General features: G+C 44.3%; 2 protein-coding genes across 2 annotated transcripts; both read left to right on the forward strand.

Moving 5' to 3' along the window:
* The first annotated feature begins 340 nt into the window (after positions 1-340).
* ZAP70 (zeta chain of T cell receptor associated protein kinase 70) lies at positions 341-28,766 on the forward strand. Its single transcript, XM_082779791.1, has 13 exons — positions 341-485; positions 17,971-18,427; positions 19,790-19,950; positions 20,570-20,708; positions 22,309-22,387; positions 23,018-23,058; positions 24,263-24,311; positions 24,859-25,033; positions 25,703-25,909; positions 26,179-26,371; positions 26,690-26,830; positions 27,647-27,759; positions 28,096-28,766. Exons 2-13 carry the CDS (start codon positions 18,026-18,028, stop codon positions 28,217-28,219), a joined length of 1,824 nt encoding a protein of 607 aa, XP_082635917.1. The 5' UTR covers positions 341-485; positions 17,971-18,025; the 3' UTR covers positions 28,220-28,766.
* Positions 28,767-67,275: 38,509 nt separating this feature from the next.
* Positions 67,276-68,172, forward strand: NFILZ (NFIL3 like basic leucine zipper; the record flags this gene model as incomplete). Its single annotated transcript, XM_082779897.1, has 1 exon — positions 67,276-68,172. The coding sequence occupies one exon, from the start codon at positions 67,276-67,278 to the stop codon at positions 68,170-68,172; it is 897 nt and encodes a 298-aa protein (XP_082636023.1).
* Positions 68,173-71,881: the final 3,709 nt, after the last annotated feature.

The raw sequence follows: 71,881 nt of genomic DNA on the forward strand, positions 1-71,881 counted from the left end.
TGACTTCCAAGGGACATACCATATCATGGTATGGCAGAGACGGGCTTGTGCAAAAGGGCTCACTTCCTAAGGAACATCTGTTCAACAGGCAAGCAGAAAGCTGTACTGCCAAGGTAACGTCTTCGCTCAACACATCTGAACAAAACCTGATCTTCACCACCTTCCTCTGATCTGTGTTCTCCCACAGAAGACCTGGCACTGAGAAGGTCTCTTAGCTCTTTCACTCTTCGAGGTTACACAGCTTTTATTTTCTCTTCTTTCCTTTCCTGTGCAACAAGGAAATAGGTCACATTTCAAAGAAACCAGTTAACGGAGGTTAGCAAATGCCAGACAGCTCACTGGATGGTGTGGCCTGTTCCTCTCCTATCTCCCAAAATCAAGACATTTCTCACTTGCCAGAGAACGTTTTTCCCCTCCTTTCCTTTCTCTCTTCAAAATTGCCGCAACGAAGCCCTGACAAGACGTTTTGCCCATCTATAAACCAGGTAAGACGTACTTTTCTGCTGTCAGTATCTTCGGTAGCTGTTGCGCGACATGGCTGCTTTGTTCCTTGCCGCGCACCCCTTAGCAGCGGGAGGGGAGATCCCCTGAAATGCTGGTGTTGATAGGCCCAGCTTAATTCACTGTGAAACTGCTCTACGTCTTTCTACTGACTGCTCCAACAGCATAGGAAAAGATCGGTGTGATGTTAGGGGGCATTGTTCTCTTTTTGGAGTTGGGGCATTTAAATCATAATATAAAATAATAGCTTACAGGCAGATAGTTGGGGTCAACAATTCTTTCTTTTATCTCTGGACACAATGTCAGAATTTGTCTTATCTGGAATCTTCTTGTTAAACTGACTGTGAGCCTAAGTGGCAACGTGGGAAGACTTAGGGTCTTTGGAACCCACTGAATAATGCTCCACGTAGGAGGATCCTCGAGGAGGGCTTCAGAGATTTCCTACCGACAAATACAAGAGCAAATATACTCAAAAAAAAAAAAAAAAAAAGAGGCTTCTGCCAAATTCACATTTGCTTCTCTTAATTTCTTTGCCATTTCATCTGTTATTGCTCTGCATTTTTATTTGAAAACAGGCACAATTCCAAGTCCCATCAGTTCAAGCACAGTTCATGGTGTGATGGAATAAACTAGAACAAAGGAAAGTTGAGGTTAAGCCTCAGAAAACACTTCCTAATAGGCAGATCTATGGAATACACGCTGCAGGGATGTGAGGGAAACCCATCACATGGGCAGAACTGTAGAGGTGACTGCAGAAGAGAAGGGATCAGGGTCCCTCACTGGCAGTGGGATGAACAAACAGAACTATGCGGTTCTGCTTTTTGATATATTTATAGCTTTTGTATTTGCAACCTTTCATTACCATTTTTCTCCTTGAGCAGAAAAAGGGGCCCAAGTCCTAGTAGAGGTTGCTGATGCTCCCAGGAATACTTCTTAAACATGGATGATACCATAGCAGTATTAGAAGACATACAAATAAATGCATGTGGGTTTTAATGACATTAAAAAAAAAAAGGTTCAGATTGAAACCTTAATCAGAAAGAGGGTTTCTTGAGAACTCTCAGATAACAGGGATTATGCTGCAGTCCTTGTACTGCCCTCTAAAGCACGAGATTTCACATGGAGCAGACAACCTTGGAAACACAAGGCTTTGTACATGACTTAAGTCCACTGAAACAGCTAAAGAAAGCTTGGCTTGAGCGGTTAAAGCATTAGAGGTCAGAAGGGGCAACAGATATGTTAGTTGTGCCAAGCTTTGATTCCAGAAACCCTTAGCAGGTGGGACCACCAGCACAAAAGCAGAGATGCCAAGGGCAAAGGACACGAATGAGATGAATTTTATCCACCCCTGTCTCTGTGGATCTGACAGGACTAGGTACAGAAAAATGTGAAACCCCTGTTAGTAGGGCAATGCAGAAAATGACTATTTCCCACCCTCCAGAGAAGTGTACTACAATTTAAAGCTTTGCATCCTTTTTTTTAGCACATGTTTTCCCAGGAATCACTGCTAACTCATGTGGTAGCATTAGATGGGCTTTATCAAACATACTAGGTTCAGAATTAAAATACCTTTTATTCCTTTCCTTACCAGGAGTGCAAGAACAGGTATTTTTAAGTGATTTTAACCAGAGTGATGATAACTTATGTTCATAATATCCCCAGAGGTGTCAGGAAAGGCCTTGCTGGGTCTAGCATTGAATGGTCAAGGAAAGGCTAGAAAGAGCTCAAAACAGACAACAGATACCGGGGCTATGGAGAACATGGGCAGCTTTCTGCAAACTCCATACAGAGCCAGCATGCAGAAAGCTGTAGCCACTCTAAGGGAGGTAGGCAGGATAAAGCATAAACCATGGCTTTATGATAACTCTACTTCCTATTCCCGTTCAAGTGACTAGAACAAAAAGCCCTTGCCATTATTAAAGTAAATGAAAAGCCCTGTGCGGGCCCAGTCCAATACTTCTGTGCCTCAGCTCTATACTTGGAAAACAGAGATAACAAGCTGCCTGTTAGTAGTGCATTTCAACACTCAGAACAGACCTTTTCACATAGGAAATGCCTGATTGTGAACGTAAACTTCCATTACCGCTTGCAGGTCACACGCTTTGCTCAAATGTATGCTGGTCATGTGCAAACACATACCTACGCTTCAGAGCTGATATGCTCTTGTAAAAACAGCTGAACTAGTGAAGTCCAAGTCCAACTTCCCCCTGCCTCCAGAAGTATTCATTTTTCTTTTCAAAATTTCTTCAGAAATGTCTTCTTATCACCTTGTAGCCCTGTGCAGTCTGAACTGTTTAATCCTCTTAAAATATAGTAAAGGAATGGTCTTGCTCTACTCTGAAATAGTGTTCAGAGACATCCTGAACGGTGCTAAAGCAAAATTTGCTCTCCTGCTTTGATGAAGATGTAGTGAGGCCTAGCAGCTCACCCCCAGGATAATATTTTAAACATGATGCTCACTATGGCTTTGGAAGATGAGCTGGATCTTGCAGAATTCCTCTCATGCTGGCAGTTTGGGTTTTGAGCTCAGATTCATCTTTTGCCCTTCAAAACTCAGAAACACTGCTCAGTTAACCTTTGCTGTTGAGTTGGAGGTGACTGTTAGGCTCTGAGCTGTCATTTTACTTTATCGGTCAAGCAGTGGAACAAGATGCCCTGTGGTGGAAGTAGTGGAGTCCCTATTCCTGGAGGTATTTAACAGATTTGTGGATGTGGCAGAGGAACATGATTTAGTGATGGGACTCAGTAGGTCAAGACAATGGTTGGACTGGATGATCCTGAAGATATTTTCCAACCTATATGATTCTGCAATTTGCCCAGTTTACAACCTTAAGCCAGGACCTGCCCGTGCAGTACCCCTGTCTCAAGTCGGACAAAGCACAGTTTGCCTGTGGTCTGGCCCTTTTCTACAGATTTGCTAAGGTGTACCATATGGTGTTAAATCTGCCCTTGGCAATACAAAAATCATCTCCCACTTCCCTGTGGCTACTTTAGTGAGCAGCAAATGCCAACGTGTAAGTGCTGGGGCCTTAAATTCAACACCTAACAGAGCACTTTCAAAAGGTCTTGGAAAAGCATGGCCCCAAACTGCTTCTGACTACTGACTGCCAATCCTCTCCCAATTCATACCTGGGCAGCTTTGCCCAAGACCTCGTTTCATAAGCCACAAGACCGAAGCCTCTTAAGACAGCCTGCATAACAGCCTTTGTCTTCCAACAGGACTGGGGTGCCTGAATTTCTGTAATTCTGCTGATCAATGCCCACCTGTGCTATGGTGCATTCACAGCTGACTTGAGCACTGGAAGCCCCAGACTGTAGTCATCCATAGTGTGATCCTACTGCAGTTAATCCAATTTCTGGTGACTAAGCTTCTCCAAAGATCATTGCCCCAAACAAAATGATTGTGCCCTGCTACAAGCACATGAAGCTCTCAGCCCCTTTGGGGACAGCAAGTATTAAAGGCAGCCACAGCTAAGCACTGCTCTGTGCCCATGGCTGGACCCTGCATGAGGTGAGCCATCAATTCACCCAGGATCTGCAGCAGAATCTCTGGAACCCAGGGATCCTTTGCAGCTATGCTGTTCTTTGGCACTACTCCCAGGCATGCATAAAAACATCTGCACAGGACTGAAGAGCTAGTCTGGACCTGAAGGGACGACAGGAGGCTTATGAATCTCTTGCAGCTGATGACAGAATTAGTTTAGCAGGGACAGTTGCACACAAGCCACACAGCATGAATGCAGCAGAAGTTGAATCTTTTAGGCAGGGCCTGTTGCTTGTACCTTGGCACATAGGACATACGTAGCTCTTTATTCTGAAGGATCCTAAAGTACACCAGAAAGCAATCACTTCATCTTCTTGGTGACACTGAGGGGAAAACACAATTCAGTTGTTAAGGTGAGTTAATGACTCAAGCAGATTTAGGGAGCCTGGAACAGTAAATGGGGTAAGAAGCTTCAGATAATGCTGTATTTTTCTGTAAATTCCACAGGATCTTAAAGCATCACAAGAAATTTCTTTTCTGAACCTCATTGGGCAAAATAAAGCATGCATAAAGATAATGAACTGACTGTATTTTTCCAAGACCCATCCTTGTTCATCTAGATATAGTGTGCTTACTGTGGTAGGCAGCATAACATAACAGCAAGTGTGTGACTTGGCAGAAGTGCAGTCCAGGGCATTACTGTGGTATGAGCTCTTCTGCCTGCCTTGTATTCATCAGCAGGAGAGGAATCATAAATTTCATCCCTTATCTGCCCAGAAAAATAAAACTGAAAGATGGCATGTGGATGCAGAGCACATTCAGGATCCAACGAAGGCATGTTTTCAAGGCCCGAAGTGTGTACTGTTCTTGGCAAAACCTGGGGTAAAGCCTGTGAATGGGCAGGTAAGATCCTGGCTGTTAGGGGAATTTCTTACTACCTGCCAGACTTTCCAGCAGAGTACTGATGCATAGCAAGGTTACAAAGGAGATGAGGAATTTTAAAGTTTTCTTGCACGCAAACTGAGAAAATTATATACTGCAAGAGTTAAACACCAAAGCAGAATATTGTGCCTTCTATTTCATCCACAGCAAGCTTTGGCAGGGCTGCTCGGTATTCCACCAGCACTGCAGCAGGATTTGAGGATTTGTCCTATTTATTTGATAAAAGTCACTCTTCCATAGCACTGCTCTGATAGCTGCTGCTGCCACCTATTAATAACAAATGGACAGAAAAGTAAATGAAAGAGACAAATCTCAAGAGATAGACCCATCACCTACCAGTCATTGACTCAAATTCAAACTAGCATTCCAGAGGAAGTACTTCTGCATCTGAGATGCCCAACACAACCAACTTGTGCCCAGATTTTCTCTTCTTTGAGTTTTTGGCCAATAAGAAAATAACACTTCAAGGATTTAGCCAGATGAGTGTTATAATCAGTTATGTATTTGTGCTTCTGAAAAGCTTCTAAATAACTGTCAGTACAGTCCATTATGTAAACCGTTATGGACAGGTTGGGTCAATTAAGAACAGATTAGTCAGTTTTTCCTTGCTCACGGGCTATCCTCTTCCTACCTGCCGCTTCACCTCATCAGAAAACTCCCAGTGCACATCTCTGGAGCAGAACCATACCTAAAAAATTGTTGACATCTGCAAGGCAGATGGAAAATAGAAAGATATTTTGAGTAAAAATCATGACCCTCTTCCCCTTAGATGTTTGCACGGATCCTGAAGATTATAGGTGCAGATGTACACATATGGCTTGCCCCTCTTCTCTTATCTGATGAGATTACAATCTGTCATGCACAGAGCTAGAAGGCAGAGGTGAAAGTACACCCCACAGCTATTACTTAACAACTACAGCCTTATTAAATTAATACAGCCCTAGGGAGCAGTGTGAGACTATTCCACTCTAGGACAATGCAAGAATCTCTCTCCCTAGTCCTGCATCAGATGTTTAAGGTCCTGCAGCCATCATCATGTCAAGTTAAAAAGGACAGACGGATGTCGGCAAGGGTCCTGCTGCAGCCGGAAGCGGTACAGACAGGCACAGCAGACTCCACTACAGTGCTGAGCTGTGAAAGGAGCCAGCAAATACTGCCCCAAGGAACATTTGGATGGAGGAACATACAAGAGCCTAGAGGAATGACCTATAGTCACAGGGAAATGGGGAGATAGGTGCCAGAGGTACAGGCCGAACTTTCCAGGGTGTTCAGCTCTCCGAAGTCACGCTACAAGGGCAGGCTTAAACAGCACTAGGTTGTTCTGAGAACTCAGCTGGACCCATGCAGGGCACGACATGCCCTGTACAGCTGCCAGCATCCTGGCTCCCCTGGGACCTGGGGAGGGTTTGCACTCTTTCTTCTGGGACTGCCAAAGAAAAGCATCTTTGCAACTAATTGTTGCTGCCGTGACCCACCCACTATGAAACAGGCTGTGAGACCAGCAACAATTCTGCCAGCAGTGCCCCAACAGCTGTTAGACAGGAACATCCAGCCTGTCCCACCACAGCTGGATGCAATCCAGCAACCTGAAGAGCTCTGCAGCACAAATCCTTGTCCTTGGACCATAATGTTCTCCTTGGAGAAACTGTTTTGATGGGTTATTAGCACCCCACAGCAGAAGTAACTGGCATGTTCTGCTGACAAGGGGAGGTTGCAGGAGAGTGAAGCAGAAGCTGAGCGATCAAAAGGTTTTCTAGAAGATAGTGTTAACCCTCTGCTGCTCATTCCAGGGTCTTATGTTCATGGACAAGAGAATGGTGTTTGTACGTTTAACTACAAAGGTTCAAAGTTAGCTTGCCTGGTGGAAAAGTTATGGGAAATGGTGCATTTTGCCCATGGTAAGAAGCAGGGACTAAGCACAGGTAGATATTAATATAACCTCTGATCGATAGCACAGAAAGAACAAAAGCTAAGAACTTATGAGACCATGGAGAAAGAGCTATTTTTTCACCTCAGTAGCCATATAGCTGATCAGTTAGCCACATTAAAAAAAAGTGCAGGAGAACAGTAAATATTGCCCGTATAATAGTCTAGTGAGCAAGCAGAAGACTTCATTCTTACTTCAGACACTGATGTTCAACGGAAGACCAAAAACATCAACAGTGGAAGCAAAATGTTTCTGCATTCAGTGTTTCTGTATTCCATGGAGCCTTGGCTGAACTAGAAATTGCATTGGCCAGAGAAAGGAATTGAAAGTGCAATTTTCCCTGAATGGAACTCAGAATTGCAGAAGTTAGATATGGGAAAGTCCTATTAGCTCATCCCAGTTTCTTCCTTCCTGTACATGATTGTTCCCTACAGTAGTGATCCAGTGTTAAGTGACTAGGAATGGGACTTCCACTATTCTCCGTGGAGACACTGTTCCACATCCTGATGGATCTTATTAGGAAATGTTTCTCATGAATCCGTGGAAAATCTGGCTATCTTCTCCTTTATCCCCATATCTTACCAATTCCTAAGAGGTGTTCTCATTAGCACATCAGTCAAGCCCTTCAATTATTGCTCCATCCCAAACTTGGAATGTTTGCAACACTTCCAGTATCAAAACACCTACTGAACTAAGTAACCTCAGTGGTGTCAAGGTACCAGGATCATGTTCACTACTGGTACTGAATCACGTGGGTGGGTTTGGGGTTTTTGTTTGGTTTTGCTATTTTTTTTTTTTTTTTTTAAAGCTACAGTAACTTTGTTCCGATCTGTTCCATGTAAACAAAACTCATCTTTTTATATCTGAGAAGCAGTGAGCGCACTCAGTGCTCTGCCAGCCTCTTCCCCACCAGCTACTCTACTTACAGTAATATTTTGTTCATAAAATCAAGCACTAGGGCTGCAGTTCCAGTGGCAAACACCAGCTGCCCAACACACTCATTTGGTCATGTCTGGATCTGCTGCTAGCCCCCTTTGCTTGGGCATTCAAAATGAGATTGAGAAATCTCACTGACTCATGGCCATTTGAAAGCCCATGGCACTTACTGCAAGCACAGAGAATTTGCTTTGGTGTCTAAGCCAAGTTCTGAGTTTAACATTTATGCTCTGCCTGCCTAAATCCCCTCTAGCAGAGCTATGTAAGGTTTAAACCTTTAACCTTTAAAGGTTTCTCATTTTAACATACCATTGTGTCAGCACTGAAGAGCAGAGTTACAGGGCAGCTTGAGCACACTGAAGCCTTCCTCCTAGCTAATGTTGAGGGCACCAACACACACTACTGATACAGCACCACTACAACCTGCTCACTACCCTGCTCTCCTTTCTTCTGCCTCCCCTCCTGACCGGGACTTCAGGCTCTAGTTATGGCTTCAGAGCAGGACTATAGAAGTATGATTCTGAAGTGCCTCATATGCATAGAGATACTGTCCAAAGTAAGAATACCTTAAAAATATAGCTTGTATTATAGACCAAGGAGAAGCCAGGCAGTTTTGGATGGACCAGCGCAAAACAGAAGACCAACAGATGTCTGATAATATCTACAATGTTAAATAGTTCCATTACGAAAGCAGAGGCAAGCGGATGATCAGTATAGAGAGGACACAGTAACTGTTGCTTCTCAAAAAGCAAAGGCAACAAGATTAAAGAACTGAAACCAGGTCAGCAGATCAGCCTTAGCCTGCATACATGCCCAGCGCAATGCACTTTCACTGAATCAACAGGTTTTAACCCATTTGAGAAAAATCTCTAGCTGGAGGCTGGCCAGCAGGTGGGTGAGCCCACCCTCCCATGTTATTCCCAGACAGCCTGCCTCCCTCCCCAGGATAACTGATAATCCAGTACCCTACCAAGTAGGGCACAAAGTCGACACCCATCAGGAAGGGATTGCAGCCTAGTGGCTGCAGAGCCCTGAACACCAGGAGTAAAGGAACAAGACTCTGGAGCTCTTCACCTGACCTGACAGTAACTGCACACACAACTCCTCTCTCCTCAGTTTGCCTGTCTCTTCTCCATCTTTTCTGCCCTGAAAAACTCAGGAGGTAACAGCTGCACATTCATATGCAACACAGACAGCAGTTGTGATCTTCCAAGGAATCTGTAGGTACTGCAAAAAAAGAAAAAAAAAAAAAAAAAAAAAAAAAAAGCTCCTAAACTAAGCTCAACTATAATACTTACCTTACTTATCTTTAAATGACAAACCCAAAGCATTAATGCAGATGGTTTTTATGTAGAAAAAGACACCAGGCTCCACACTGGGTCCTTTTGCGGTAGGAAATGGAGTTATCAGACACTTCACTGCTGGGAGCCATGAGACGGGCAGAGGTGAGGGCACATTGTTCAGAGCAGCACTGAACCTGCTCAGCAGGTTCCAGTCTTTCCAGAAAAGGTACCTGCTCAGAACCATCAGAAGGACCCAAGCCAGTGCAGAACATGAAAAACGTTTCCAAAAATATCCATCATGGCCAGCGCCCTCACAATTCTGCAGCTTAAAGCCTTGTCACACTTGTAACGTCACCTTTACTGCACCCTGCTAAGGCCTATGCCACCAGCAGTAGTGCCAAGACTTAAGCCACAGGTTAGTTGCAAATTGCTTATGTAAATCTCATTTAACCTTTCTTCAGCCTGCTGCTCCCCACATGCTCTGTACTGGAAAACTCTAGGACCACAATGCTGCAATAAGCTTTTACCTCAGCAAAAACCTTTTGAATTAATGCAGTGAGGCCAGGTAGAACCAAGCAACATAACAGCTCTCAACATATGCGTGTTTTATTGCATTACTGCAGTTTGCTTTTACTGGCTCCATGAAAGCATCTGCTATACCAAAAACTGGAGAATCCTGCTGGAGTACCAGCTCCTCTCTCCAGTTTGTCGTCAACCTCAGCTCCACCTAGGTGGCAGGTAAACGTAGGGACAAGTTCTGTGCTCACTCATCCTTAGGACGCCTTGACATCATTGGTTTAGACATGATGACCCATAGCTGAGTTACCAGACCACAAAAGCACTCAGGAATACCAGGCAGTGAACAATGTACTGTGTTTAGCTATGTTAGACCCTAATTATAAGCTGTTCAGGATGAGTGGGTCCAGGGCCAGAAGTGTTTTCAGTGGCTCTACAAAGGATCAGCAGGGTGTTTTCACAGCCTTCCAAACTCAATCCACACGCAACAGCTGAGGACATACTGCCTTAGGACAGAGTTACTTTGCTTTACCCTATCACACAGCAGTGTCAGCCCTGCCCATGAGCCCATCACCCCTCCTATTCCACAGCTGCCCCAAGAGAAGCTGCCCACATTTGGATTATGAGAGGATGCTATTACAAACCAATAGCAGGTCCAAGGGTAGCTGTGGGGGACCAGAACTCATGTTTCTGTTCCTGCACATCCCAGACACCTTAGGGTACTGCAAAGCTCTCTTCTTTGCTATATAGGATACAGTGGCCAGGTTACTTGGGCCTGTCCACATCACTGCATTTTCCCCAAATAAAATCAGCTTGAGTTTAAACAAACTGTCACATTCAGTTAAGTTTTCTGCGCCTTTTCTTATATGCAGCATTTCTAAAAACATGGTTCTGGACCATGGATTTATCTGGGTTTTCCAGGCTCCTACCTACAAATAAACTCAGAAATCTTTTCACCGAAAAGAAGCATTTTATGAAGAACCAATGCCCTTTTCTTTAGGGAAAGAGCCAAGTATTTAGCCAAAACACTGCTATAGTTAGTTACAGAACTAATTATTAAGTCCTGTAGCCAGTAATCAACCAATGTAAAGAAGATTAAGAACAGCCACTTGTATTGCACTGAGCTGTCATCCTTGGACACTGAGGAGCACACCAAGATCTACATGCTTGGCTGTCTTTCCATCTGTACTCCCCAAGTAAAGCACAACCAGATAAAAAGATTTTAGAGAGAGTCAGGTGCACTTTGTTAGAAAGAACATGTGACACAACAGACCTGACCACATGTAAATAGGAAACATGCTAATGTATACAATTTTCTTGTGTAAACCAAATGTAGGAAAGCCACCTGCATGTGTCCATTAGAAACCTACTGGTACTTCCTACTGCAATACTCAGAATATCCCAAATTGGAAAGAACCCACAAGGCTCATTAAGTCCAACTCCTGGCTCCATGCCAGACCATCCTGAAATCAGACCATGCCTGATTTCACTGCCGAAATACTTATGGAACTCCAGCAGGCTTGGTGCTGTGACCACTGCCCTGAGGAACCTGTTCCAGTGCCCAACCACTCTCTTGGTGGAAGAACCTTTTAGTAATATCCAACCTGACCCTCCCCCACACACACCCTGTCACCATTCTTTCAGGTCCTGTCGCTGTCCCCAAAGAGCAGAGCTCAACACCTGCCCCTCCGCTCTCCTTGTGAGGAAGCTGCAGGCTGCCGTGAGGCCTCCCCTCAGCCTCCTCTTCCCTGGGCTAAACAAACCAAGGGACCTCAGCCACCACTCACACATCTTTCCCTCCAGACCCTTCACCATTTTCATAGCCCTCCTTGAGAGGTTCTCTGGTAGCTTTATGACCTTGTTATACTGTGGTGCCCAAGCCTGCATGTGGTGCTCAAGGTGAGGCCACAGCACGCAGAGCAGAGCTGGACGATCCTTTCCCTTGTCCAGCTGGCAATACCGGGCCCGAGGCACCTCAGGACACAGTTGGCCCTGTTGGCTGCCAGGGCCTGCTGCTGACTGGTTCAGCTTGCTTTCAGCCAGAACCCCCAGAGCCCTTTCTGGGGGGCTGCTCTGCAGCCTCTCATCCCCCAATCTGTACATACAGCTAGGGTTATTCCATCCCAAGTGCAGAATCCAGCACTTGTTGAGCTTCATGCTGTTGTTGATAGCCCAGCCCTCTAGTTTGTCAAGATCTCGTTGTAAGGCATTTCTACCATCAAGGGAATCAGTGTCATCTGCAAACTTACTTAGTATACATTTGAGTCCTGCATCCAGATCAGTTACAAAAACATCGAAGAGAATTGTCCCTAAAATGGAGCCCTGCAGAAAGAACTCCACTAGTGATTGGCTGCCAGCTTGCTGCAACCCTATTTATGATAGCTATTTGAGTCCAACCCATCAGCCAGTTGTTCACTCACAGCATTTTGTGTTTATCTAGCTGAATGCTGCACATTTTGTCCAGAAGGATACTGTGAGAAACAGAATCAACAGCTTTGCTGAAATTCTGAAAAATTACATCTACTGATTTCCCTTGGTCAACTAGGTGGTAACTTAATTTTATTTCCTTTCATGAGATGACCGTTTTGGCTCAGGGGACCACACTCTGCCTGATTATATTTCTATGGCACTGCAGAAAAACCTGCCCCAGCATCCTGCTGGGAGGCACCAAGCCCTGCCTCCTGTTACCAGAGGCAGCTGCACCGTTGGTTCACAGGCATTAGTAAAAAGCTCAGAGGAAGCAGGCTAACACCAGAAAACTGCTTTCTGGGAACAAGGCAATCCTGGCCATTAAAGCAACAGCTTGAACAAAAGAGGCAGATAGTTATAACCACCAGGGCCCCAGGCAGGTGGCCTTCCCCCTCCCCTGCCCCCTCCTTGTCTCCTGCTCTCAAGGAGAGAAGAGCAAATTGCTTCCGCTCATTAGCATTTGACAAATAACCACAGAAGGAAAACAAGTCCCCAGCAGGATATGAATGAGCTCAGGCCTTTATTGCCACCTGACTGCACCAAACAAGCGTGTCATCAATTTTCCATGCTCTGTTGCACAGTTTCTCCCTTTCTGAGAAGGATGAGCAACCTCACCCACTCAGGCAGGTTACGAGTAGCCAGCTTGAAGCAAAGCAGCAAGAAGCAGCTGGGAGCTGCAACAGGAGCAGAAGTGGCACACAACCACTCCTGCACATTTGGGTGCAGATACAAGCATCAGTCTAGCTCTGAAGGAGGGTCTGCAAGCAGCATGCTCAGACATCAAGCCCTTGAACGCTGCCTGCTTGTGAGAGTAAGTGCTTTAAGAGAGCTGAGGGACTCAAGGCAGCCTGGCTAGTTCTGATCCTGGGTGGAAAGAGGAACAGGAAACCAGCCAGCAGCAGCCCTGCCGCTGGGTAAGCAATGGCTGCTTCATCATACAGGTACTGTAACACCAAGGCACAAGCATTTAAACAGAACTATCACCTGTGTTTATTTTAAATCTTCAATAATACTGTGATGGGGTGGCACTACGTCTCTGGCCAAGAGGTTGGAAGGGGAGATCAGAACCCTTCATCCCCAGTCATGGTACCAGCTTTTTTTCAAAGCTGGTACATCCCTGTCAGGAGCTTTTGCATTAAGTGTATCCCAGCAGTACCAGGCCCCTGCATGAGGCCTTGCAAATAATACTGTGGAATTTAACATCTTTATTCCAAAAAGGACTGTGAACCCTCCCTGCGGCCAAATGAATCCCATGTTTCACTTCAAAGGGGCTGAGGTGTATGAAGCATGGCCAGGGATCCACAGGCAGCAAGGGGCAGTTTGCACTTACCTGCTCACTTCAAGGACAGCAAAGGGCAAATCAGGTCGTTTGTAGAATTCAGGCCACAGGACTCCAGAGCAGGGAGCTTTTTCTATGGAGTTTCTGTAAATACAACCATTTCAGGTAGGACTGAGTCAGTAATACCCACTGACGAGTACAGAAGATTATTATCTTCAATATAAGCAGAAGACATGCTGTTTATGAGTATGAACAGAAATGGGCTCACAGTTTCATAAACTCCTACTCACACATAGCTCAAGTGTTAATAAATGATTGTGTAGTTGAGGTTTTAATATGCAGTCAGCAGGGAGGCTGGGAAAGCAGTTAAAGCAAGGAACACAAGTGCTCATGAGGAAGCTTTGGGAAGAGCTGCTATGGAATGCACAAACGCAAATTTAACATTAATCAAGAGCAATTAGAAGAGTATAGTAAGGCCAATCCAAGTCAAGGTTAAAGTTTTCAAGCACTTTTTTAAGCACTTAAAGTTTAATCAAAGTTATTTCAAGTCTATTGTTATTTAACATTTAGAAGACTATATGCCCGCAATCCAGGAATCGTCTCACAGCTCATCCTCTTACATTTTACAAGTGACTCCTGGGATAAACGACTTAGAAAGGGAACTTGTACACTTGAAACATTTTTCAGTCCTTCACCTTCAACCAGGCTCTTCACTATAAAACCAGTTCTTAGATCAGAGCAGGAACAACAGAAGGGAATCTAGGAGAAAGAACTGGGCATAGCTGCTCCTCCACAGCCCTAGGCAAGCCAGAAGATGGCTGGTATGTGCCCACAGCCACAGGGAAGCAGCTACTTATGATTTGTGCCATTTACCCTACTCTTTGTGCCATCCTGCTCTCTCCTCAGCCCTGCCTACACCTTTCCTCTGCCACAGCCTCTGTACCCAGGCTCAGCCCCACACCTCCACAGGATCAGCTCCAGCATCAGACTCCTGGAGAGCTCAGTAAACACCAAGCAGGTCAAGATAGTACGAGGTACAAAGTTTTACCTGGATTTTCCTACAGCACCAAAAAAAGTGCTGCAAACAGCATCACAGGAGAACACATTTACTCTTGCACTAGCTTCTTGCAGCAGGGTGAGACAAGAGGCCTGCATGGAGCTCTGCAGAGCCTCACCAGTGCAGTGAGAGGCCAAGGGATGCCAGGAGAAGCTGCAGGGCTGAGCAGCTGGCTGGGGCAACCTAGCCTCAACCAGCAGCAGCCTCCTGCAGGGCAGGCAAGCCCCGAGGTTGGGGTCATTCCCCACTCACAGCCCAGGGCAAGTGAGTGGCACAGCAGCTCTGAGCCGCTAGCTCTCCCCAGCCAGACCTTCTGCATCAGCAATGCCACATTCACCCCAGCAGCTCTTACCTTCAGTTGCCTCCCCTCAATTAAACACCTTTTACAGAGTTGCTCAAAAAAAAAAACAAAAAAAAACAAAAAACCTCCTCCCCCACATTGCCACCATACACCTCAAAACAGCAGCTCCCTGCACTATCCCCTCCTCCCCTCCCAGCCCATTCCCAGCCTCCATCCCTCCCAGGGTCCTCCACCTCCGGCCAACCCCTGCCACCTTAAAGAGACAGCCCAGGCAGCCAGGGCAATACTGTGGGGCTTTGTCGTGGCCATAGTGAGACAGAAAACGTTCTCCTGTGGGGTGCTACAGTTTGCCACTGCTTCCTCCGGCTGCCTCTCATGGACTGGCACCAGTACAGCACAAATTGGACCTGCTCTTCTGGGAAATTATAAAGTCAAACCAGTTCCTGATGGTTCTTGTCTGATCTAAATAGAAGCGAGTAGCCAGCTATATATAGATCTGATTGACTGACATGTCAATAGTTTCCTGCACGACTTTCCTGTGTGCAGATCTGACTCTACTTTTTACGTGGGCGATGTTTTCTTCAGTGCATCCTCATGTCACAGTACCAGCTTGTAGATGTGGCCATAACTGCAGAAGGATTTAAAAGGTGCTGGAAAAATCAGGTCCTGCTGCTTGAAGATAGTGGTTAAGGGAGCCTTTCACAGCTTATTCCAGCCACTAGTTTATGTCTGTAAAAGCCATCCATGAAATCGGTTCTCATTTTCATTTGTGCTTTACACTGCAGAAAAAACAGAGCGGCGTGAGGTTTGTTTGAGTCTGCTAAGGTTGTGCCAGTGTTGTTCAGGCCCACCCAGGGTTCACTCTTGTATCTCCTGTGAGGGCTTCTGGACTCTGCTTGTAGAGAAAAAAAAACAGTCTGTTTGCAACAGAACTGCCTGTGTAAGCACCTGGAAACTTTGTGGGAGCTCACTAGTGATTAGCTTCTGCAGTCTCACTTTCACCTGACCGATTTTCAAACATGTTCCATTTTCTGTGATGTTTTGCTCCTGAACTTTCCAGAGAAGGGAATCAGCATGTTTGGGTGCATCATCCTTGTACCTAATTGCTGTTTATCCCAGGTAGCCAGTGGAAATTAGTAGCACATGAAGAAGGCCATCAACCTTCCACTGCCTACTCAGCGCTTTCACTTCCTACACTCATGAACATGATTGATGGGCCTGACTCTGCAGTCAAAACCAAGAGCTGCAGTGCTCGCTTCTGACATCCTTCAGTGCGGGACATTCCACCCTCCTGGGACCTGCCCTGGCAGTTTTTTCTGTCTCTGGGCAGCTCTGATGCCCAGAGCATTTCAAATGACCAGGGAGGACATTCGCCTTGGTTCAAAGCACTGAACCCAGTTCAGGTTTTTAGCTACAGTGTGTTTCCATTTGCCTTCTGTCTCATACTGGCAGGTCCATCAAGACCCCAATTTGTTTCATTTGTTGAATTTGATTAGGGGGCTTCACAATTCAGGCTTAGTTGTGCTGCGCTTGACAGGGTTTACACATGTCCCGCATGCAAGCTGCAAACACCGCTGACGGCTTCCTGTTGTGGTTTCCTGCCTTAGCTAAAACATCTCCTTCACCAAGCCTGCTCTCCCTTCCTGTTCTCATCAGAAGGCCACTTCTGGGCTTAATGAAGACAACAAATAGGTAGAGAAGACTCTGGTTGCCATAAATCCAGTTCCCCATGGGGTCTTCACTGTTGAACACTGAGTAGAGCAGGGTTAACACAGAGAAATGGTTTCTCCTCAGCAGTTTCCTTCTAACCCCTACCCTGTTCCTACTGACACAGAGCACACATCCAGCCAACCCCTTCATAGCTCAGCAGGGCCAGAGACTGGCAGGAAGCAGCCCCCTCACTAGTTTTGCTGGGTAGGCACAGGGCAGGCAGATGGCCAGTCAAGCACAGCTCCAGCCACTGCCTGAGAGGCTGCTTCGGAAGCAGCTCAATAGGACCAAACAATCAGGCAGTGACTTGTTCCACTGTGTTCGGAAATGAGGGTGATGTTTGGAAGAATCAGGGTGAATAGCAGAGATCCAGCCAAAAAGCTGGATGCCTTTTCTGTAAACATGAGTTATGCATTTGTGGGAGATGGGGAGGGAGACAATAATTCTTTTTGGGGTCAGCATCTACGCAATGACAAAACCGAAGATTAGGCTCCAGGGAACAAATAAGACCCTCCAAATCTGGTAATGTTTCCACTAAGCACCGGAAATTGGCTATAATTTGTGGGTGGGATTTTAGATTTTTTGATAGAACTCCTATAGCTCTCTGACAGGAGAGTCTCTGCAATATCTCAGTCAACAAAGTGACATTTCTCACTGGGTTCCCACCAAGAACTGGCGCTGCAGCATCACGGCGGTAGGTTTGTTTCTGGTTTTAGGTTGTTCTGAGCGGGGAACTCCAGTAATGCTTGCACATTTCAGCTTCACAGAGACAGTGGGATTAAATTCATTTTTCAGTGATGGCTGGCCATGTCTGAGCTCCGTCTTTCTCAGGAACATGTGTAAGAAGTAGAAATAGGAACTGCCAGTTAGGATCGGAGTGTTGGCCAAATTCAGAAACCAGGCGGTCAGGTATTGTAGGAAAAAAAATCCATACAATTTATCAAGAGACAATTAGAGTAAGGTTTCTCCTTGCTGCTGTCAACAGATAGTTAATGTCTGCCTAGAAGCACTCAGCTTATAGTTGCCTCCTTCTGCTGTGTTTGGTGCAACCATATATCTAGATGTTCTTTAGACAATTAATGTTGCTCTCATGTTTTAATCTTAATTCATGTAAGATTTTGGCCTAATAGACCCTCACAGCAAAACCAATTTATTCAGAGAGGAAAAAGAGTTTGCTTTTATTGCTTTTATTGTGAACAGGACTAGAGAGAAAATAGTAGGAAGTCAAAACTAAAAACTTTGGAATGGATTTAAGAAGCACATTTTTAATAGTGAAGGTAATCAATGACCAGAACAATCACTGTAGAATTTGGTGTATTCTCTATTACTTGCAATAGATCTAGATCGGGTGTATTTCTGCTTTCTAGCAGGATAGGTGAATTGCTGTGTGGGATTCTCTGGCCAAAGATATGAACGCACCTGTTCCTACTCTCCATGTGATATTTGAGATGTCCCTACAGACTGTCTTCTGGGGGCTGATCAACCCCTAGATAAACAGGTTTGAATTCCAATTAAACATGTTTGCAAAAATTCAATCAGTGAAGAATTTTGGTTCTCTCTTCCAGATCAAGCACGAGCTGCCTGTGAGCTGCCCCAAGCAATCCCAGTAAGTGCGCAGCAATGCCGGATGCTGCTGCTCACCTGCCCTTTTACTATGGCAGCATTGCCAGGTCAGAAGCGGAGGAGTACCTCAAGCTGGCAGGCATGTCGGATGGGCTGTTCCTGCTGCGGCAATGTCTGCGCAGTCTGGGGGGGTATGTCCTCTCCATGGTATGCAACCTGCAGTTTTATCATTACGCCATCGAGCGCCAGATGAACGGTACCTATGCTATTGCGGGGGGCAAAGCACACTGTGGGCCAGAGGAGCTCTGCGAGTTTTACTCCAAGGATGCCGATGGGCTCTGCTGCACCCTCCGCAAGCCCTGCAACCGCCCCAGTGGCGTGGAGCCCCAGCCTGGTGTCTTCGACAGCATGAGGGACAATATGGTGCGCGAATACGTCCGGCAGACGTGGAGACTAGAGGTACTGGCCATTGCCAAAGGCAGTGTGGGACTGTGCAAGGGGTGTTCTCTGGGGGATTACTGCCACTTGCCACCCTGACCTCCTCTATTGCTGTCTTCCCCCTCTTATATCACATCGTGGTGAAGCAAGGTCCTCCTTAAAGGCAGCAGGCACTAAAAGTAGTCTTAACTCTCACTTTTTCAGTTGCTTCTTCAGAAACATGTCTAAACATCATCCCAAAACTTCAGGTTATTTCTCTGAACAGTTGCTATTGCACCTGCTCTGCAGGGCGTTGGGATTCACCACCCACTTCACAAGCATTTCGCCATGCACCATTTGCTCCCCTGCAGCACACAGAACACTCACTGCAGTTAGACCAACGCTCTGCACGTGAAGTGTCTGTGCCTCCATAATGCTGTGCTGAAGCTGAGATGAAACCAGATTCAAAGTCTTGCTCAGGTTTTCCTTGCTCTTTAAAGTCATTGGAGATTTTGCCTATGAGACTAAGGTACTGGGTACTGCATCTAGTCTGTCTATTATTTCAATTTAAAAATAGCTTCTGTAGTTGGTTGTACACAGAACTATATATAATTGAGACAGACCAAGCAAAACTCTCTAAATGGTCACACTGGCAGCTACATAATTAATTTTCTTTTACCTGCTGTCAGCTCAATAGTGCCTACTCAGCCCCTTCCAAGTGAGATAGCTCAGGCATTCTCCCTAGGAAGTCTTTCTATGAGAAGTCTCTAAATGTGGTCTGTTTTATACCAAAGGTACCTGACAGAATGAGGTCTTCAGTAGGGTTTCTCCATGAAGCTGAACCGTGAACCCTGGCAGATAACACAAAGGACATTGCCACCTACTGGCAAATGAAAACCTGAATTTGTTTATGAAAAGTGTACGGCCAGTAAAATTAATCTATGGTACCCCACATGATTTCCAGATTGCACTGCCCTTGATAAGCTGTAGTGCCTGGGGACAGCAAGCAGCCAAGAAGGCAGAGGCACCAGAAAGCGGTCCTGCTCTTCAAGGAATGCCAAGCAGGAAGGCACCCTGTGAGCCTGGCATCAAAATCCCTTATGTGAACACAATGGCTTCTCTCTTCCCTTACCAACAAATCAATGGACTTCAGATGGCTTTGAGGGCTGGGAGCAATTTAGATAAGCAAGTATTTCATCTCGAGTAGTTCTGCAAGTAATTCCGCAGCAGAACAGAATCCAACCCACTAGAGCTACAGGCACAATTAATGTCACAGGCACTCCAGTTACGAGGCTGTCCAAGTTTCCTGCCTCAACTGTCCAAGGGGGTGCAAACTAAGCCATGCTGAAGCCACACAGCAACACAACAGTGCAGCAGAAGGTCTCATTTCTCACTCTCTTCCAGGGGGATGCACTTGAACAGGCCATCATAAGCCAGGCTCCACAGGTGGAGAAGCTCATTGCCACCACAGCCCATGAGAGGATGCCCTGGTACCACGGCAACATCAGCCGGGATGAAGCTGAACGGAGGCTCTACTCCGGGGCACAACCTGATGGGAAGTTCCTGTGAGTGTGCAAACCCTGAAAGATAGTCCTTTTAGCATTTCCCCACTTACTCTCTAGTTCTTTGTTTCATGTGGCAGCGCCTGAGAGGAGGTTTAGCTGGGCATGGTCAGACTGGGGTTACAGATCTGTGGGGTCTGACACCTGTCATTTACGAAGCAGTAGCTGGCCCTCATGAAGAGCGAGTCATAAGCTTTATTCATTTCTCATGTTTAGATGTCTGTATGAAGCACGCTTTCTAATGCACAGGGTGATATCAGATACAGAGTTCAGTAGACGGAGACATTCAACACTGAAATGGAGGCACTGTATGGCCAATAAAATATAGAAGAAAGCACTTGCTGTGCTAGAAAAACACATGCATCTCGCAGAAGTGAGATGGTCCTTAATTTAATTATCTCCTGAATGAGTTGGAGAAAGAAAGAATTAGCTGGAGAGGGTGGAGAAGAGGGGCAAGAGACAGAAGGTGAAGGATCTCTCCTCAGCCTCTGCAGAGGGAAGGTGGCAATTCTAAGAGGGGACTCCTTACCAAGCGCCCACCCTGCAACCCACCACCACTGCAGCCATGGTAATTTGCAGGGTAAAACCTAGAGTTACTTTCAATAGTTCTCCTTCTGACCAGGCTGAGAGAAAAAAAGGAAAACGGCTCCTACGCTCTCTCCCTTGTCTACGGCAAAACAGTGTATCATTATCGGATAGACCAGGACAAGTCCGGCAAGTACTCCATCCCCGAGGGGACCAAGTTTGACACGCTCTGGCAGGTACTGTACTGTGGGACAGTGACTGCTGTTGTCCTAATAAAGCAAAGGTACTTCTCCCTTGTTTTTGCTGCCCATGCCTTGGGGGAAAGGGAAGGCCACTTGGAGCTTTAAAGACTTTAAGACCATATGTGGGTCATTGTAGCCCCTTCCAGAAAACTCTTATGTCCTCTGGGTCTGGCTGTCTATCATCTCACCTCATTACGTTCATATCTGTGCACCATTGTGCACTCCTAGCTATGTACAGCTAGGGCTGGGTTATAGCAGCTCTGAAGTAGCACTGGTGTTGCCATGCTTAACACCAGCCTGGTGCCTCTCCAAAGAAACAAGAGGATCAGTGCTTTTCACTTCTAGCTTCAAGGCAGGATACTGGCAGATGGTCATATTAATTATGTTTGCACCCCATCAGCAAACATCACACATTCAGCCACAGCATCTGCATGGGACCTCTTCCTGCAACAAGCACTGATGAAATTGCTCATCCCAGGCTGTGTCTCCTGTGCATCCCCCCTCCTGGCTTGGCAAACCTTTAGGTGCTGACTGCAACTTTATTTTCCAAGTGGCTGACTAATATGCAAAGAGGGGGAAGGTGTGTGTGGGGGGCAGAACTGCCAACAGTGGGGAGCCAACTGCCAAAACCTTGACATGACCAAAGATGTACCATGAGACTAGGAGACATGTCCATGTACCAGGAGACAAATCCTATCACCCCACAGGAGCTGCAGAATATGTTCAGATGCTGCATTGCCCCAGCAGTCCTCACAAGGAGGGGACAGGGTTTTTAGGGAATGTGATGAGGGCTTGAAGCCCAAGACCAGCACAGAGCCCTGGCACTGCTGGGAGCTGCGTGCCCCTGGAGCCTTGCTGGGTCTGTGTGCACCATGGCCCTTCAGAGCTGCCTCAGGGAAGGAACACCGCTGCTTCCTCCTGGGTAAAGCTGTCTGGGGATGGTAACTGTTTTGCTGAATTTTTCAAATTCCCAAGACTGTCTTTATACTGAATTTGAATGAAAACAAAGACTTCTGGGCATTTTAATGGAAACAGAACTGTGCCAGTCTCCCAATTTCAGATGAAATCTGAGCCACACGGGAGGGGAAGAGAAAGCCTAGTCCACCCTGTGGTCCAGTGGCTAGGGCTCAGGTGGTCAACTCCAGCCAGCGTCAATCCCTGCAGTGCTTGAACTGCAGGGAAAAACTGCCCAGGATCCAGAGGGCTAGCCCTGGGGTTCCTCCAGGAAAGCCAAAGGTTTCTCTCAGACTATCAAACAAAACACTTCTTGAAAACCTTTCCGGCTGTGACAACAATGACATTACACTGAAAATGCCCTACCAAGCTGTACTGCTAGAGATTTTCCCTTTGTCTTTTTTTGGTATTTATCTAACTTCCCAAATTCTTCCCAGCTCTGGCGTATACCCAGCTATGCAAATGCTGGCTCTACGAGATCCCTGAGTGCATAGTTAGAAGAGGAGAGAAAGAAATAATCGGGTCCCTCTCTGCCATAAATCTGAGAGAAACCATTACCATAAGCCACACATGCTACTTGCAAAAGAAAAGATGATTTTCTGCTTGCATTAATCTCTTTTTCATCTGATTCCTTTCTCAGCTGGTGGAGTATTTGAAACTCAAACCGGATGGTCTGATTTTTGCCCTGAGGGAAAGCTGCCCCAACCCCAGCATGCCAGGTGAGCTGACATCTGCGAGTGCCATCCCTGGCCCCGGTTGAGGCCACTTCGAGCCGTGCTATCACAAGTGTCCTTTACCATGTCCGACCCAACTTACGCAGGCTCTGATGGTTAGGGAATGGCACAATTTCAGCTCCTGTGGCAGGCTGGGCAAGGCCACTTTGTGCTGTCTGTTGAAAGCGGCCACACTCCTGGCATGGCCAAGGGTGGCCCAAACACAGCAACAGACAGGGGAATCTGTGCTCCAGACAAATTAGGGGCTTTGGGTGCCAAATGCATGGCTTCTGAAAAATGACCTGCTTTTTAGGCACCAGGAAACAACATGACCCGAAGCCTGGCTCCTGGTGCATCTCTTGAGCTGAACACTCAAAACCATGTGTCACTTCTCCTGGCCCAAGTGTCACAAATGTCACTTCAGAGCCTGCCTGTGGGATCCCTGAGGTCTCTGGAGGGCTGGCCTGGGAACAGCCCCCTTATCTAGACGTGCTTCCACACCGTTTACAGCTAACACAGTGGAAAGGGGTATTTGTGTGGGAGGGATTGGACCCCACAGTCCTTCAAGGACTGATGCTCTGATTCTGCTTAGGGCACACACAGACTCCAAATAAAAGTTTCTCTCTTGATTCACAGCCTCTGCAGCACCGGTTCCACCAACCCACCCCTCTGTGAGCGTAAGTTTTGGGAAGGGTCTGTTTTATTGGTACCTCAGGGGCTTAATTGCATTTCAAGTTCACTGATCAAACTGCTCTTTTCTAAAAGGCAATAACACAACTGGAATATATTAAGGCCAGCTGCAATGTTGTCCTCTTTCCAGCTTGGATGGGGACAAGGAATAGCTGGGCACAGCTACCAGCAGAGTCGAAAATGGTTTCCATTCACACTGCGCTCCTTACAACATGTGGGGATGTCCTCAGGGAGCCCTCTCCCTGCTGCCCTCCTTGCCAGGCAGGAGTGGGGAAGACATGGTCAGATTCTGGGAACGCCCAGCCTTGCAGCCAGCCTCTGGCCACTGGCCAGGTCTTTGTGCTCCTTCTGCATCCCTGGCCTCAGGGTATGTCTGTGCTCAGTCACCACTGCGAGTGCTAAACCGTGTTGAAACCAGCAAGTTTGGGCTATGAGAGCAGCCCATCCCAGAGCCCAGCAAAGCCCAAATAAAGGTCTAAGCATTTACCCATGTTCTCAGAGAGCTTTCACAATCTGCGGTGGGCTCCCATGGTAACTTTGCTGCAAGCAGCACTGGAGTTCAAAGCTGTGCTGGAGAAGTGTGTTTCATACAGCAGTCGTGGCTTTGTCCCTGTCTGCTTTTGGAACAGTGGTTGCAGCATCCATGGGTGCTCGTGGAGGTCACTCATTGGCACAGCCAGCCAGGCAAGTGAGCTGACTGCAAGCTGAGCTGCCTCTGGGCTTCCCTTCACTCGCTGACTCTGAGCTACAGAGCTACAGAGGCTTGGCCTGGGATGACCCCCACTGCTGCAGAAGACCTGTAACTTCAGGATGGGGGAAACAGAGGAGGCACAGAGCAAAACTCTGTCCTGCATGCATACTCCCCGCTGCTAGAGAACACACAGCCCCCTTGGCACCTCACCCTGTGCAGCCCACAGAGCAGGTCACTTAGCTGCAATGCTGCACACAGGCTCTGCAGTGAATCCCCAGGGTCAGAGCCCTGCTGTGGAGCTGCAGGGGCTTCACACCAGCCAGGACCAGACAGCTCAACACTGCACCAGTCCCCTATGCCCAGCACAGGGCCTTTTAGTGGAAGTCACCAGCTGGGGCTCTGTTGGGCTCCAGAGGTTCCCCATCCCTCTCCTTGCCCATTTCAAATTGAAATGTTTTCCCCTGGCTGCCTTATCCACTTTAACCCTGTTTCTTTTCCAGAGACACCTTGGGGCTCTCAATGCAGATGGATACACGCCAGAGCCTGTAGGTGAGCACCTCTAAAAACCTTCGCCTTGTGATGGGAGGAGATAGGACCTGGGGGTGCCACAGGAGCCAGGGGGGTTGCCATCTCTATCACCTTCTGGTCAAAGAGCTGTGCTGCAAAGCTGCTTTTCTACAAAGGCACCCACTTACTACTGGGCCCTGAGCCAAGAATATTGCAAAAGCGTTTACCCACACCCTGTACCCAGTAAACCAAGCCCTGTCCTATTCCCCATCTTCTATACTGCCTACAAAATACTCGGTGCATTCAGTTACATTTCACTGGGGAGAAGCCAAGCATGCAGCTGGGACCTGCTGGGACCTGTAGTGTGGGAGTGCTTAAACACATCTCTCCATCGTGGGTCTAACAGTGTAACTCAGAGAGGCCGTGGGCTGTGAGAGGAAGGGAGATGCCCAGGGGAAGGCTTAAATGATGGAGCTTGAAGGAGAATATGCCAGGAGGTTACAGAAAACCTTCTTGATCAATGAGGGAGGGGCAGGGAAGGATACATCACTAATAGCTATAAACAAGTTTATCTCCTGTGAATATGCAGGAAAGTCACGCTTGCTACCCATGGACACCAGTGTCTATGAGAGCCCGTACAGTGACCCTGAGGAACTGAAGGATAAGAAACTCTTCCTGAAGAGGGACCACCTGATGATTGATGAAGTGGAACTGGGGGCAGGAAACTTTGGCTGCGTCAAGAAAGGAGTCTACAAAATGAGAAAGTGAGTGCTGCCCTGAAGGATGCCGAGGAAGAGGGAAGGGGGTGCTCAGAGATGTCCCCAGACATCCTGTTTCTAGCTAGATGGACTCTAGAGTGATAATGGGGTGGAGGTATAAGAGGCTCTGGAAGGTCAGTAGTAGCTTTTCTGGGACTTTACCAGTGTCCTGAGAGTATAAGCTGCATCTTATGCTCCCATGCATAAGACTGCCACTTCTGGAGGCATTTGCCGGGCTCAGAGGGGCATGTCCATATTCCTGAGGTCATCTTGGTCCACATCAGAATAAAGGAGTGAAACTGAGTAGATGTGCAATCCTTGGCTCTACCTCTGGTTCTCTGCATGTCCATACAGATGGCTTTTGCTCACTTTGTGCCTGAGACCCTCCTTGAAAAATGGTGATGATGATGCACATCTCAGTGTATGAGGAGCCTTCAGATCTACAGATGACAATCACTACTCTACACTTACAAGGCTGAGGTGATCCTTTTCTCTTGGGCCTTCTAACAGGCCTGGGATAACAATGTCATACAGGGCTCCACCAAAACAGGCTATGGAGGCTGCATTTGAGATACCAAACATTATCACATGTGGAGTAGTTTCCATTTCTGGCTAATACATGAATCCAGGTGCTGTTTAATTCATCCACATTTGTTCCTCTTGTGTCCCGTGCAGGAAGCAGATCGATGTGGCCATCAAGGTGCTGAAGAGCAACAATGAGAAAACAGTGAGAGATGAAATGATGACGGAAGCCCAGATCATGCATCAACTGGACAACCCTTACATTGTCCGCATGATTGGGGTCTGCGAGGCAGAGTCCCTAATGCTTGTGATGGAGATGGCTTCTGGAGGACCACTCAACAAGTTCTTGTCTTCCAAGAAGTGAGTACTGAATAAAATGTGTCTGGTATTCTCTGCATTTCTCATCTAACTCACTTCTGCCAGGGAAGCCTGGCTTTGTAGGTGGAGGGAGGCTGCTAATAACAGAAAGAGATTATTTTTCATGTAAGTCAAAGGGACTGATGCTTCTGGAACAGAGCTCATTCTCCGCTGCAGCTAGAGAGCTTAGAGGGGACTGTGGTGTACAGAGTAATGACAGATTCTTGCTGTCCAACAGTTTTATTACTGCATTGTCCTTCCATCCTCCCCAGAGACGAGATTACAGTCAGCAATATTGTGGAGCTGATGCATCAAGTATCCATGGGGATGAAGTACTTGGAGGAAAAAAACTTTGTCCACAGGGACCTGGCAGCCAGAAATGTCCTGCTGGTCAACCAGCATTATGCCAAGATCAGTGACTTCGGACTCTCCAAGGCTCTTGGTGCTGATGACAGCTACTACAAGGTAAGTGTGAGCACAACAAAGGATCCAGATAGCTAGCAGATTCCCAGCCTCCTCCAGGCTGGGGGCTAAGACTCCCAGAGATAGGGGCTCTGAGTTCTTCCCAGAAGCCTGGCTGTACAACCACATCACATTCTGTCCAGCCTTGCTGCTGTGACATTAAAAGGGTCTTTGCAAAGCTCCAGGAGGGAAGGAAGAAATGCAGACAGTATTTTTTTTAGCAGTGTGGGATTACACTTGGCAGAAACATTTAGCAAAACAGAATTCAGGTTCAGCTCAGAGCAGGCTCTCTCTCAAATGTTCATTTTTGCTTTGCTACAGGCCAGGACAGCAGGAAAGTGGCCCTTGAAATGGTATGCCCCGGAGTGCATCCTCTATCACAAGTTCTCCAGCAAGAGTGATGTATGGAGCTATGGTGTGACCATGTGGGAGGCCTTCAGCTATGGGCAGAAACCGTACAAGGTGAGGCAAAGTTGGGCCTATCATGGATCGAAGTCACAATCTGGGCTCCCACTCTAAAACTGGTTGACTGACACACAATGAAACTTCGATTTCCATTCCCTCGAGTGGATGCTTTTACGTCTCTTAGGCAGGGGGCAACACAACAGGCTCACTTCCACTTCATGGAAGGCACAGATTGGATTGCTTGGATCCTGCAGCATTGTGTTCATTTTAGGGAAAGGAAACAGAAAACAAAACAATTTCATTTGGATTTGAATCAAAGCAGACCTTCTCTTTGATCCTTCCACCCACTTGCAGAGCTGAAAAGTCAGTTGCTCAGCCACTGCTCTGCCCAGGGTTGGGATGAGGCCCTGGGCTGTGAGGCAGTGTGAGACACCACTGCTGGGTGCAGGGGCTGAAAACAGACACTGTATGGGATGTGCTGTGCATGGACCCAAAGTACTACCCCAGGCCCAGCTCTAAACTGCCTCTACTGACCCTGTTTCCATATCCAAAACCATTAAAACATTTTCAGTCATTTGTGGGGAAAGGACAAGAGGCAACGGCCACAAAATGGACGACAGGAAGTTCCCAGCAACATAAGAAATGACTTGTTCATGGTGAGGGTGACGGAGCACTGGAACAGGCTGCCCAGGGAGGTTGTGGGGTCTCCTTCTCTGGATATATTCAAGGCCCGTCCGGATGCCTCCCTGGGCAACTTGTTCTAGGGAACCTGCTTTGGCAGGGGGGTTGGACCCGATGATCTCTTGAGGTCCCTTCCAACCCCTACAATTCTGTGATTCTGTGAAAACATTTTCCCACTTGATCTTCTCCTAGAAAATGAAAGGCCCAGAGGTTATTAGCTTCATAGAGCAAGGGAAGCGCATGGAGTGCCCCGCGGACTGTCCAGCAGAGATGTACACTCTCATGCAGCAATGCTGGACCTACAGGTAAGGATTTCTCTTGCTCTTCTCTCTGCTGGTCCATCAGGGCAGCACACACTCTCTGGACAATACGAAATGAATGGTGTCTCATTCCCCAGACCATGATGAATAATACACATAATTCTTTATTATCATTCCATTCAATTTGCCTGTAAGATGTCAGAGCTTCTCTGCATTTGCACCTCTCCATCCCAGAAAAGTTGCAGCTCCTTCCCTGGTACAGCCTGGTACTGCTGGGCTGCTGTTCTCTCCCAGGTTCTTCTGTGCCTGGTATCTTCTCCATTGGGTCAGTCCACTGTTGTCCTTTTTGCCAATTCTTATTTTTCTTTTCTGCCTTTGCAGATGGGAAGAGCGTCCAGGATTTATTTCTGTGGAAAACACAATCCGTGCCTACTACTACAGTATTGCTACCAAGACAGAAAATGGTCCAGAGACAGAGGACAAATCAAAAGCAGCTCTTCCTTGAGTTTCCCTTTCCGCCCCTCAACACACATGCCCTGGACTTCCTGCACAGGACCTGGAAAGGCTCTTTGCAAACTTCTGCTTTAATCTTTTAAACAATGGTTTTGTTTCTCAAGCAGCTCTAGAACTAAGATCCTGGGAGGCAATACTGTCAGCAGACAAGGGCAGTCAGCTACACCTCGTGTCTCCAAACAGCCAGCCATGATGTACATGTACATCTTCAGTCTGACCATCACAGGACAGTACAGGACAGTATTGTGGTTCCTTCCTACCCACCTCCAAAAAATATCCCAGGACCTCAAAGGTTTAATGCCTACCTCGCTTACTAGGGATGAACTGCATTAGCTCCAGCAGATCCAGATTTCTCCCAGGCCCCCAGAAAAAAATGTACACCGTAGGGCATGGTGTACGTGCCCCCTGCACTGCCACCACCCTCCAAGCTGGTTAAGGCTCCTCATACAACTAAACTCCCAGGACCCATGGCTCATCTTCTGGATCCTGACTGGTCCCTCTGTGCTACTGAATTGAGCAGTTTGCTTCTCAAACCTGAAAATCGGGCACCCTATAAATAAACGATTCTATATGTTTAGCATCCTTATGTCTCAGACTATTAAACTGCCTTAAATGTTTGCAACTACTTCACACTGAAAAGAAAATAATCGTAGTTCCCCTCCAGTAAGCCATGGTTTCCCTCACTGATGCTCTCTGTAACCCTGCAGAGTCACCAACCCAGTCACCTCTGGCTTCACTGCAGATCTGCTTTCTTGCAGCTGATGGCACTACAGTGCTCAGTTGAGTCCACTGTGGAAATCTAGCCATCTGTCGAGGCTTGCACTGGTCTGCCTCTGCCCTGGGTGTAGTGGATTACCCATGCTGGGGGGACTGTGGTCTGCAGAGTTGCAAAGAGCAGAGAGGAGCTGTGAAGGCACGGGGGGGGTGTGTGTGTGTGTGGGGGGGGGTGGAGGAAACAGAAGATCAGAGCCTTGAGATACAGCGAAAAGAAAAGCTTATCTCTCACCATCTTCTGCTATCAGAAAGCCACACAGCATCTCACAAGTGTACCTTGTCCAGGAGGTAAAATAAACAGCTACAGCCCTGGCCAGGGCACAGCCCTTATCTAAACCTTAATGGGAGGTGCGTTTGTTCTGAATGCAACTGTTCTGGGGAGCATTCAGGTATGGGGCCTAAATCACCCCCTCCATATAGCCTGCTTAAGCCATCAGAGAATGTAGGTCTGATGAAAAATAAAAATTATCTGATGAAAAATAAAAGTAAGCATTCCCCTCTCCTTGTCTAAGCTACAGCCTCCAGTGACAGCAGCTATTTACACACCAAGGCATTTTCTTTCTCAAGCCCATTAGCTTGCCCTGTATGCTTGAGAACTCTGGACAACTTATCTTTACTAACAGAGGGTAAAATAGAGGCATCAGAAGAGAAAGTGGCTTGGTCTTGGTCGTGTTCGCACAGTGAGTTAGTGACAGAGGTAGGAAAGAAATTACCTCCTATGTCATGTTTTCCTTCCAGAGAAAGTGGCTGTTTTGCTGGAAAAAAAGGTTTGATGTGCTGCGGGTGTGCTCTGTCTGTTCCAAGAGCATCACAAAGTGTCAGGACTTGCTGTGGGGGAAAAAGGGAGTGAGATGAGCAGGACCTGTGGTCAGAGGACTTTGTGACTCAGCTCTTTCTGTGACTCATCCTTTTGGCATGCACAGGGTCTGACAGTTCCTGGGGGAATCTGCTGTGACTTCAGGCACTGCCTCCCTCCTGGGCACCAGAAGTGCCGGCAGGCTCGGAAGGATCCAGGTCGCACAGCACACTTGCCCTGCAGCCACGGACAGCCGCTCTTCTTCTCCACCCACAGCATGGATACATCCAGTTCTGTCCTCTCTCCTCTCCCACTGCAGGCAGGTCCAAATACTAAAACAGTCTGCAGGACGTTCCAGGCAGTTCACTGACGAATCTCAGAGGCACTGGTTGTTTGAGCAAAAGTCGCTGATAAGATAATGACAGAGGCTGCAGTTAGCACAGAATGAGTTCAGTGCTCTGTGGTCAATTCTGTTCTATTAATTCCCTCAAATCCTCTCTTTTCTTGCACACTTTTTCTCCTTTACTCCTACTCTTAGTCACCATTATTTTCCTAGGTTTTACATAAATGTTAAAGCTCTTCTAACTTACACATTCTCCATCTTGCAAGGGAAAAGCTGAACATCTAACTTTAACACCCACAGTGATAACAGGGGATGTGATAAACTATCAGTAGTCCCGTCTGATCAACACTATGTAACAATCTATCATATTGCCAATGCAGATCTATCACATTCCAACCTATCTTATCACCAGCAAGCCTATCTTATCACCAGTACATGCCTATTTATCAATTGCACCATGATATCACAAGCGCACACTCACCTTTCTATCTCTTTCAGCAATATCGGCATTTTCATTTTGTTCAGTAGCATAGCAGCTATGTGACTAACATAGCTGTGTGCTCATCGACCTTTCTGTCTCACCTCTCAGTAATTTACTGAACCAAGGTAAAATATATATTCGAAGCCAGGGTTCTTTCCCATCTCTCCCCAAGAAGTGCTGTCTGTGTGGCTGCTCAGGGCACAGTTCAGCATTGCCTGGGGCTGTCCCCTCTGTTGTGAGCTTGGCCAGCAGTGAAATTCTTTGGGTTTGGCTGCTTTCTGCCCACACAAAGCAGCTGCAGGCATTTCTGTATAGCACAAATGGCTGAACCAAAAACACTGCACAGAGAGGGGAGCAGCCCTGGGAAGAGCACCGTGGCAGCTGCCTCTGTGCTGCCCTTGCTGAGCTGCATGACTGAAGCACTCGGATTTGATCCAGTTTGGGGGAAATTGCAGTTTGTTTTTGCAAGATCTCAGCCCTGCTGGATGGCTCCGGCTGTTGGCAATTTGGAGACACTGCAAGGGCACAGGCCTACTCACCCTCATCACCCTCCTTGTTCCAAAATGTCTGGCAGCCATGAAGTTACAGAATGCTTTTGTTCTGCCCTGGTAAAATACATCTTGGAATGATGGATTTCTCACTAAAAGTCAGGTGAATGCCTGCTCCTACACTCTCCCCTTCCTTCCCTCCCTGGTAGGAAATCCGCTTGTTTCTAGTTACAGCAGAGGCAAGTGAAACAAGGGAAGGATATGTCTTGCCAGTGTTTGCATAGGGGCCCGTAAGGAAAGCTCCCATCCACCTTGTCTGTTTTCACACTTTCATCTCCAGATGATGTCTTCTTTTTATGATCAAAGGCCTTCTTGGTTCAGAGACACTGAACAATCCCCAGCACAGAGTACCATCACATGCATCAATACACAGTAGAACAGAAGTAGCTAACCTGTTGCACATGAAGAAAAAAGGATGTGCAAAGCGCTGAAAAATGCAAAACTAAATGAAAATTATCTTCTTCACTGACAAGAGGAATGCAAGTGATGGGGCTGGCATTCTGTTTTAGGTATTAACAATGTGTCCAAGTCCCGAGGAAAAGAAACTATATTTTTACAGCAGGAGGAAATTCCTTATTTTGCTGTCAAGGAATCTGGTAGGACAGGTAAGACCTGGACTATCAAAGGGTATTCTCTTTGTTTTGCCTCTAATTTTTTTAATGTTAACTTGGTTTTCCCTGTCAGATAGAAGTCAGATAGACTGCTGGCAGGGCAATCTGTAAACACATCTTCATGGGTGTTTTTTTGATCAGTAAGAGGAATCTTTGAAAACAAGTGAGGTGCTGGTGCTGCCTGAGAGGCTGTTGGGGAGCGGTAGGAAATTCAGCATCACTCATCTTCTGGCTTCATATGATCCCACGCAGGACAGGAGCATGCCTGCAGTGTGCAGATAGGCAGTGGGACGCTGCCTGCCTGGCTGAAGGAAGCAGCAGCACAGAGCCAGGCAGCGTAGGGGCATCAGGCACTCTCCATGTCATGAACAGAGGTTATTTTCATCCCTCTGCCAGAAAACAGCACAAGCAGTGACAGGTGGTTTTGGCAGCTAATTCTCTGGGCAGCCTGTAGTGGCCTTACGCGACTGGCTTTGGTCAGTGTAAGATGTTGTGTTGTTTGATTTCTGCAGGCAGATCAGGCTGCAGTGGCTGGCATTTCCACTGATGCTCACAAGGTCTCTTTGAGGCTGCTGCTCTGCTGGGATGGCAGTTTCAGGGCCTGCTTCACAAAGCCTGGAGGACTTATGGGCACCAAGAAATCTGACTCTTGATCTGAGGTCTGCTTAGTTCCCATCCTCCCTGTCCTCAACTTGCAGCCCCTCCCTGTCTGTGACCTCTGCACCCTGCTTCCACTTGTAGCTCTGGGACAGGGTGAAGCTGCCTTGCACAGAACAAAGAAATCATGGTCCAGAGAAAATAAGGTGTTGAAAGGTTAAATAACGGAATTCTTTGTTAAATACATTTTCTATTTAAATTAATCAATTAAGTACCCAGCCAGTTTGTAGTTGCCATTGCTGAAAAGGGACTGCTTATCTTCTTTGGTAGCCTGGCTGGGGCATAGGGCTGTCTGCTGCATTGTCTGGACAACAGAAGAAAAATAGCACCAGAGGGGAGCTGGGAGCTTTAAAAAATAAAATGGTATTTGATCCTGACCCATTTCTGTCCCCTCCCCCTTCCTCCCCTTCTTTTTTTTTTTGTTTTTAACCAGGTTTTGTAAAAAATGTTGAAAGAGGATAAAATATAGGTTCGCCTGCAGTATCTATGTAGGTCCATTCAGCACATCCCAGCTGTGTGAAGGCCAACAAGGGCAGTAGTCTCTGGGAAACCTGATGGTGGTGGCAGAAAAATGAGAGCTGCTGAGGGAAGCTGTGTGCTGGCCTCCATGGGATGCAGATCTCTTCTCTGTGATGTCTGCCCTAGGTCAAAGCCTGAGCACCTTGTGGCCTGAGGGACTGCAGCTAGGTGAGGCTGTGCTGTGGCCCCTTTTCGAGAACAAAACCACCCGCTGCAGGCCTAGCAGCTTAGCTTCTGCTATTATTCACAGCCTTCTAATAAGCTAATCCAAGTGTTTGTGTTCTGTCCTCCCAAACACTCCTGCACTCTTCCTAAAGCTTCTGCTTTGTGCTCTGTCTAAAGTTTGTAAGTGCAGAGTGATTTTAACGCAGTGACCCAAGTGTGACTGCCATGGTCAAACCGCAGGTGGCAGTTGTGAGCAGGCAGTGCAAAACGGGGAAGAAAAAACACATCCCCTGCTGTATTTTCAGAGCTTGATCCTGGAGCTGGAAATCATGTTACCAGCAGAAACAAATGGACACCACCTTCTGGTGCATAAAACGTGCGCTCCTGACAATAAGTCTGAAAGGTGAAATAAGACAAGGCCATTTTCAGTGGGATGAAAAATCCAAAAAAGATCACAAGGAAGGAATCAAAAGAGACTTTCAAAATCAAAATCCCTGACTCAGGGAGTTGAAGAGTGTGTGGTCACAGAGCCGCACCCATGCAGGCAGCGCTGCAAAAACCGGCACCTAACCAGTGTCTTGGCGTCCACTGGGCAGGTGGCTGGGAAATCTTGTGGCCACAGAGCCAGAAAGCCCCGAGTGGACGGGTAAGCTGGCATAAGTCAAGGCAGTTTCAGCCCGTCAGACAGCCTGGACAAAGCTTGCTTTGTTTCCACCAAAAGCTTTGATGGAATCAAAACCTTTCCACAGAACATTTCAATTCAGTCTAATCAGCATTTTCAGATGGAAAACTCTTCTGTAGGAAAATTTCCTTCCAACTCAAGTCATTTACTCCCGAGGCAAATGAGTATAATGTGGGTGTAAAGCATGGTCATGTCAGAGATATAGCAGTTGCCACATCCTTTGGCATGGTGTAAATAGGGATGTGGTAACAGGCAATGGAGAATCATCTTTGTCCCCAGATCTACAGCATCAGTGTGCCATGCCATTCTCAACAAACATAAGAAACTGATTTTAGCTTTGCATCAGGGAATTTTGGGAAACAAGCTGGAATGACAATCAGTCAAGAACCCTGGACCTAAAGTGAGTAGGAAACCCTCACTAGGCATAGAGAAATATGTGGACATCTACCTCTGCCTGTTAAGGCTCTCTCTGTCTTTTTGTGTTCCCCAGTGCTTTCAGTGCTTTCCAGAAATGCACAGTTAACCAAATTCTTTGTGAATTTGCCTCAGTCATTTGCAGTTTGAACACAGTACGTTCTGTTGTAGCAGGTCTTACTGAAAACAATGATTTTATTTTCAAGCAAGAAGCACAGCAAGTACATAGGTGGGAAATGTCAGCAAGGGCAGGCTCTAACAGGAAAGGCTCATAAACAAACTGACCTAACAAATAGTTTACAGCAAGGATCACAGGCTTGGTTCTTTCTCAGCTCTGATGGCAGGTTTAAGCATAACACCTCCATCAGCACAACTGTTCAATAATGTTACAGTCTTCACCAACCTATGTCCAAACATGTATAAAAATACATTGTGTAAAGATTTCATAAACTAGGATGCTTTGGTACCCATCCTGTGCATGTTCTTATATTACACAGACTCTATGGTAAGGGTAATAAAATGATTTATTGTGTGTGTCTATGCAAACCTTACCTTCAAAAATGAAAATGAATATTTGTGTCAATAACTACAGGAATCACAAAATGTACTGTCTTGTTACAGACACTTTGATATAACATTTAACTAGGAGATACACAAACACTTAAAAAAAAAACACAACACAATAGGTTATGGAAAAAACAATAGGTTATGGAAAAAAAAGTTGCAATGATTAGTAGAAGATAAACCATATCATACAATCAGTGGAAAAGGTGTTTTGTGTGTTTGTGCTTTAACTGATACAAAGTGAAACAAGGATGGAAAAAGTGTTCTATGGACTGTAAATTGGTTAAAAACCAGACACAGAAAGATAGATATTGGATCATGCTAGCACTTTTCTAGTCCAGCATCCGTTTTCTTAACTGTAAAGCTGCAAGGAATCAGAATAAAGAGAAAGAAACTGCGCAGAGACCCAAGACTTGATAATTAGGGCAGTCTGTTTAACACCTCTAGCATTGTTTTTGCATATTCCAAAATTTCACAAATAAACTTAGACTGAGAGGAGCTGCAAAGAAAGCAAAGGCGGAGAAGGGTCAGAGAGTTAGTAAAGTGTGAACAGAAAGAATTACACAGGTGCAGGTAAAGAAAGTGGAAGGCAAGGAAAACTTTTTGTGACATAAAAAACACAGAAAAATATACTTTCATAAAGGTCTAAGAATTTAGCAAATGGTTGCTAGACATTGACACAGTGAAAATTTTAGATTATATTCTGAGGCAAGTATAAACTATAGGAAGTACATTTTAACGGTCGTATTAACTTTTACTTTGCCATCGTTAATCCTCCATGTCATGTGCAATCATTTATTCTGTCTACGTTAATGTTGCTTTAGAAATGAACAAAAATCTCCCCTCCACGTTTTCTTAATTAGGTTTTCTAAATCTCTTCCTTTACTTGATTGTAGCATCCCCTAGTCTTCCACCCTTGTCACTTCTGCCCTTGTGATTTTCAGCCTTGTTTCTCTGTATACCAGCAGTAGAGCATTTGCTTCCCATATCCCACTTCTACTCAGGAGTCAGAGCTGCAAAGCGGATTAAGAAAGCCAGTTTGGCAAGATGGAAGTTGGAGCTCACAACACTGGAGAAGGAGATCTCAACTTACACAGTTCATGCTGTCACTGGGATCAGGGGATGCCTTAACACAGACGCAAACTGTAAGACCCATGTAAGGGAAAATAGGTTTCATAGGTAGAGTTTAAATGATGAGTGAATTAAGTGAGAGGAATTTGTGGAGCTCATTCTTCCCACCAAATCAATGGAAGGAGGATGTCAATGTTCCTTTTGAACGGTTTCCAAAGGACAATATGACTTACAGTCAGAACAAGTCTAATCTTCATTTTCCCTTTCTGCACTTTGTTTTCGACCCTTCAGGTTGCAAAATAACACCTTGGTACCACTTGGTACACATGCAGAAATAGTCAGGCATGTTTCTGCCCAAGCACATCTAGATAGGTTTGTGTGTGCACATCCCCACATAAACACAAGGACACTGGTGTGCAGGGCTCTACATACACACAATAGCAAAAGCTGTATTTTTCTTTATACTGTCTGTGAACTAGTTTGTAAGTTATCTATCCAAAGTGGAAACCCAAACCTTTCAACCTCACCTTAACTACCGTGAACATGAACTCCTGGGCTCTGCCTGGTGTATGTGATTTAATTTTTATTAGAAAACCTGTTGTTTGCCCCACACCCTTCCTGTATCCAGTCTACTCATTTTTAAAATCCTGTTTACTCTATTGAACTTCATGAACTGATTAATAAACTGCCCTGGTACAAGTAATACAAATCTGTAATTTCTGTTTATTATATTGATCTATTGCACAAACTGGGACAGCATGTTTCAAATACAGTTATTGATGATGCAGCAGCAAAATACAAAAGTGAGTAAATCAGCTGCTTTTCATTTAAAAGAAGTGCTAAGTGATATGTAGTCCAGTGTGGAAGTATACAAATGCTGGCACTTATTTGTGAAAACACATCAGGGATGTCTGTGAGGTTGCACACTGTGCATGGAGCCCCTGTCTGAGAGAGCTGTCAGAGCTGCCCTATGACAGCACTCACCCCAGGTTTGGGTCTCCACTTTCCAGCTACCCAGAAACCTTGAGCAAATCCTGATTATTTTTGCTTCAAATAGAAGCAGCATTTGGCCTCTCTCTGTGTTACAGCACTAATATCAATGTAGAAAAATAACCTAGAATTTCTACAGAGTATTCAAAGGAGAAGTACAGGAAAGATTTAAGTGAACTATGGGGAAATATCACTGACTGGAAATGGTTTTTATACTATTTTCATTTAAAAATCTATGAAGTAACCATAAAAAATCCTCATCCACCTAGACTATTTTGTGGCTTTTAGAACAGTTTGGTGTACATGCCTGAGCATAGGGCTGTGGGGAATCATATTTCTTAAGGAACTGAGTAGGTACGCTTATTGTCTATGAGCTTACTGTGTTTATTCTTTTTGCAGTTTTATGAATCTAAATATGCAAGACAAAAGGTAGAGATTCTAGGAAGTGGTGTAGATAACACTAGTAAGATGGGAACTAAGTCAAACAGAGACTCAGTTATTTGATTTAGATCACAAAATGCAACAACAGTGCAATAAGAACTTACTACATATCAGGTTTATACCCTAACCACTGCATCATCCTTTCTCCCATAAAGCTGTCATACTGGAAGGGTTCAGGGCCAGCTTTTTGTACATTACAAAATGTACCTACACAGATGGTACCAGTTATCAGAACAGCAGCACTCTCAGCCACAGACATAGGAAAAAGATTTGCAGAAAAGCTCTGCACCCACGTTCACAAGTTTTGTTTGTCGTAAACAAAAGATTACAAATTTCATTTTGGCAGTTGGCTTCCTTTGAAACTCTAGCCTTTGGTATTAGAGAGGAAAGGAAGTCAAAGAGTCATTTACTCCCCAGTTTTCTCAGACCCAGTATATGATCTCGAATAACTGCTTCTTCTGTCTCAGTTTTTTTTTTTAACCTGCGTTGTTCTTGTTCAGCCTTGTTTGTACAGTTTTGAAGGGCTACTTTTGCACGTATATAGAGCTGCTACAACAGAATATCTGCTTTAATTTGCTCCTACTAAGTGTCAGGAATGTTGATATCTGGATGTATATCACTAATCCCCCTTCCCAAGATCTTTGACCATTCTCCATAAAACCACTCTGCCAGTTCACATTTTCACTGGCCATAACACAATGAAATTCATACTTCTCATCAGCATGAGCAATCACAGGCAAAAACATGAATGACAACACAGAAGTGCTGATTTATTTATATGGGATGCTCTAATTTTGTACTTTGACATCAAGGGGATAATTGCAGAACCACAAATGAAACTTTAAACATTAAACATAAAGAAACATAAATGGCAGTGGCTCCCACATCAAGAGGGGCTTATCTCTGTTCCCCCAAACATCTACACTTACATAGGTCATTGAGCATGGGACTCCCTGTGTAGACATCTATATGGCCACAACATGAAAGGAGTGGATTCTCAGCTCAGCTTCAGGTCTTTATTGAAATATGGAGGAATGAGCACATTTCTGCTGAGCAGAAAGTGTAGACCCTGCCTGTAAAAGCCAAGCCAGAGAAAACATGTATGGGGAAGACTGAAAGTTTCTGAAGAGGAAAAGTGCAATCTTCCTAATTATACCTGAACTGACACACACCGCCAACAGTTTCAGTCCTTCTCCCAGTAGTTTGCAAGCTTCCTGTGACACTTTTATTCTCATCTCACCAAGCTCAAAAACCTCTCTGCTGGTAAATGGTAAAGGAGTCCCCTTTGGGTCTCCTGTGTATATGAATAATCCAATGAAAAATCCTCCCTCTGCTCTGCCTTTCCCTGAGAGCTGCCTGCAGCACAGTCAGCCTCTTGTGCTGCCCCATCTCATCCTGAGCTGTTCGATCAGCATCATCCCTTGGTATAGCAATGAAATGCTGAAATACTGGCACACCCTAGTCCCTGAGTGACAGCACTGGCCCTACAGATGTCAGTGTGTTTTAATAACAGAACTTACTGCCAACTCCTAAACAATGGCTCAGGCATGACAGAAAGGACCAAGGAGCTTTCCAGCCCCTCAGGGCAGCTACTTCCCAGGCACAAGGCCTGGCAAAATCTTTGCCCGAGTGTGCAGAACTGCAGGGATGGAAACAAAATCCATCCCAATTGCCAAATATCTCCCAGACCAGTGCAGTGTGAAGCCAATTGTTATCATCCTTGCAGTCCAAATCCAAATCACTGTTCTAGCTGAATTTCTTTAATGTGTCAGTGAGTTACAGAGCTACTCTTATATAAAGGATTTTGCTTCATTCAGGCTAAAATCTGTTATGTCTCATTATTAAGTCCTTGCAGAAATTGACAGAACAGTGTGAGGAGCTGTAGACAGGGTCTATTCTTCTTGGTAGCTGGAGTGAGTGACCACTGAAAGCAGTTATGCCCTAGAAAATGCCATTGAGGTATTTCCTATTACCTCTCCTTCTCTGCTGCCAACATGCAAGTAGTTTCTTTCAAAGTCAGTAAACTGTAAAGGTAAAGCCCAGCTCAGCTGAAATGAAGGTGATGGTAGAGCATACTAATTTGTTTGCTTGGGTTTTGGGGAAGGGCTCAAAGAAGCCAAAAGGGAGGTAAGCCCACAGCCTTTGAGCGCAAAGGAGGAACACTCTGTGGTTGCTCATGTGGGTACATGGGTGAGGTGAGGTTTTGAAGATGAGGTTCAGATACAGCATCTCACCAGGAAAGGTGAGACTTAATATGACACTTGTAGGTTTCCTGCTATTCTGGTACCAGCACTATGCATATTCAGCTCTATTCTGAGTCAATAAGAAAAGCAAAGAGGAACAGTGTGTCTGGGAGCCATGCAAAAGCCTCCACGGAAACTGGGAAGATTCCCTTGCAGCAGGAGGTCCGGCAGTCCCATGACAATATATTTAGAGCTGTTTATAAATTTTCTGTTCCTGGCAATGATTTTGACAACAATAAACAGAAAAAGGTTCTGGCATTTTTTTTTAGAAGTTTTTCTTCACAACTTTTGGAGGCAATCTTAAAACTACATATCTGAAAAATAAAAACAATGTGGGAATCTTTTGGCTGCAGTGTTTTGATTGTCGAAACTGAAAACTGTTGGGGAAAGGGAGGAGAAATAAGAGAGGCTCCCAAACTTCTATTATGAAAATGCAATTTTAATTGAAAATTGGTATTTGCTGTGGAAAACTCCCACTTGATGAAAACCCATAATTCTGTGGGAAAAAAAAAAATAGTTTGAACAAAACATTTCACACAGCTCTTTTAATGCTCACAGCACATAGCAGACTACAATACAGAAGCCACTGGATGAAATAATCTCTGAAGTGATCTCTGAGAAACTCAAATGCAGGCAATCAGCTAGAGGAGCACTCTTACAACCTGATGTGATGACCTAATCACTGTTTACTATGCATTTCCTTAAAAATACTTTTATTTGTATCTCCTTTCATAACTAACCACTTCACACATGTAGCAGTTTGACTCTAATTTCTGAAGATAGTAAGGGTCTTTAAGTCAGAATTTCATTTTTCCACAGATAAAAAACAGTTCTCACAAATTCATCATTTTCTGAGGGAAAATATCTACCTTGCCAGACAAAAACAAACAAACAAGACAAACAAACAAGACAAACAAACAAACAAACAAATGCAGCCTTATTTCCCAGTGGAAAACATGAAGCAAAATAGTGTATTCTGAGCACAGTTAAAATTAATATGGCTTGGTCTGTCAAACTAGTATGAAGCATAAATTTTCAATTCCACTTTGAACCACTTCTGCATCAAGTGGCCGCTGCTTATTTATAAGTCCTGGTGCGGACACCTCATGCCCTCCATCCCCACAGGGCCCAGCTCCCTAGAGCTAAGGACACCTGTTGTGGCTTCTGGCTGGACCTCCACACCACATCACATTGCACAGCAGAGACTGGAGCCAGTGAGCCCAGGATGGGAGGGCACCAGATTCCTGTGACAGAGGCTATTTCAGGAAAACCCGCTTGTCAATGGGATGTTGCTGTGGGAACTGCGCAACAGAATTCAGTTGCAATCGGTGTGCTCAATAGAAGTGACATGATGCATGCTGCATATCCAGCAGTGCACCAGGGAGCACGCAACATCAGTACTGGCTCATGTTTGGGTTGAATAGTGTGTGTCATTGATATGTACTGCCAATGATTTGAGGCAATGTAAATGTGTTGTTGCAATACAAAATAAATAAATAAATAAAAAGGGTTGAAGGTGATCACTGATCTTCTGTGATCAGACTCATGGTTTTCTCATAAAAATACATGCTCCTGAAGTGCACTACATTAGCACTGAAAAAAATCTATGAAGGTTGATTGTTGCGAGGACATTTGTTGTCGACGGAAGGAAGACACAGACGCTCAATATGAGTGATCAGTGAACTTCGATTTATTGGATAGCTCAGTCGTCTTTTATCTAATTCAATATAATTAGCTCATACATATTGCAAAAGCTAAGCTCATGATTGGTTAGTGCATTTCTCTATTCTATCAGCTAGTTTCCCACCAAAATAACAGTTAGTACTTTCCCAGCATACCAACAGATATCATGTTCTTGTACCTGAAACCTCCCTGAAACCTCCCTAAAACCTCCCAGAACTTACATTCCTTCCCAGGCCGCATTCACGTATTTTCTCAGGCTTATTTACGTACTTTCTCAGGCTCATTTGAGCTGTGTTCGATACTTTGTTAGCTCGCGACCTCCTAGTTGCTCAACATTCACATGACCTACTTCACTTAACCATTCCTCCACAATTCCCCCGTTTTTATTTTGGGCTATAAACACCTTCTCTGTGAGTTGTTCTAGTTTCCTAGATAAGCAGCTAAAGACTATGCGTGCAGCAATTATAATCAATACAATTATAAGCAAAAGGCGAAGTCCCTCTTTGATTAAGTAAAAAACCCATCCCCCTACATTTCCAAAGACAGATTTAAGCCAATCATCAAACCAATTATTCTGTATCGTAATTTTTTGTGTATGATCCCTTAACCATTTCAATTGATTGTGAATTGATTGCCCATGATCAGAGAGATTAAAGCAACACATTCCTTCTACATCTTCACACCCATGTCCTTGAGCTAATAACAAGAAATCAATAGCGGCCCTATTTTGTAATACAGCATGTCTTATGCTCTCCATATCTTGCGACATTTCAGAAAGAACTTGTGTTGTTACATTTGATTGTTTAACAGCCCAACAAGCAAGCTTATTAATGTTAGTCAAAGCATGTGCAGTTCCCACACCAGGTACCAAAGAAGCAAAGAATCTTTCTGCTGGACCCCACAATTCTACACCATCATTACAGTCAGAACCCAAAGTTTTTAATTCTCGTTTAATTCTTCTGCTCCCTGTCGAGTTCTTCCACGAGTGCAAATCTGGAACGAAAAGTGTGAGTCGTCCTAGGTAACACGGACCCCCAAAAGCACTAGCTGGTATTCCTTGCCATGCACGGTCCCCACAGATTAAAAACATACCAGGTGGCAAAGCTTTGGCCTGACTTTGAAACCAGATTGAATTGGTGTCACCTATTCCATATGCCCCAAATGGTACACTAATGTTCCCGGTGTTGTTCCATCCACAGTAATGTCCATTGGCCTCAAATCCAAGGGTCCTCGATGTTATGTTGGTCCAGTGCGTTTTATTTTGTTTCCCTTCATGGAGTACAAAGCATGTTTGTGTCCAGTTACTACTGCTATTCCCTACTACCACAGACCCCAGGAGATCCAGTTCTTGAGGGTCCCATGGCAGTGAGTTATTAAGAGCTTGCAGGGCAGCAACTACTCCATCCGAGACGTTTGCAGAAAAGGATCTACTGAGTAGAGTAATACTGGCAGAATATGGTGCTAACATTTCACTCAGTTCCTTTGGATCCCCTATTGGGACCCCAAACAAGCATGTTCTAAAAGGATACATAACATAACACAACTATACAACTTAACCCTAATAACACTACAATTACTGTAAGCACTTAATGGTAACACAATTAATAGTAAGTAACACAACTTAATAGTAACACACTTAAACCTAATCACTTGATGGTGATCGAAGGCTGTTCTTGACAGTTGTCGAGGTGTCACAACCCACGTCATTGTCAGAATAATTATCAGGAACCTCTTCCTGGTCGTCTTTGGCGTGTGCAGATTCTAAAGCTGCTTCAGTCCGCTTTGCAGTGATCCACTGGGTATCTGTTTCCGGCACCATTTCAAAATCTCTATAACATTTTTGATCAAAAAGTTTTAAACAGTACGTTCCCTTAAGTTTCTCCTAGTGGCTACTTCACACAATGACCCCATACTTGTGAAACATGATTTTGCTTGACCAGTACTAATTTCCTATGATTTCAGCCTGTACTATGGCAATAAATGGGCTCTCACTAACACAGTACACAGCACACTCACACCCAGAGCACACTTGCACACTCAGAGCACACTTGCACACCCAGAGCACAATTGTACACTCAGAGGCCTCTTGCACATCTCACTCTCAATCATACCACAACCTCAATCATACCACAAGAATATAATTTAGAATGATAAGCAAACAAACAAGTATTGCCTCTCATTGTGTTCCTCCTGAAGTGACTTGCAACACTTTGTTTTAAAACCTTACCCTTACACAAATACTTTCAACACAAAATACCTGGACATTTAAGAATAACACATACAATTATTAACACTCCAGTTAGTATCCCTTTTGCATTGCAAGGTAAACCCCTTATAAAAAGAATGCCAGAGAGAAGCAGCACAGCCGCCGCTGCTTCCATGGTTACGTCAGACAGGCTGCAGGGTCCTGATGTCCGTCCCTCTGCTCTGTGCCGACTCGCCACACGGTGAGGGTCGGCTGCCGTTCGATTCCGCGGAACTCCGAGTGCAGCGCTGCTCGTGGCGGTGACTGAGGGGGGGGGAGGCTCCCATTGCCCCGTAGCCCCCTGAGGCAGCGTTACCGTTCTCACTGAAGGCAGCAGTGGGCAATCCCCAGCTCCAGCACTTCCCGGCAATCCCAGTCGCTCTGTAGCGGTAGCAGCAACTCTCTGCTCAGCCTGATGTATAACTAAGGCGTTAGTGACTGCTCTCCAAGGCTTCAATAATTTTTTAGCAGCCTTATTTTCATCAAACAATTTGTCCCCAAATTTACGCCACTCTGTTTGTTCAAAAACTGTATCAGGATTGATAAAACAACCCTTAGCTACCCCATATGCTAATAATCCTGGTAAATCCTTTTTGCAGTCTATAAGCTGTGTGCTCCGCTTTTCTAAAAAGCATTTGAGCAAATCATACGCCGCTTGTCTCTCCATACCTTTATATACGTCGGTACCGTTGCAGCCTTTGCAAAGACCTCGGCGACGCTTTCCGGCGGGACCCTCTATAGGCTCATCCCGGGTGCGAGGACTCCCTTTCCGAGCTGCGGGTGCGGGGATTCCAAGTTTCTTGTCCATTCACCTTTCAGACCTCGGATGCAGGGATTCAGCAATTTATAATCCTTTTCACCTCCTGAGCTGCGTTGCAGGACCGGTCCTCGTATTCCGTCCAACCGTGGCTCGCAGGTACAATTCCAGCGCAGGTTCAACTCCAGCGAAGTCCCTGTTCCTGTATTGCATGTCCCTGTTCCCGTTCAGATTAGTCCCTGTTCGGGCGCCATTTGTTGCGAGGACATTTGTTGTCGACGGAAGGAAGACACAGACGCTCAATATGAGTGATCAGTGAACTTCGATTTATTGGATAGCTCAGTCGTCTTTTATCTAATTCAATATAATTAGCTCATACATATTGCAAAAGCTAAGCTCATGATTGGTTAGTGCATTTCTCTATTCTATCAGCTAGTTTCCCACCAAAATAACAGTTAGTACTTTCCCAGCATACCAACAGATATCATGTTCTTGTACCTGAAACCTCCCTGAAACCTCCCTAAAACCTCCCAGAACTTACATTCCTTCCCAGGCCGCATTCATGTATTTTCTCAGGCTTATTTACGTACTTTCTCAGGCTCATTTGAGCTGTGTTCGATACTTTGTTAGCTCGCGACCTCCTAGTTGCTCAACATTCACATGACCTACTTCACTTAACCATTCCTCCACAGTTGATCTCGATTTAGAGTGTCTGGCCAAAAAAAGAGTTTTGTGAATGGTAACAGAATATTGACGGATGAAACCTGCATCTTCAGTCCCTAGAAATTACTTTCTTGCAAACACTAAAAGTCCTGGGTTTATTTTCTTATTCTAGGACAATCTTACAGCCTGCTAGAAAAAGCTAATGTGCTGCTTCTCATTGGTGCTCCTGGCATAGGCTTGCAGCAGGAATCAAGGCTGGTTTGGCAACACTGCAGTTCTCATCCCAACAAAACATCATATATCCAGTGCAATGAAATATCCTAAGAAGCATTTTTTTCTTCTCAAGATAAACATGTAGAATAGATCAGATCACCCACACCAAACAAAAGGCTGTTTCTCTCCATTAATTAAAGAATGAATCTTAGAGAATAGGTTCACATGTAGAAACTCTGCTTTTGCAGATATCTGAAGTTAAATGAGATCAATAGTACTTTGATTTCCACTTTTGGGAACAACAAGGGAGAAGAGTGACCTCTACAGCTCAGCTTCTTCCCAGGCCCACTGTCCTGGGAGGGAGGATTTGCTCTCTTCCTTGCTCATACTAATCTTGCCTGAACCAGCCAGAAAAGAAACAAAAAGAAAAGAAAAGAAAAAAAAAAGCCAACAAGCCAACTTTACAGAAATAGGGTTTAATGTCTACTTCAGATATGCATGTGTCTATGGCCCTCAGGCTGAAATTTTACTGTTGAAGGCTCAAGGAAATTCAGTCTACCAGTATAATACAGCCAAATATCCAGAGCAACTTTAAAATATTATCCAGAGGACTAGGATCTAGGTTCCTTGGTTCCTTCAATGTTTTTACACATTTCAATTTGCAGAGATTAAAAAGGCAAGCAAGCAAGCTATACTATGCTATAAGGCAATTTTAAAATTATTTTGAAAAGAGATTCTGTAAAAGCTAGCACCTACTGCTATGAATGAAACTGGAATGAATCAAATTTTCCCCTGTTGCTGGGATGGACCAAACCAGTTATAGAGTTCAGGGCTTCTGATAAGACTCCTGTCCCTTCTCGGACCGTGAGGACTTAGCAAGCTAACTCACTGCACACAGTGAATGTGTGCCAGAAAGCAGCACAGACAGACATTCACCCGGAGAGAGCCACATTAATTCTTGCTAATAAACAGTAAACCCTGGCAATGTACAGGGCCACCTTCTGCACACCGATACTTTTAAATGGTCATAGCAGTGTATCTCCAGGCCCATTCATACTCCTCAAACTGGGAGGTTCAGCCCTTACTGCATTTACACTCCATCTCAAGGGATTGGAGCAGGGTGGGTTGGACATCTGGGATCCAAGGCAGCATTCATACTTTCAGCAAACATTTATTTCACTCCAGTGCATCTTCGTGTTTTCATTTTTGGTGTCCACCAGGTGGCACAGGCTATTGACGTGTTTACAGACAGGTAAAGTAGACCACAACAGTGATTTCTGCTTCTCTGGACTGCACTGGCTCCTCAGCAGAGCTAGAGCCTTCTTTTCCTGTCCTTGGGGTATGCATTGCAAGTGAAGCATAGCTGTATCAGTAGAACTTCATCACTGTATTACAACAGAAAGCACAAGCATAAATAAGATCCCGGCACTGCCAAGGCAGATGCATTCTGTAGCAAGAAATTATTGGCAGCCTAACCAATGAATCAATCCTCACTTTATTGATTAGGAATTTAAATCTATAGAGCAATACCTCTGACTTGCCTGAAGGGTCACTTCTGCAACCATCATCTACACTGTCTCTGTTAGTTAGTCCTGACCCACAGCAAGCTATCACCTGTTTTATACCTGGATTTCCTCAACAAATGAGGAAGCTGGTTCATTCTATACTACAACCTATGAGCAAAACTCTTGTAAGCTGTAGGGTATAGAGTGCAGGATATAATGCCTGCTTAAGACAACAGCAGAAATATCAGTAAAGGATGCCGTAACCTGCTACATTGAAGAATTCAGAGGGAGAATCTGATTGGAATCAGTTAATTAGCTGTGGGTATCTTTACCACAGTATTTTACCTACCCAGACATCTGCTGGGTAAGCAACTTGGCCAGGCATGAACAGTCCAAACGGTTCCTACAATGTGTTGAGGACAATTTTCTGATGCAAGTGGTGGAGGAGCTGATGAGGTGTGGGTGCTCCTGGACTTCATTCTTACCAACAGGGATGGCCTTGTTAGGGATGTGAAGGTTGGGGGCAGCTTGGGATGCAGCAACCATGAGATGGTGGAGTTCCAGATGGAACTAGGCAAAGGAAGTAAGGCTAAAAGCAGGATTGCTACCCTGGACTTCCGAAGAGCGAACTTCTACCTCTTCTGGGACCTGCTTGGGAGTATCTCATGGGATAGGTTGCTAGAAGGCAAGGGTGCTTGTGAGAGCTGGACTACATTTAAGCAGCACTTCTTCCATGCTCAGGGTCGGTGCATCCCAAGGAATAGAAAATCGGGGAAGGGGGGCAGGAAACCCGCATGGATGAGCAAGGAGCTCATCAATAACATCAAAAGAAAGAGGATAGTCTATGAAAAGTGGGAAAAGGGCCTGTCCTCTTGGGAGGAGTATAGATGTGTTGTCAGGGCCTGCAGGGACATGACGAGGAAGGCTAAAGCCCACCTAGAGATGAGGCTTGCAAAAGAGATGAAGGATAATAAAAAGTTTTTTTTCAAGTATGTAAACAGCAAGAGGAAGACTAGGGATAATGTGGGTCCCTTGCTGAATGAGGGGGGTGTCCTGGTCACGGGAGACACTGAGAAGGCAGAGATACTGAATGCTTTCTTTGCTTCAGTCTTTGCTTCAAGGGCACTCCCCCGGGATTCCTTGCCCCTGGCAATAGGACAAAGGGTCTGGGAAATGGAGGGCTCCCCCCTGGTGGACATGAGAGTGGTTTGGGAGCATCTGAGTGGGCTCAACGCACACAAATCCATGGGTCCCAATGGGATGCATCTGTGTATGCTAAGGGAGCTGGCAGATGTGATCACCGAACTGCTCTCTATCATCTTTGATAGAAAGGGAAACTACAGGCCAGTCAGTCTCACCTCTGTCCCTGGAAAGGTATTGGAGCAGCTTGTTCTGGATGCCATTTCCAAGCAATTGGAAGAGAAGAAGGTTATGAGGAGTAGTCAGCATGGATTCACCGAGGGGAAGTCTTGCTCCACCAACCTTGTTACCTTCTATGATGGCATCACCAACTGGGTAGATGGAGGGAGAGCGGTGGATGTCATCTACCTTGACTTTATATTTTTCTTCACGGTGAGGGTGACGGAGCATTGGAACAGGCTGTCTAGGGAGGTTGTGTAGTCTCCTTCTCTGGAGATATTCAAGGCCTGTCTGGATGCCTAACTGGGCAGCCTACTCTGAGGAACCTGTTTTGGCAGGGGGGTTGGACCCGATGATCTTTCGAGGTCCCCTCCAACCCCTACAGTTCTATGATTCTGTGATTTTACTGTGTGCTAACACTTCATCAGTAATGAACCACATCCAAAAGCAATGGTGTGAAGGAGATCCATGGATTCAGATAAGGAAAGAATGCCACATCTGTGTGAAAGAACAAGGCTCTGGCATCATGCACAGCCACAGGAATATCACACAGCCTGCTGCCCCCAGATAGCTGTTCCTCATTGTATTGTCCATGGTGATTTCGTAGCTCCTGAACAAAACTCAGTAAGTTGTCCCAACAGCTGGAAGGGTAATAGTATCTAGGACCTATTGATAGCTCTTGGAGGATGCCACATCACAGACATGGCACAAGAGGCACGGATATCCTTTCCAACATTATCATCCTCTGACAGGGAATTCTGTCCCCTGAGGCCAGCCCATGCTCTGCACCCAGTCCCCAGTCAGATATTTCCCTTTACAGGCTCATGTGCCCAGCCTCCTTTGCCAGACCACAAAACTGGAGATTTCAACCCAAATCAACCATCCCTGCTGGCTGAGCCACGCTACTGTCCTGCACCAGCCTGCACAGAGAGTGGGGCCACCTTCCACAAGGAAGAAACCACCAAGAGTGACTCTGTTCTTATGTGAGGGAAGACAGCCTTAAATATTCCATCATACTCTAAAATAAGTCTATTAAATCATTTTACATATCTTGTGAGCGCAGCCACCTCCATGCACAAGCCCCTCATCCTCAAGCCAGCCACTGAGGCAAGCAAGAAGCCCTGATGCAGGACCGGGGTTTTAAGTGCAAATCCCACCACCGACTCCTCACAGAGAGTGACAATATGGGCCCAGGCAGCCAGGTAGACTTGTCCAGTGGCCATCGTACCCTGGCTGATGAGGACCTAGCTACCAGTCTGTGGCTGCCTCAGGACACACCTCTGATGAGGGAAGGCACTCACTGAGGCTTCTGTGGAGCCATGACAGCTGAGGAGCCCCTAAGATGGTGAGGTGAGCACTGCCGCTGCCCTGTGGGCAGGCAGGGTCTGAAGCAGGGACTGCTCCTTCCTGGCATCCCTCAGCAACACAGGAACATATCTGGGAGGTGGCAGAGGGGGGGGGAAGCATAAGGAGTTGGAAGCAGGTGCTGGGACCTGGTAAAGAAGGCTCTGCTAAAGGTGAGTTGAGGCAGCCCCAAATCTCTCTGGACCTATTTATTTAAGCCGTAGCAACTTGTCCTGCTTTTTATCCAACAGGGGATCTTGCTTCCTGCATTCATCACATGTGCACCATGAGTCTGCCCTCTTACTTCCCCATCACATCTCCTTAGCAGGTCTCTGCCTGGCTACCATCTCTACCCCTCACTGACGCAGCCTCCTGCACGCGTGAGGCGCTCACCGCTTCAGTTTCTGTGTGACTCAACACCTACAGTAGTTTCTTAAATTTCAAGATCGGAAAGGAGGCCACCCCCCTTGCTGCCACCACCAGGGCTGACGAGCGTTTTGGTTGTAAATGCTAACGGGAAGCTCTGCGAAAGCTTGAAAGCAGCTGTGCCGCCAAAGCCACCTGACCCCTGCGATGCCGCCTGCTCTGCCACTGCCTGCCACCGCCTCTTACGTAATCACTGCATGACTCCAGCTTTCCTGGGACCTCGTTATGCAAAAAAGTTAAAAAAAAAAAAGAAAGAAAAAAACAAAACCAAAAAACAACAAGATCCTCACTGACCCACTGACATGTTTCTCAAGGCAGAGGTGTCACATGCAAGTGAGTGCTGAGCCAGCCTTTGGAAGAAGAGCTCGTCATCCTCTCACTCTGCTTGGGCACTCTTGGGCCAGGAGCTGGTGTCAGACAACCCTGGCTGCTGCATCTGACCCACAAGGTGAGTCCTGGCCAGGCGATGAGAGGGAGCTCAGGCACCGGGACTTCTTTAGGTGCTGAGGGGCAAAGAAGGAAGCAGAGCTCCACCAGGAAACCGTGCCTGTGCTGGTCCCTAGACCCTGCTGGCCATTCTGAAAAGTAGGTGACTTTCAGAGTGGAAATTGCTAGCTTCTTGTTTTGTTTTGTTTTTCTGTTTTATTTTTTCTCTTTTTTCTTTTTCTCTCTCTCTTTTTTTTTTTTTTTTTTTTTTCCAATTTTCTCTTTTTTATTTTCTCTTTTATTTTCTCTTTTATTTTTTCTTTTCATTTCTGTCTTCTCTTTCCTTTCTTTCGCTCTTCTATGTATTATATCTATGCATACTATGCTTCCCACTCCATCTGTCCCCAAATCTGCCTTTTTCCAAACTCCCTACATTCAGCACTCCTCCCTGCCAGAACACCAACACCTGTTTGTGGACATAGATGGGTACACATACACTCACTATCTTGCAGTGCCTGATACCTTCCTCCTTAGTTTCTCTTCCCATCTTTGGTGGGGAGTGATGGAGTGGTTATGTTTGTGGATTTTGTTGTATGGTTCTAATATGTTTGCCTCATTGTTGCACTCACATTTTTGTTGCCTGTTCTTGAGCTTGCATTTGCCTGTCTGTGAGGGTAAGGAAGAATTTATTTCTTGTATTGAGTAGATTTTTGTTTCTAGAGCATCACCTGGCATGTCTATGGCAGTCAGCACAGTGGTAGAACTTGATAACAATACGGTGAATGTTAAGTGCTGCATTTGCAGCTCCAAAGAGAGGGGTTGACACAGAGGAGCCATAGCAGAAAGGTAGCTTTCTCAGCTCCCACCCCGGCAGAAGGACTCAGCCAAAGTACAAAGCTTTACTAGCAGAGATGACAAGGCTGAGAAAGGCAGTAGAGTTGGCCTTGGTGAAACCAGCGGTTATTATGGAGTGAATATTTACCAAGGCCAAGAACAACTCCTGTCATGGAAGACCCTGCACAGTAGCTGTACTTGCTCAATTTTGTATTTTAACCATGCCTCTGTTTTGAATTTCCTAAGCTGGTGAGCTTGCATTGACAACACAACCAGATACAAACATCTGGTTTGTATGTGTTTCAACCCTTTTGCTTCCATCTCCCGCCTCCTCATCTTCTCCTTCCTGTGACTCTTTTTCCAGTTTTTTTAAATGCTTGAGTCCCTACCTGCAAACCTGTTCTGAAAACCCCATCCTTTATTTCAGTCTACATAATTGGCCTTTCCTTTGCTTACTCCATATGGGGAAGATAATGATGCATACACCCTTTACTATGTCCATTGCCGTATTAGAAGCACAGAGAGCATAGATAAAAAATTCAGATGATCCAGATGTTGAAAACTGTGTGAAAAATCATTAATACTGTGTTGGACTCTTTGTTTCTTTCTGTCATTGCTCAACTTTTAACGTGGTTTCTTCAGTTCACAAACTTCTGGGGACAAGCCTTTTCCTCTCTTGCTTTGAAAAAGCTTTTGCATCTCATTTCAAAGATGGGGAGGGGTTGTCATTTCCCTCTCTACTCTGACTTCTCCTTTTGAAACAAGTTTGAGAAAGAAAGAAAGAAAGAAAGAAAGAAAGAAAGAAAGAAAGAAAGAAAGAAAGAAAGAAAGAAAGAAAGAAAGAAAGAAAGAAAGAAAGAAAGAAAGAAAGAAAGAAAGAGAGAGAAAGAAAAGAGAGAAAGCAAGCGAGAGAGAGAGAGAGAGAGAGAAAGAAAGAAAGAAAGAAAAAGAAAGAAAGAAAGAAAGAAAGAAAGAAAGAAAGAAAGAAAGAAAGAAAGAAAGAAAGAAAAGAAAGAAAGAGAGAAAGCAAGCGAGAGAGAGAGAGAGAGAAAGAAAGAAAGAAAGAAAGAAAGAAAGAAAGAAAGAAAGAAAGAAAGAAAGAAAGAAAGAAAGAAAGAAAGAAAGAAAGAAAGAAAGAAAGGAAGAAACTATTCCAAAGGTGGGGAATTTCTATATAGGCAGGTGTCAGGTGATGCATATTTATTATACCTGAAGAAAGGTGTAAAGCTACTGTGTTTTATTTCTGAATCTTGTGGTGAAGTAGTTTTGGTTTTGAATTTTAAAGCGGACACCTGTCATGAAATTTTTATGTGAAGAAAGGGAGTATTTAGCAGCCATTTTTCTACCCAGGATTCACCATCCTTATTTTGTGGCAGCAAAAAAATAATTTTACAGTGAAGAAGATAAAGCATGAAGTATTTTAATTATATTAATTAAAGAGAGGAAAGAATGCCATAGTCATGAACTTAGAAGGTTCACAGACTTCCACTTCAAGGGCAGTCTTTGGTGCTTGAAGCAGTTTAAAATGGCGGGGAAATCTGCAGCCAGAGCTGAATATTACAGAGAAGTAAGAACAAAGACAAAGGCTGGACCTCGAAGACACTTTTCCTACTGGCTTCCAGTGAACTCCAAAACACAGCAATTCCTCTCCTGCAGGTGGAAGTATCCCCAGCATTTCTTGTTAACTGTGCTTACCATCCACTAAACTACAGGGCAACTGGGGACGTGCTGCCAATTGGTCTTTTGAGGTGCTACAGCAGAGAGGTCCTGCTGTCTTGGAGTAATTGGGACATCTATCACACAAGGGTGCTCCCTCAGGTTCCTCCATTATCCCTTACCACACAGAAATCATGGTGCGTTCAAATCTTTTCAGGTCCCTGTAATAGCAGTAGCCCTTTCTTTGCTTTCTGTCTAACGCAAAAATAGGTTTCTTTTCATACTTTATAGTCATCGTAAGTTAATATGCAGTAGATAAACCTCTAGAGAGAAAAGCTGAGTTGCAAAAGAAAATGAAACTGCCATCCTGAATTCTGTGGAATTAACCAAATTTCCCCTTCTACATAAGGGGCAAGATTGTAGATATAAAATGCAAGTTATTGAGACAGTGTGTATTAGTTGAAAAAGCAAGTGACACTCATATATGACAGAGATGTGTATCTATCTGGATGTTGCAAATCTGCCAAACCTCAATCTGCTGTTCATAATCGCTTGGTTATTTATATAAGCAACATAAAATGCAGTTCCAGCTAGAGTCTTGTTACTGCTAGCAGATACTTGGTAATAGTAAATCAATATGCTGAAGAACTCTTTCTGAAGATCTTTTTTTTTTGGTGAGATTACCTGAAATGTTCTATCACTAAATAAATAAACTAAGATTGTGGGAGGAACTCAGTTTTCTCTCACATTCAGTGACTTTCAGTACCAGTGGCATGTGCTAATCTGAAATACAAAAAGATAGCTTTTTTCCTTAAAAGTCAAATTTGCAAAATCTCCTTGGATTTGAGCATTTAGCAGAGCACTTTGATGAGGTTTACAAAAGGATTTAAAGTATCAGCTCTAATCTTTTTTAATGTTCTTTCATACTTCGTGGTGTTACCTCCTGGCCTTTGGATACCTATTCCACTTCCTGCACTCACAGTCCCTGTACCTGATACAGCAGCTCACCTCCATTCCCAGTTGGCTCTGGGATTTCTTGCATCATAAGACAATTCATATTTCCAGTTCCTTGCATTTAAAGAGCTCATTAAGTTTCAGTGAGATTTAGGTACCTACATCACTCAATAATTTTAGAACATTGTAGATGTTGTAGATATAGATCGTAGATATCTGAAACTGCTACTACAGACGCACATCCCATTTACTTTCTTTGTAGATTTGGCTACTGAATTTCACAGGTTATTTTTGAAAATGGGAGTAAGATTGTTTTAGTTGTTTTTGCAAGTTGTATTTTTTGTCATTACAGATTTTAGGAAGCAAGATTGGACTAGCAGAAGCAATCAGTTCTCAAGGTTTACTCTTCATTTATGAACATTTAAACTAACATTACCTATATCATAATGTGAATATGTATTGTTCGACAGTATATTAATAACTATGAAGACAGGAAAGGAAATCAGCTCTCGGGTATTTTTAGACCTTACAGATTACAACTGGGTATTTTTTTTTTTTTTTTTGAATTACTACATTCAAAAAGCAATGACATACTAGTGACCCTAAAACTGTTTTTTAATGAGTTTTACTGACAAATAATTTTGACTGAAAAAGTGGGAGCTGCTTCTAGGAACACTAAAAATGCTTCTAAACAACAACTACTTCAGACTTGCAAACCCAAATGTTATGAACTTTCATTTCAAACAATCATTTTCATGCAGAAATTAATCAGTTCCTTAAGAAAGAAGAATGGTTAACTATCCTGAAGCATTTAATTTCAGATAAAAACAAAATGCTTTCTTTTAAGCCCATAGAAACAATTTTGCAGATGTTCAGATCGGTCATGGAAAGAACTCTGCGTGCATCTCGCTTGTAGGTCATTCCAACATGAGCTGCAGTTTACATCTGTAGAGGGAATTCAGGTATATAAAATAAATAAAGAGGGGGACAAGAGTCATGCAGACAGTGTAATGAGATCAATACTGTAACTTCAGAGAGAAGAAAAACAATTTTGTATAATTTTTACATTCCCAGCTAAACCGTTTCTTCTGCTCTGTATGGCTGATACCTATACAACAGAAGTCAGACCTGGGAAGCAGGTTTGTGCCTCCTATAGAAAGGTAATAATGATATCTGTGAGCAAGTTTTGCACCCTAAGTCTTTATGGATTTCGTGAGACTATTACATGCGTTTTCCTTGCTGTGTTTACTGATGAAACATGCAAAATCAAGTATGTTATGATTTCAGAGGTTTGAGCAGAATAAAATGTGAAATTTGAGTTTGCTGCATTCTTTTTAGTGGTGTGGAGGAGAATGAAGCTTTGAGTGAATGATGATGGTCTGTTCATGTGTAGCTGAAACATATCTACTCTCCAAGACTACTCTACATATAAAGTGTGAAAATTTTGAACAAGATTAGTTTTAAATCCCTTCAATGAATAATATCAAAGAAAGATTAGTAGCCAGCATTGCTTTGACAGTTCAAGGTTTAAAGAGAGTATGACAGTAAATAACTCTCTGTTGACTAAGAAACCTATCAGAAGGACATGAGAGGCATAACAGAAGGCTGGAACCTCCTGTTACTATTTGCAACAAATGCCATTTCTGTCTCATACAGAGTAGAAGACTTAAAAATTCTGAAATACCTAGATATGGTCAATTTTTACCACCATAACTTTTAAATTTCCTGTGCTGTGGCTTATAAAAGGCTAAATTTTGTGGGAACATTCAAAGATTTGTCAGCAGAAGGAAAGTACAGTTCATAAGTGTATTACATGCTAGTTATTGCATATCTAGCATCTCTGCTTATGAGAAACAGTTATTGCAGTAACTAACTGTAGTAAGGCTTCTATGCCAACATCAGTGGAATAATTTGCAGGCACCAGGCAGTACTTCAGAAAAGACTAACGACTCCAGACTTTGACATTTCTCTTGCCAAACTTAAAAGACTTTGTTTAATAAAAACACTATTTAAATTCCAACATCCTTTAAGATGTGTGAGAAGTGCCACCCTCTAGTAAAGAGGCTGTAAATCATAAGCTATTTTATGAAAAAATTCTAGCTTTTACTTAAAAAGGTGTCTTCTTCGCAGCATGTTTTTAGAAATTTAAGAATTTGTTCCCTCAAATCAAGTGATGCTGAGAGGTAAAATCAAATTGTGAAGAGCTTTAGTTTTGTTCTGTTTTGTTTATGGGGTTGTTTTAGATGTTGTTGGAGGGACGTTTTCCACCTGTCTTGGTTTTGCATTCAACACTGATACAGTTTTAATCCTTTGTCTGCATCCACAAGAACTAAACATATTTTTCTGTAATCAAAAGCTGAGATTCCTGCCTAAGGAGGAAACTACTGCTAGAAGAGGCTTTCCAGAAAAACAGCAAATATCATGAAAATCCTATTAAGCTTCATAATTTTTCATCTGGGGGACACTAAAACATCTGTTCACCTGCAAGCAAGGACCCCACAACCCAGCTTCATCCTGCCCTGCCCTTTTCACTGAAATACAAGCCTGTAGAGCATACACCAGTTTTTGCTGTTTGCCCGTTCACACTCCTTGAAATTTCACTCAGTTTCCCTTGGCTGCAGTGCTGTCCTCCACCTCCTGGCTAGGTTGCTGTATAGTAGTGGTTTGACGCATGCTCTTGCTATGCTACTATGTCAATGCGGTCACGGCAACTGGGGGTGAAGTGTTGTCCGAGCATCAGTGCTCGGGGAGGCAAGGACTGTTCCCGTGCTCCTGGGCATCTCGCAGACCAAAGAGCTCCTGGCAAGAGCAAACACACTGGTGAGTACGTTGTGTCTAGCTGAAATTTGTGCAACAAATTCTGGCTGAATTTGTGTCTCGGTTCCCTCCTTTTTCAAACGTTTGCAGTAAGCCAGATAAGATGCAATTAACAGCAGAAAGTCAGATAAGATGCCATTAACAACAAAATTTAGCTTAGTGTTTTGATAAAGAAGGGTATCTTTATTTTCTTGTGCGGTCAAGAAGTTTAAGCAGAAATTCCTACTGCTTTGGTCTAGCGAAAGCGTACCATGTATAATAATGTTGCAAGGAATGACCCAAGGGATGGAAAAGATCATTTTGTATTTGTATTTCCATTTTCTGTACAAAACATAATAGCCTGGCTGCGGTTTTCTGTTGCTCTGGATGAAATCTGGAGTAGTACAGAGGCACTCCAGGTTTGTCTCTCTACAGTAGCTTCATGCAATACTAGCTTAAAGCATTATCATCTTTTCATGTGATTTTAAAAAGAATCTGCAGCAATCAGTTTTGAGCTAGTAATATTATTTCTAGGACTGCACCAGGTGAATTTACATAACCATTTCACTTCAGTTACCCAGAAGTATGCATTTTGAATCTGATAAAGCACTGATAAACACCCTGTTTCTTTGGGCACAGAAAAACTCAATGAGTTGGGACTGAAATGAGGAGTTTCATCTTTAGTAGAAGTGGGTTTGCCACCAGTTCTGTATCTTATAGAAACTGAGGCAGAAGGTGGCCGATGCATGACTCTGCCTTGCAAAATCTTCAAAAGTTTCATTTATTTCCTGTGATAGCAGAGTGAAAGGGAAACCTCTGATGAAAAATCTTGATATTAACAGTTAATGAATGAGAGACGTGATCACGTTCTGCAGTGGGTGCCCTTTGCACACACTTCAGAGAGTGGAGGAGGCCCAGCAGCCTTCAAGACAACCCAGTAGCGATGGCTTATTTCCTTTAAATAGAAAAAGGAGAGCTTTTAGACAGCATCAGATCCTTTGACAGGACTACTGCAAAAGAACACAGGGATGGGGGTCTTCCTGCCAGAAAACAATGAGAAGGCACCATGCACAGAAATCTGTGGTCCTCACTATGCTCCACTCCTGATCGGCTAGTTCAACACACCTTAGCGAAAATGCTTTCTATTTTATGAGTATCAATTTATCAGTCTGAAACAAAAGGGTAAGCAATTAAATTAGTTTTATTTGGGATCTTAAAGAAGTTTTTTAAAAGGGATACTGTGATTGGTCCTGCATCCCAGAGGTACTGGGAGAAGGAAAAGACTTAGAGAGCAAGTGGGAGAGCTCAGTTGAGGTTTGTTTACTTAAAACAAAATTGTTTCTTCAGACTGGAATGTAGGTGACAGCACTGCTAGGTTAGCAAAACTGTGGCACTCTGCTGCGTACATGTGTCTCTGGCATGTAAAGGTGAAGAAAGGAGTCAGAAGTATCAGCTGCAGGAGAAGGCTTTCTTTTCTTATGGCTGGTGTTTGCTAGGGAATGGATTTTGAAAATGAGGGGGGGGGTCCTTGTTTTTAGTAGGGTTTGTTTTGTTTATCCTCCTAAAATACTGTTGATAATTCTGTGACAGTGGTATCTTCACAGTTTCCATGGAGTGGGGGATTTTGTCATTTTCAAATGATGGCTCAGAGTTTTTTAAATGGGGATTTCATATGTTCTGAAGACTTACTAACCATGGCTGATTACGTCTAGGAAAGATCAGAAAGGTGTTGAATTATTTTCTGATGTTTCTTGACTTCTCATTTCCAAGACTGAAAGCCACATACTTGCAAAAGTCAGTGGCAGCTTTGCTTAAGCCAGCATTTCTGGCCTCGTCACATAAAAAGCTCTTTGCCTACGCTTAATTTTAAACACACTCTCAGGACTCATTGATTTTGTAGCCTGCAACGACATTCTTGTGCTATGGGGAGGAAGGGACTTACCTGCTGGTTTGGTCTGCCTCTCATTTCTTCCTCTTGATGAGGCATTGCTATAACATCTGGGGTAACTTTCAGATAATTATGAGCTTATCTTCATGAATTGATCTTCATTTTAAAGAAGCTGGTGTGACAGCAGTTTTTGTCAGATTCAGTATGAACCAGATGGAATTTTCCATCCCTGGGTAGGGCAGAGTGAGGTGGAGAGCAGTGCAGGGCTGCGCGTCCCGCAAGCTGCACGTCGCTTGTGGACATCCACCTCCAGTGCCTGCCAGGCTGGCTCCCAACAGCAGTGCAAGCAGAAGACCTGCTCCAGAGTTACACCAAGGTAAATGCAGCCCCACCTTCCTGGTAGCATAGAAGGCCACATAAAACCTGCACACACAAGAATTAAGACGTTCATACCCACCATACACACCCCTGCATGGCATAATCTTCTTATGTCTTATTTATTGCTTTACTATAAGTGATGTAACACAGATTTGATACAGTATGAGGTCTGGTCATGCAAATTGGTGTTCTCTGACTGTGCTTCTGCTTGCTACTGGTACACAAGCTGCAGTAGTAAATGTGGCTGTGCCCTGGTAGTGTAAGTGATCTTGTTGACATGAGTTAACTTGAGGGAACTCTGGTCTGTCTCAGCATCACTGCATCCAAATGAAATAGCTCATATATCTCTGTGCTACCATGCACTGTGTGGTGCACAACTGGCAAGTGAAAAAGGTACAATTCAGTTATTCATGCTTTATATGTTCCTGGAGCAGGGTCTGCCTATTAGGTGCTGAAACTGAAGGAATAAGACAACTAAAACATGTCTAGAAAATACTCAGATCTAGCCTGTCTTTCAGCTGTAGCCTGCTTTCTCAAGAATGTTTCAGTTGTTGTTTAAAAATATCAGCAAAAATGTTCTGAACATACTGACTGATTTTGTACCTTCTGCTGAAACACATGAGTTTCAGAATCCCATCTCTCAGAATTCAACTAAATTATCCCAGCCAAGCACAGTCTGCTGAAAAATTGATGCTCTCCACCCAAACAAACAAACAAAAAAGTTTAGGCTTCCTTAAGCATTTTTAAATAAAAGGAGTTTCTTTAAAGTGGTTTCCTGGGGGGAAAAAAAAAATAAAAAAATAGAACATTTATGCAGTTAGTATAATACTGCGCTGTGGTGTGATGGGTGCAGGTATCTTGGAAGCAGGGACAAGCTGGATGGAACAAACTGTGGAGATTTCTTTATTCACCAGCACCACACACCGAGGCATTTGCAGACCAAGAACTGCAGAACTGTAGCTTGCAAAGAATCATAAGTAACTTCATGGTTTTAAGAGTTTTTCAGAGCATTTCCAGTCTTAATATCTGTTGTAGGCCCACAGTAAAATTTCGAGGTCAGTTTGTTCAACATAGAGCAATACCTGAGCTAGCTTTGAGGCTAGTTACCATGGGCAGGGCAGCCTCCAGATTGGTACGGGCTTTTACCACAAGTAACGGAATCGAGGAAGATTTATACAGCAGACAAGCTGTAAGAACCTGCACTTTGGCTCCAGGTAGTTTGGTAAATTTGTGTAGGTTCACATCGCTTGAAGTCTCATACCTCAAGACCAAAAGACAAAACTACAAATCAACCCTAACACACCGTATTGTGATTAAGACCCAAAGGCAATGTTTTAATCTCTCTGAGCCTAGAATTTTAGCACACCAGAAAGTAAAATACATCTTTCAGACCCCTGAAAATCAAGTTTTCTTCTACAGACTCAGAGACTGTGAACAGGTTTTAAAAGTGATCAACTCCAGAGAATCCTTACAGGGTCCTGGAATCTGATTTTCAAACAAGCACCCTATTGAGTACAAAGCTTCTGTGGAAACCAGGCTTTAGAACACCTGGCCCTTACAGTGAAAATGCTCAGTTTTGAGTCTCTGTAAAGATATCACAACTGACAGACTTGCAGCAACATTTGGCAGTGTTAGCTAACAATCACTTGTTTGTTTTCAAAACAGATATGCAGCAGATATATGGCTTTGGCATATTCTATTTGTTCCTTTGACAGTTTTGCTTTAAATTTGAGTGTAAAGCTTCACAAACAAGAATGATTCTGCCAGTATCAACCACAGAAGCAGTCATCCTGAAGCTCAGGAATGCAGGGCGGTAGCCTCTGCTCTGTTTTCTCCCTCTCTGTCCACTTCAGTCAACAGACCAAGTCATCTCCCATTGAAATGCAAACAATGAGTAATATCTATTCCTCAATAGCACCTGCTAACCGCTGCTTTAGTGTGAATGTGAAATAATCAGGAATATGAGTAATTAGAATGATATCCTTTTATCTTGAATAGGCTGGTAAGTTTAGAGAGCATTGTGAGATACTACCAAACCACAGCACAAGCAGCAGAGGGGACCGAAACTTGTTTACTAAGGTGCTTACAGTGCAGTGTTTGTACCGCATAGTGTTCCTGCTAGAAGTTTTCAGGAGGTTCTATTGTAAATCGCGCCATGTTCACCAGGGCCTGTTTATTATCTCGTTTTATCAGTGTACGTTCTGAATAATTCCTGTGGGTTAGACACTTTAAGCAGTAGACCATCTTGAGATTAACAAACGAGTTCTGATTTAGTTTAAGCTGACATAATTTAAGAGTGAAAAAAATGGGTAACTGTCAAGCTAATTTATATCATCATAAAACAAGGGCAGCATGACTCAAACTTTGTGTGGATTTAAACTCCTTCAATCCTAAATTCTGTTCCCAGTTTAACTATGGTAAAGTTAGAGTAAACTCCAGTGATGTTTCTGTGGATTGCCTCTTATGTACACAGGCGCCGAATCATGTGCAGTAAAAAAGTTGGAAATAAAACTTTGATCTGAAAATTTTCAATGGAGTAGTTAATTGCATAGCAGAATTATGTGTTTATTTAAAAAACAACAACAACAAAAGAGTGGAAGCTTTCTTCTTCTTTTTGTTGTTGTTGTTGTTATTTTTGTTTTATAAGTTATAGTTAAAATCAAGTAAAATCAAGTAAAGATGCTGAGATCGGTGCATGTCTTGGGAAAGACTTCAACACTACCACGACAAATGAATTGTTTTGAATTACTTTTTTTTTTTTTTTTTTTTTTAATACTACACTTTCACTTCAGAGTAAAGAAAAGAAATCTCTAACAGAGAGGAGTTATACTAAGTAACTAAGTGCACTTCTAAATTACACAGATTTTTCCTTTGTAAAGTAAATATATGTAGATTTATACTTGGGCTTTAATTCCTGTATTCTTGGTTACAAATAGCCCTCTCAGCTCTGTTTTTAAATGAGACCAAGATCAAAAACATAATTGATGATTGTAGATATTTATGTAGAATTTGTGATCTAAGTAGGGGGAAAAAAGTGGATGATTTAAGAAAAAGACTGCAACTTACAGAAAGGGAAGACATATGAGAAATGGTAACATCTAGATTTGTACATCAAAAATTAGTAAATTGAAAAGAATAGAATATAAATATTCACTTTATTAAAATGAATGAATTTAGTATGAGATTTGGCTCATTCTCTGTTCTAATTCAAAGAGAAGATGAGTGACCCACAGCTACAGTTCTATTCTACAACTGCTATAACACTCACTGGAAATTTATATAATACTCAAATTCACCCAGTATTTCAGGGTATAATAACAATTAGATTGTGTCAGTTCAAAGATCTGCCTGGTGTGATCTTTTTAATTCCACTTTTATTTTTGATTGACACACTATCATGTGTGTCAATGAACTTCACATTTAAATTTTACATTGCATGAAAACGTGCTTCCTTTTCTTTTGTTGATATCCACTGCCCGCTAACTCCAGCACATGATCTTTATTCTTAAGAAATAATGAGTTAGCATTGCTGTATACAGAAACTATTTTAAATCTAAGCCTGTTCTGGTTGCCTTTTGCTGGAACTATTCAAATTTTATTGCATCCTTGGAAAAAAAGAATGAAATAATTTGAGAGTTGAGGGCTTAATTTATGATCACAAAAAAGTGAGATTCACCAGTCTTTTACTGAGGCAGTGTGTTTTGTTTAAAGAAAAGTGTGTATCATCTTGTATATCTGCAGTGAAACAGTTCCTGTTAGATACGTATTTTTGGTGGAGGACTTTGTACAGCCTTCTAGAAAGAACAGTTCATCAGAGTCTGCTCTGAGCTGCTGCTCAGGTTGGAGATAAGAGAAAGAAGAAGAGTTGCGTCTGAACCAGACCTCTGGAGCCTGAGCCCTACCATGGCCTTCTGTTAGCAGATTAAAAGCCATTTTACCAGAAGTGAGGGTCGTTCAACCATGTTGAGTGTATGCACGAAAACTGTAGTGTAACATGCTGATGTTTTCACGGACATGTAAATGGTTTAGCACTGGCATTACACTAAGACATTACATATTCAGCCCTGTGCAGCTGTGAGCGTCCTGTGCAGCTATGAGCATCCCGTGCAGCTGTGAGTGTCCCCTGCAGCTTTTCTGTCCCATGCAGACTCAAGTGATAATTGAGATATTTAGTCCTGGAGGCAAATCCTTGCTGAGTTCATCAACTTTTCTATCCTTGGACAGCACCGAAATTAATCAGATGCATTGTAGAGGTGGTAAGGATAGTTTTTAATGCATGTATTTAAAAATCTTAACATAAAAATGTAGCTTGCTTTCTGTCTGCTCAGACAAGTAGGAGACTAGAAATGTTGTTGCTCTGTCCAGAGCATTGTTCAGAAACATGCTCTGTGTGAACAGAACTAGCAGCTTTAGTGCGAGTTAGAAGTGAAAAATTAAGGAATAACATCACTGTTTTCCATTTTTCTGTGCTTTCTCTTCCACTTAAGATGCAGATAATATGTAGCATGTCTGTTGTCCTTCCAAGACTTAAGCATATCAGAATGTCATTAAGTGATTGCCACAGAAACAATAGATACCAATGCACCTTATGAAACTTTTGTTGCATAATGTACATGACCAGATGTACCATCATTACTAATATTAATGTTTCCACTTCTTGTGGCTACAAACTGTGTGACACCTTGTGTGCTTGGTTGATGGAGTCTGCACTCATGAAGACTCCCAAGACAAATATTGTGTGGGTATATGTGTGACTCTGTGGGCTGCAGACATAAATAACAGGTAGACTTCAGGCTTTGTGGCCTCAGACTCAATGCTTTCACATGTTGGCCCAGCTAGGCCTTCATTCCTTGCCCTTAAAAGGCCAGATCCTGCCTCCGATAAGAACTTCCCCTACCTCCCACTTCTCACTCAAACAGTCCCCAAAGCCTCCCCGCCTCCAGGTAGGTACAGCTGTGCCTCTGGTCTGACTCCTGCTTCTTCTCCTGGACTCAGCCCTCACTTCTCGCTGCTTCACTCCCATCTGCTTCCACCTGGGCAGTATTAAGTCATCAGGAAACTCCCACCTTGGTAGCACGGATCAAAGTGTGAGGGATTAAACAAATGTGCAAAGCGTTGAACATCTCTGTGCTGAGATGAATTTGTTGGAAGAAATAGCTCATTTTTTTGTTGCTTTTTTGTTCTGTCTCATAAATACCTCTTTTGGGTCCCTCTTACTTCCTGTGATTCCCAGCTATGTTGAACAATGAGTGTTGGTTACAGCAATCTTGAAACTTCTTATAGGATCTCATAAGGACAGGCACCAGGAGCAAGAGATGGACAGGGAAAAAACAAGCTACTTTGCCCAATGTGGGTGATAAGTTTAAACAGTGAAAAAGCCACCTGTTCATCTTTGACTCATTCAACAAAGAAGTCACGTCAAATACCAACCTGAAAAATTCCTGGTAAGTGATTAAGCCCTGAAACAATAGCATATTTCTGCCTCTTGACGCTGTCAGAAACCACAGGTACACTCATTGAAATTCTCCCTTTGATGCTTTGACATCAGGAGTAATTTTGATCAAAAACCAGAGAAATTACCCCAAACATATTCACGCTAAAGGAGATTCTTTGTTTTGGTCTGTAGCTGCTCTCAGAACCTTCGCATTGTGTTTGAGATGTCAAAGAGTTACAGCTAAATTAAAACAAATGCATTCCAAATGTATTTAATTACCAAATCACACTGATTCAGAAAGAGAGTACTTTCCTGGAACTTGTCCTGATTTAAACCAGAACAGAGTTCTGGTCACGCTGAACAAACTAGGACAGCAGTTAGATGTGGATTTGTCTATTTTACAGGTCTGCATTGTGCAGAGATCATAGTAGATGACAACCTGACAATACTGAAGGTCTTTAAATCTGTGAAAATAAACAGCAGATATTTTGCCTGCAAGCAACAAAATACTTAATCAAATAGTTTCCGCAGAAGATTAGCATTTTTAGGCTCATTGTTCACATTTCTGCTGTATGATATATATTTAACTCTTTGTGTATATGATGGAACTCCTTCATCTACACTTACACATTGCTTGATTTTTGAAATCCTCTAGTGATCTTTAATGCCTTACTGTTGAGTGCTATCTTGAGATACCTTAAAAAGGAATATGGTTTTCAGTGAGTACTGTGCAAGAAAACAAAGATTGTGGTGCTATGCAAATAAGCAAAAAGAGTATTTTGCTTCCAATCTTTTGTTCTGTTTATGATTTCTGACGTTGGATTTTTAAGAAATCAATAGTCACTCTTGGAAAACTAGACATTCAAGTGTGGTCTTTTGCATGATACTTGGAAAGTGAAGAACATTGGAAATTTTCAAAAGACTCCAAACATATTTCAAATGGACAGTGTTTAGGAATTGTTTATGTTTTCCACCGATACATGAACTTTTCTGGCTAGTGTTGATGTGAATGCTTGTAAAGAACAAAAGAAGTTCCCAATCGTGGCTCTTTATCGTTTCTGACTCTGTAGGTCCTTCACTGAATAAGTTCCCTTCTGTATTCTGAGCACCACACCATCCCTGCCCAAAGTGACGTGCCCTCAAAGATTGTGAATCACATCTTTCTATTTGCTTGTAGCTGGTTATCACCAAGAAAAGAGCAAATCATGTCACTCATGTAATTAATTGATTTAGTAAGAATGTTGGTTAATAGTCATGCTGATTATTAGAAGTGTTGATTTTCAGAAAGGTCTATCACATGACAGATTTTCACAAGCTTATAGCATCTGATGACGCTAACATATATGGCCCAGGCTTTCTAAAAGAGTTTGCCTTCTCACTTCAGCCATTCCTCTGAATCTGGCCATTTAATCTGATTCCTAAATAGCTGTTTGAAAGACAAAAATGCTCAAACTGAATGTTACTGGCTAAAAACTAAATAATGGGTGTTAAGCTGATTTTGTTTCCTTGGAGTTCTGTCAATTTTCAGACAGAAGTATTTTTTTTTTGGGGGGTGGGGGGGAGAAATTTTTCAGCTGAAAATGTCAGCCAGCCCTCCTCTCCCCAGCACTCTGACCAACTCTGCCAGGAACCTTGGTGATGTTCTGCCCGTGACTCAGAAAAGCACTTTGCAATTATATAAACAGTTACTATTATTGTTCTAGCTATGTGGCAAACCGTGAGAGCATTGCAGTACTAGTGAAGTGTACTGCAACCCACCAGACAATGTGGAGGGCATCTCAGCCATTTTTTGTCCATTGCTCTTTGTGGGTCCCAACATGATGTAGTCACAAAGCTAAAATGAGGGGCCTTAGGGATGGAAATATGGCAAATACCTAAGTTTTGGTGCATTAATCAACAATCAAAGTGGCTGCTTCCTGTGGCCCAGCTTTTTATTAGAAGGGACCTAAGTTCTGAGAAGTATTTCAGTGGAGCATTTCTGAGCTGGATCTTCCTCTGCTCCTTCCCTATCCATCCTGTAGAGCTGTCATAAAAAACTGTCTCCTCTTGATACCACAAAGCAGCTTCCCAAAACTTCTGTTAGGCTCACAAAATGTGATTCTTCTCACCTGACCTAAGGTACTTGGAGCTCTAAACCAGAACTAGTCACTGGGTTCTTTTATAGGCAGTAGACAATAGGCCGGGGAGTTCAGCTGATAGTATGTGAAACCTTCAGGGTGACAAGCATCTCATGCTAAGCTCCCTGTCTAGGTGTCTGTGAGGTACAGAGGGTGTTTGATGGAACTACATGCAGGTCCTTACTTCTAGACATTGACACTTGATCAACACAATCCCTCCCAGGGCAGGAGGGCTGAGTTGATTTTCCTGGAAGATCCCTGTGTTACAGCAAGCTTACAGTTTAGATGGGGATGTGCAGTGTGACAACTGTCTGCAGTTGTCCTGTGATCTCTTATTAATTTAATTTTCCAACATAGACTGCACCACTGGTCTTCTCTGCTAGCTTCTTCCTGTAGTCAGCAATGTACCATGGTCACTGTCTTCAGATGGAGAATTTTGTGGACAGCTGTGCCAACAGTACAAGTAGCTTCTAGACCACACTTTCTGTGTTCATCCCCGGTTGCTTACAGACCTATCAAAATAACATACATCCTCAAATCCAGCTTTCCAGAATAAGACTAGGGGTTTTGAGGAAAATTTGGGACTGAGTAGCTGCACTTGATCTGCAGTCCTGTTTCATCCTACTGCCTTGCTACTAAGGCACATGACTAAGGCAAATCAGTTCTCTTTCCTGAACCTTCCTTATCTGTAAAACAGGGGCAAGGAGGCTGACTTCCTATGCAAAGGCAGTGGGAGATCAGTGGGAGATTAGTAGTATGTGCGAGCAATTTTTGATATCCTGATTGAAGTCAGGCACAGTGTTTGTGATTGTTCACGGAGTCAGCAAAAAGTATCCTCTTTAACTCCCTCAGTTGTACGCGTTTTTTGGGTACACCATGGTGGACTTTGCAGACACTGCTGAGGTTTAAGTGCATCGATGAGTTCACTCTACTCGGTATTCCTGGTGTGACTAACACAGAAAAAAAGTTGCATGACTATGTTAATTTATTTACTGCTATTAATTAATAGCATATTTAGTGGTAATAGCTTTATGTTTTAATTCTGGCAGAACCGGAGTGGTATTGGCAACCATGGACAACTACATGACACCACTGAGCACCATCAGTGACCTTGCGCTTCAGCACAGCAAGGAAAAGCTCCTCCACAGCAAGGTGAGAGGGCCCTCCCGGCGCAAGCGGGAGTTCATGCCAGATGAGAAGAAGGACAACATGTACTGGGAGAAGAGGCGCAAGAACAATGAGGCAGCCAAGCGCTCACGGGAGAAAAGGCGTCTCAATGACTTTGCCATGGAGAGCCAGCTGGCTGCTCTCAGTGAGGAGAATGCCATCCTCAGGACAGAGCTGCTGTCCCTGAAGCTGCGCTTTGGGCTCATCAGCCCAGACACCAGCACCTACCAGGGCCGTTCCCTCCAGGACTTCCTTGGAATTTATTTCAGAGGGCACAAAATAGCCTCCCCATTCCCTGAGGTGGAGCCCTTTGCTGGAGATTCCTGCCTCTTCACAACGAAGAGCTTTGTGCCAAAGGTGCTGGAGCCAGCTGATTTTTCATGCAAAACCTTTGACCCATCCAGCAACATCCTTGGCTGTGATGCAAAGCCGGTTCCTATGAACACACCTGACCTTCAACAGCCAAAGAGACTTGATTCAGCCTTCAGATCCACAGTTTGCTCTCCTTTCCTTGATTACAGCTGCCCCAACAAATATTCTTTCCATTTGCCTTTCTCAGGCAGTGCCTGCTTCTTGTCCCCTTCTCCCAGTCCAGCAGAGGTGAACAAGGAGAGCACCACAGCTGTCTCAGATGAAGATGATGAGCAGCAAGTGCCCAAAACTTCCCTACCCCCATATAGCTTGCCCTGCCCTTCAGAAGATCATCCTAAGGGCCGAAGCTATTCTGCCCTGCCTCACAAACTCCGGATTAAGACCAAAGCCCTCAGTGGCTCAGAGGAGAGTGGCCTGGACTCCCGCTGAGGAAGAAGAGGAAGAGCCTCCTTGGGGGCCGATGTGAGACCTTCCAATGACATGAAGGGTTTGGAAGGAGGGGGTGGGAGGGAAATGGCTTATGTTTCAAAGAAGGCAATAATTTTATCTGTTTTGCATAAATGATAAAGGAGTTTATAGAGCTGGGCTGCATTACTACAGCACAACTGCAGTTGGTCATTACGTCGATGTTCCTGTATGGGACCTACTAGACCCCACAGTTGCTGGGTGAGTATGTCTCAGCTTCACCTGGCTGCTCTGCTCAGAAACTGATCTAAAATTTGAGGTGTGAAGGGATCAGAGGCAGGAAGATGCTAAGACAGTGGAGGTGGTGCCCACACCATGTAATGCTATAGTGTTTCCACAACATGACTACAGCTTCTTGGTGTAATTCCCTTTTAAATTGACCATTAAAATTCCATTTTAATTCCCTTTGCTTTGTCATCACCTTCATCATCACTAATGAAGCTAAAGTTTTAATTGTTTGTGCTGAAACAGTTGATGGAAACAGTTTCAGACCCTCCAGCTGTCTGGAGCAAGAAAAAGGAATTGTGATAAAAAGAGAGAGGTCTGAGAGCAGAACCTGGTCCATTTTATTCTTGCTTTGTCATAATTTATCTTCAGAGGCAATGAAGTCTTTTTCTCTTTGTCTAGAGACAGTGTGGTCCAGAAGATAGTTAGTTTCATTTGTCTTTGCAACAGTTATCTTTGAGGACTAAATATTTCTTTGTTTTTTACTAAAATGCAAAATATGTCTTAGTTTTACTTCTTTCTTTGTAAATAAGGCATTTTCAGAAATAATACTTCTATATTTGGAAGTTGCCTTTATAAAACATACTCTTAACTTTAGCTGAGTTGATTGAACCGTTTCCTTATTTTGAAATGAATCACTTACAAATATTTTTTTTGAAGAACAAAATTAATATATTGTTAGCACAATTGTTAACAAACTGAACAGAAAACATTTCAACATTTTAGATTTTCTAATATTTAAAAAAAATATATTTTACTGGCTTTAAATGCAAGTGAGCATCTCAGTCAATACCTGTTTGCTTATATTACTCAAGGTAAATCTTGGCTGGCCCAATACCGGGTTCACATTGGATGAACTGATTGATTATTTCCATTTACCACACTATGAAAGCTGGAGAAACCAAACTGAAGACTTAGTACAGAAGATTCCTCTTGTGCTTCAGTGCCTAGCAGATTTGCAGCACTCAGAAATACTAGAGGATTATAATACTAGAGGGTTATAAGTGTGGTCTTTTGGGTCCCTGCTGGCACAGAGTGTGCAGCACCACTGTAGGAGCTGCAGATATGGAACAGAATGAGCTGGACTTTCTAGAAACTGTAAAGGCCACATTGCTGCTTGAGAGACCTCCTGGATATGTAGGCACTGATCTCCATCCCTGGAGGAAGTACCTGTGGCAGGAAGGGAGAAGTCCAGCACGCCCTGTGAGTGGGCTACCTTTTATGGGGATAAGGCAACCAGCTCGCTCCTGGCTCGAGGCTCCCCTGTGTTGTCTGGTCTGTGGGAAATGTTCCCTCCCAGCAGAAGTGTGCATGGAGGTGCTGGGAAGCATTGGCAAAGTAGCTGCCTTTCTTGTGGAAAGTCCTTAGTTCTGGTACTGAGTACTGAAAGTACTCAGAACCAGTACTCAGTTCTCCTGCAGTGCTTCTGCTCTGACTCCAAGCATCCAAGGTCTGTTGTTGCTGGGACACTTCTACCATTGTTTCCACCTTAGTTATCTATTCCTGGTGATGGGAGTTTCCACCCTGTCTCCCAGGAGACTGCTCTGATCCAGATCTCTATGGATATCACTTGGATATCAAATGCATTCAGGTTCAGCCCCATTCACTTTTTAAAGCATTTTGCTCCCTTTTACCTGTGTACGCACTGCATGTAATGTATGTATGCCCTGGGGTTTCTGCTTGGACACTTCCCCTCTTCATCCTGCCTTCCTACGACTTGGCTTTTGGGAAAGTCTGCACTGCAGCCATGGCAGTGAGTTGGGGTAGCATTGTTCCCCTGACTGACTGAACCCTGACCATGTAGCACAAGCCTATCACATCCATATTGATGGAAAAGCTGCTCTGCCTGCTCAGCCCTGCTGGAAAACAGACAGTGAAGGTGGGAGCTCAGCCTCAGCTTAGATGCCTGGGAGTCTGCTTCGCTGGCTCTGCTGTTCAGGGGACTGCCCGGTACTGCGACATGTCGCACTGTTTTCACTAGCATGTCAGGCTCTGCAGAATAAAGACAGCTGTCAAGAATATTTTCCTATAAAACATTTTTATGGCTAACACCAATAATGCACCAACAATAAGGCAGTGTAAAAGGACAAGAAATGCTATCTGACATGGGATGTAGAAATCCCTAATATTGGTTTGGAAAAGAGGTCCCTTATTGGTGGAGGGGAACTGGGGCTGCTGGGGCTGTTCAGCCAGGAGAAGAGGAGGCTCGGAGAGATCTTATCAATGTCTGTCAATAGCTGAAGGGAGGGTACAAAGAAGATGGAGCCAGGTCTTTTCAGTGGTGCCCAGTGCCAGGACAAGAGGCAGTGAGCACAAACTGGAACACAGGAGGCTCTGTTTAAACATCAGGAGACATTTCTGTACTGGACAGGTGACTGAGCAGTGGCACAGGCTGCCCGGAGAGGTTGTAGTTTCGCTTCTTGGACAGTCCAATGAAGATGGTCCTGGGCAACCTGCCCTGGGTGGCTCTGCTTGAGCAGGAGTTGTACCAGAAGTCCCTGTCAACCTCAACCATTCTGTAACTCTGTGATTCTATAATGTAAACTGTACACAGGGTGGTCTGGGCAGAAGAGGTGTATCATCAGGTTATGCCTAATAAAACTCTGTTTCCAGAAGCTATGTAAAGTGTATTGGCCTGTCTGTTGGGATTGTGTCTGTAATGAGACTTCCTCCTCGGGAGCAGCCAGCGGGATAGATGGAGGTAAGTCCTGCTCAGAAGGAACACGGGTAGCTGTTGGGAAGGGCATGGATCAAACAGGCTGTAGGGTACGTACCTTTCAGATCCCTCTTCCCTCTGCCCATAAATATCTTTTCCTTCTGTGTTTGGCCACGTGCTTGCAGCAGGGTCCACAGATCTCCACCTTGGAGTCTTGCAGCTGCTATGCTGCAGATGTGTTACTAGTGTTACACCCAGTGAGCATCAGTGCAGCTGACTGTTCATCTCAAGCACCATAGTGCTCAGGTTGGTGTGAGGAGCTGGTGGGTCTTCTCACTTGTGGGGTACCAAGGCTGGCTGCAGCACAAGGTGCACAGCACTACTGTACCTGATGGCACGAGGGGAAACCAGAATGCTGCAACAGCTCTTCAGGTGTGAAATTTGCCATGGTGATGCTTGTAAATTAAAAGAAACCACAAGTGTGTCTGTTTCCTGTACTATCCCCCCAGTCCTCTCTTCCCCTTAGAATAGGTAGAGACAGCCCAGAGCAAGAAGATGGCTTAGATGTTACTCAGCTGAAAGAAGTCGCCTTCCCCTACTCCCGCCCTTCCCAGCCACCACTGGATTGGAGCAGGGCTCTCCTCCGGCTCCAGGCGCCGCAGGGACATTTTGGGATGTGGCGAGCTGGTGCCGTGGGTAGGAGCAGGAGCCTGGTGCCAGGGCTGGGTGCTACCAGGGGGGCCATGGCCCATGGGGACCTGCAGTGCCCTGGACCCACTGCCTCTGGTCTAA

This window comes from Aythya marila (assembly GCF_965140915.1).
Source record: "Aythya marila genome assembly, chromosome: 27".
Taxonomy (NCBI): Eukaryota; Metazoa; Chordata; class Aves; order Anseriformes; family Anatidae; genus Aythya; species Aythya marila.

Excerpts from the sequence above, each read along its gene's own strand:
- ZAP70 (XM_082779791.1), top strand. The coding sequence starts at position 18,026 with ATGCCGGATGCTGCTGCTCACCTGCCCTTTTACTATGGCAGCATTGCC. Across the intron at positions 22,388-23,017 it reads CCCCAACCCCAGCATGCCAG|CCTCTGCAGCACCGGTTCCA; the intron begins GTGAGCTGACAT and ends CTTGATTCACAG. Across the intron at positions 26,831-27,646 it reads ATGGGCAGAAACCGTACAAG|AAAATGAAAGGCCCAGAGGT; the intron begins GTGAGGCAAAGT and ends ATCTTCTCCTAG.